Below are 72,089 nucleotides of genomic sequence, written 5' to 3'. Positions count from 1 at the left end.
AAAACTAAGTAGTATAAAATCAACTTGGGTTGACACTCTAAAGATTGATATACTCTTGCTATTGACTCCCAACTAGCAATTCTTTGAAAGCTTGTTAGGATGAAGACATTAGATATAACGACATCTGTAAATGAGTGGAAAAATATTGGCAACACATATACAGAATGACATTACAGGTAGAGATTGATAACTTCTCAAGGTGAAGTAGAATGAGAATTTCAAAGATGGAGACTTTACTTTAGCTGTTGGAATGTGAAAGAATTGTTAAACAAAGGAAATGGCATTTTGTGCTGGATGGGATATAGATATGTGGGGTTGGATAAAATTGTTTTCTTTCAAGAGGAGAGTATGAGAAGCATGGAGGTTGAAATGTGTAGGGATGTTTTGGCAATGGGGGATAGGCTAAATCATAGAATATGATAAGGAAGAGTGAGACATTATTTCAAAAGGTTAGACTGGGATTTCTTGATGAAGTCTTTGAAGTCTTCTTTTGAAAATTGTATTTTACTATATAAACAATAAATAGTGCAGGTGTTGGTCTTTTATTATTATTGTTGGTTTATTTGTTTATTCTAATCTGTACAGCTATAATCAGAGCTGTGCCTTGGAAAAATTTTGATAGCATTCTGATGGATGGACTACATGGGTGAAAAATCAGAATTGAGGAGACCAAGTAGCAGGTGTGAAAAAATAATGAGGGCAAACATTCCTACTTAATTTTTATCTGTTAAAGATATTAAGACATCTCCCCTCCCCAGCAGCTGTAGTGGCTCAGATTTCTGTAGTAATTTTGAGTAAATATTACTGATCTCAGATACCATGCCTTAGGTCAATCTTGCCTCAAAGAAACAAACATAAAATTCCATAGATCCACTATCCATTTTCCTCCCAGTTGCCCTTTTCTTGATAAATATTTGTAGAATGAATAAATAAATCCCTTTTCAATCTGCCTCTCTACTTTGAAAATTCCTGTCATGCAGGGGAGAGGATAGATGTCACGATAGTTTTTTTTTTTATTATCCTGCAACCCTATCTCCTCCTAGAGGAGAATCTTGCAGACTGAAAACTTTCCTTGTGCTTTGAAGATCTCTGTTTTTCAAAAAGTTGTCCTTCAGATGGAGGAAGGGAAAAAGTAAGGGATACTTGTTTTTCTCGTGAGGGGCTGTGTTATCTTGAAGAATTTTGCTGGGATAACAAAGGAACAACAATAATGAAAAAGCCTTTATGCAAACTGAGAATCATTTAACTTCTAAAAGGTCACTGCCTGGTTTCAGCAGCCAAATAGGGAGGAGAGAGCCCAGAAAGCTCTCTGCCCTAATGTTAGATAAACAATACAGGACAACTCCTTCGCTTAATGAGGATTCCATTTTAAACTCTCAGCGCTCTCCTCATTTTAGAACCTTTCTTCTTCCAGAAATTATATATATCCATTAATGTAGCTGAACACCACCACCCAAGACCCTGCAGCTTCCTACCTCTGATCTCTCGAGTAATGGCAATTACACTCTGAACAATTTGCTTTCTTTTTGCTCGCTTGAATTCATACCCATGAAACTTTCTTCAGTAGTTTTTTTGTTGTTGTTTGGGTTTTTTTCTGTTTTGAATTACATTTGTGACCCCAGGCCCCATTTAAGAATGTACTTCATTTAGTTTATATTCATTTGCTGTATAAGAAATATATCTGCTAAATTTATCCCTTCTGTATTGATCTCTACTCTGCTTTCTTAGAGAAAAAATATTTTTCTACTACTCCAAACATGGGCTGTCTGTCTCAAAGGCAATACCTTTGCCATTAAAGATTTTTTTGCCAAACTGATACATATTAACATTTCTGAACTTCTAAGAAAGCAGCACTTTGATGTAGGGGCTATTCAAGTAAATTCTATATATAAGACTTGACATTTTGTTGGGCCAGGTATTTGTAATGAAAAGGTGAGTTAGAGATTGGAGTGGAAAAGGAAAGTAGCACTACACCTTTATCTCAAGACGTAATAAAAGTCAAAATAGACCAACCTTGTAAGGGTTTGGTGTGAGCATTAAATTCTCATCCCTCTCTGGCACACACAAAAATCATTTGTTGAGTGAATACGTGCATTATTGGCTTGTAACTGAGAATTCTTTCTTCTGTTTCATTTATCTATTTGTGAAAGTACTCTAGCCTATCAGTTGAAGGTTACACGGGTATGGATAGAAATGTAGCATTAGATTTCAGGCAACTCTCAAGAATCAGTTCTCTGCTTGCTTGAATGTTATTCATTAGCCCAAAAGGTGAGTTTGTGCAGGGACTGAGCTACACCACTTAACTCTCCGTGACTCCTGGTAGCCAGTTGTGCTGAGAACTGGCAATGAACATGATGTTCTCAGCATTGTTTCCTGGTTATAACTATGACACTGCTAGCAAGACCCAGTGATATTCCATTATACTTTTCTTTTTATATATTTTCAGTTGGTCTTTGGACTAAAAAGAATGAGATTCATATGATAGAGATGAAACTTACTTCATAATTCTTTAATATCTGGTATAGAGAAATGAGAGAAAATATTTAGTTTTTTCTGTAAGATGATAAATTAATAAATTTTATAGTATTATGCAAGTTTTAAAGACAAAGCATTGTTGAAAACATGTTATAACATAAAACATATCATTATATTATGGGAGGTAGTTTGGGACAGAGATTGAGAGTATATATTCTGGGAAAACATAATATGTGTAAAAATATGGGTTCCACCATTTACTGTTTGTATGAACTTGGAGAAATTTTCAAATGTTTCTGTGCCTCACTTTCTTCCTCTGTAAAAACATCTACCTACTACAGTTGCTCTAAGTATTAAATAAGTTAATGCATGTAAAGTTTGTGACACATAAGCATATATAAACTTTTTGTTTTGAATATTATTAAAAAGTTTGCTGACTTAGTATTATTTTAATTACACCTAAAATTTTTGGTTTCTTGAACTTCCCAAATTATAATGGAAAAGAAATCAAACATGAGTCCATATACAGTCTTGTTTTATATTTAAGCTTGCAGGTACACAACTTCTGTATGTTAAAAATGTTGTTAATTTGCTCACTACATATTCAATTACACTCTGATATTTTCCATGTAAATTTCCTATTTAAATGAACAGTAAGTTGATAGATATGATTCCTTGGGGCTATGTCTAAATCCACTTGCAATATGACATTTAAAAGACTAAAGCATGCTGTGTTGAGTAGTATATTTATATGTATATCTACAAATCTATATATTTGTCTATCTATATTTCTAACCGTAACTTTTTCAGAAACTTTGGATTAAAATTTTATTTTATTATTTTATTTATTATAAATAAAATGCATCCACATATAATGTGATATTGAGGAGGAGATTCTGTTTTACAAATGGCATTAAAGTGTTTTTAAAATAATTTTTTTTTTTTTTTTGCTGGGGAAGTTTAACTCTGAGCTAACATCTATTGCCAGTCTGGGATCTGAACCCATGAACCTGGGCCCCAAAGCAGAGAGCACTGAACTACACCACAGGGCCAGCCCCCAAAATAATTTTTAATAGTGTACTTTTTCCCCACATTTAATAAACCAGAAATGAGCTGCTCAGTTTTAAAGATATAAAGTTGAAAAGGAAAGATCTCTTTTTAAAAGGAAGTAAATACTCTAGCAAAGTTCCATGGATGCCTATATTTGCCGATGTTGTCATTGGAAGCCAACTCACTTAATCTACTTTGTCGGATGGATACCCTCCATTCAAAACCTGCTGGGCTGTTTGTTATTTCTTCATTGCGTGCCTGGAAACATTCCATTTCCGTGTCTGTAGAGAATGGTCTTCATCTCTGTTTCCAAATTCCAAAACTCCAGTTATCCTTTACAGTCTAGCTCTAATATTACTTCCTTGATTTCGTTATTGAGACTCATCTCCCCTCCCCCTGTGATGCCTTATTGTCTTGTTTCTGATAATAGCTCTTTTCAATGACTGCCCTATAGTTAATTGCTGACTTTTTTTTGTTTCACTAATGAAAAGGACACTTTCTTCTTTCTCCCTCCCTCCCTTTCTCACTTCCTTCCTTTCTCCCTCCCTCCCTAGCTTCCTTCCTTCCTTTCTTTTACCTGCAATCATCTGGGATAGACATAAAGATTGTCTGGAACTAATTTTCTTAACTGTTGGGGCACCCATGCCCACAGACCTCAGTTCTTCTTCCTGTTAAGTTCTTACTTGTGACTGAATTCTAGCCAATGAAACATGGACAAAGTTATGTGTCCCACTTCCTCGCCCATACAAACTTCTCATGCATGATCCTCCATGCTCTTTCCCCTCCTGTGATCACTTGGGGGGCCACATAAAACCGATGCTCTCCCAAACTTCTTTTGCTTTTTGTTTCCTTTCTCTGACTATTTACTAATCTCCTTCCATCTAGACTCAGATTCAGTCTTGGCTTTCATCTATTTTTGGCTTAATATTGGTTAGAATTCTGTAATATCCGGTTAACATTACACTCTTTTTAATTTCAGATGCAAAAAAATAAATGTTTGCCGCACTAGCCTTGTGCTGAGGATTGCATTTGTTTATTTGTGCTTGCCTATTATATTTCCATGGAGTTTTCACGTGTACTTTTGAGAAAGTTAGTTTGCTAGAAAGAGAGACCTAGAAAATACTAAGCTCTAATAATTTTAATTGAGCCTGTGAAGCAGGAATAAAACTGAAGCATATGAACTGAGGCTATTGCAAAGAGGAAGGATATTGAAACAAAAGCTTTTCTGTCAATAGCTTTAAGTAGTTCCAGGTTCCCAGAAGAAAGAGGAGAAGTAATTCTGGATGAGTCCTGAAAAAAAGAAATACGGAAGCATTTTCTTCGCAGGGGGGAGGGTTACCTTTTAAAATTTGATTTAACATATTGGTATATTGGCCTATCATCTTATAACTTCTTTTCATAGTTTTTGTTAACTAAATTGAAAAAGCTGCTTTCAGACCATCTCCAAATCTTTAGTTTACCTGTACTTTTGTGTACAATACTTAGCTTTAGCACCTGGGAACTAATTACACAATATTTTGTGTATTAACCATGCTTCTTCACCATGTAAACTGGCCTGTTTAGAAATCCAGTATTTCATTTTGCACATTAAAAATGAAAACGAGGAAGACTTGGGTCCACTTTGATACGACTTCTGTAACATTTGGTAGAATGAGGGAAATTTTTTTCAATAACAGAAAATATAACTGTCACTGTATTTAATGCGTTAGTTCAAGTGTTGAGAAGGTAGCAAGGCTCAGTCAAGTGCACAGATGCAGGACCTGATTACACAGCAATCCTGGAGACCTGGATAGAGCAAACCTAAACTGTGCAGGAGAAAGGATCAGACATTTATAACAGAGTTATTGCTTCTTGCTATGATTTATCAGGAATAGCAAGCCACTTCAGAGTAAACTTGACATAAAATAATGTAGAACTCTTATGGCAAGTGAAATTCCAATGACCTAAGGGCAGGCTGAATTTGAAGATAAACAATTTTAGCAGTCTTTGCTGAGATCCAGTTATCTTCCTGGGTATTCTAGTGTGTGCCATGGAAGTGGCAGACCTTAATTATACAGCCTGTTTAATATCTTTCCCTAAGATTTTACCTTTTTTAGTGGAAGTAAATGTTATCTCTCTCCCAGCCTCTCCATATCCCCACACCCCCAAAGCAAACAGCAGATTCCACTTCGTCAGAGCAGCCAATTAAATGGCGGAGGGTGTCTGTTTCTGTGTCGTTTTCAGAAACAATTGTATCATTAAATCGCAGAAATTGTAGTGTCAGCAGGAAATAGAGCAAATAACTGCCAAAGGGAGAAAAAATATGAACAATGTAGCTGCTTTGATGTCTTCCTGCCCTCCTTCCCAGTGTCTATTGCTGAACAAGCTACAAACAAAATGTGAGGGAGCAAAGGCGCGGGCGTCTGAGCTTGGGTGGCTTTAACCTCCCTTTCTGGGAGGCTTGCTCACTGGTTTCTTCAGCTCCCACTTGATGCCTTAGGCAGACCTCACTAATCAATATTTCAGAACACAACTCCCACTGCTCTGCCTCTGTTCCTCTCCAATTACTATTCACTCATGGAATACACTCTCTCATTTCCCTTTTTTTATTCATTCATTTATTCATTCAACAAATACCTTTTGAGCTCCTACCTCATGCTAGGCACTATTTCAGGCTAAGATACATCAGTGAACAAAACAGACAAAAATCTCTACCTTTAAGGAAATTACTGGAGGTGGTAGAAACAGACAATAAATTATAGGCATCATAAACCTGTCGATTGTATAGTTGAGTAAGGGAAATCAAGAGTCAGGGTATTGCAGTTTTTAAACAGATAGTCAGAAGTTTGGGAGAAAGTGTGTTATGCTGTCCTGAAAGGCTCATGGCATAGTAGTGAAGAGCACAGACTCTCACCAAACTGCTGGGGTCCTTAATCCATTTAGCTCTGTCACTTATTAGTTGTGTGACCTTGGGAAACTTACTTTATTTCTCCAGGTCTCAGTTTCCTCATCTCTAAAGTGAGGATAATTTTAGTACCTATTGAGTCTTATTGTATGTAAGGATTTAGAACATGATGTGTAGTACACGTTACATTGTGCATGTAGTAAGTACATAGCAAGTATTCTTCTCATTGTTATGTTGTGAATCTCTCATTATTATGTTGTGAAAAGAGTGTATGCCTCAATTTAGAGACATCTGAGTGTGAAAACTCAAAGATGTTTCTTTTCTCCTCACTAATCTGAACTTCAATTGTATGGTCAAGAAAATGAAGATAATTTCTACCATTTAGAGCTGTTGTCAAGATTATAAGAAAGTTCATATTATATATTCACAGGAGTTCCTTGTTAAATGTAATGCTCTCTCTTTTAGACCCTGTGGAAATGCTTTGACATCTTCTCATATTATCTCAGCTAATGAAAATCTTAAGTCTCCTGGTTTCACTCATGGTATTTATTACATACCACATTCTGCTATATTGCATTTCCTCCCTTCAAAAACATAGATGATTAAGAGCACACTGTCAATTTAACACAGCTTTTCAAAGGGAAAAAAAGCAACACTCCCACATTAAATGCACCCATCAATTGTATGATGTTCCCCAATTTTAAAATGATTTAAATGTGAAAAATAAGTATATTATAGAATCAAGGAAATGTGTTAGTTTCTGTTTATATGTCTCTTTGCTGCTACTATGTGATTAACTACTCAGAAACTATGTAATGCTTTGTATCCTTCTCTTTGCTTCATGTACTGCGTTGCACATTGATAGAGCTGAAGGAATATTTCCTAGATGATTGGTTGACTGCATAATTCCTTGAACAAAAGAACTAATTTAAGTTTATACATGAATGTCGAATGAAAGTGGATCAATGGTTTTTCAAGTAGGAGGCATTTCTTCCCTCAAAATTGCATAAAAATAGTACAGATAGAGTAAGGTAATTTTTTTTAAAGCAATATGCATGAAAAACTTTAAAAAATGTTTATTTCTGTTGATTGTATGATTGGTTAGGACTGTTTGATTGCAAGTTCAAGAAACCCAATTTGGACTGATGAGCAAGAAAGGGGAATTTTTCTACAAGCATACAGGATTCTAGAAGCACAGAATAGAACTCAAGAGCCGGAATGCAGATGCAACTCTGACTGCTCCACTTCCAGCACCAATTTCTTCATGAATCATCTCTTACTGCCAACAAACCACTACTGACTGAGTGGCATAAAACAACCTGTGGATCGGGAACACACAGGGCACAGCGGGGATGCTTTGCCTTGGCACTGCAGTGGTTCTCAGCTGGAAGACTTGAACAGCTGAGAATGCTTCAAATGCTTAGGGGCTGGCCCCTCTCTTTTAAACCCCCACTGACAGCCTGCTTCAGGCTAGTCAGGCTTCTGCCAATGGTCTTCTCAAGGTCCTTCAAGCTTCCTCCACTACTGGGCCGAAAGCCAGCGCCACATGGTTTAGGTTTTTATTGTAATAGCGCTCATCTTCTGTTCCAGTGTCTGTATCAGTCAGTGTTTGGTCAGAGAAACAGAATCACTACGATGATATGAAATAATGGATTTATTACAGGGATTTTATGGAATTGTGAGCTGATGGGTACATTTATAAGAGGCTGTTACATCTGCATCTGATGTTGAGCCTGAAGTTGCTGTAAGTTGGTTGAGCTATTGGTTAGGTGACTATGAAGTGGAGGAGAGCAAGAACAAAACTGGAACCCAGGAGGACAAAGTGGGACCCATCAAGATATGTTCGTATCTCTCGTCACCACTAATGTTGATGATATGGGTGACCTGCAAGAGAAGTCAGCAGACTTCACCAAAGAGCCACATGTGCACTTAACCCAAACTCAGAGGAACTGAAAGAGAAGCAGCAGCAGAAACTTAAGGAGCTGCACGCCTGGGTGCTGCCCCATGGCAGTAAGGTGTCAGCAGACCAGGGCATGCACAGGCTGCCCCAGAGGTGGCGCCCTACACTCACCTTTAGAGAGAAAAATGGCTTTCACTTTACCAGCCAAACCATGTGCAGATTTCCCTTGTGGCCTAACTGGAAACTATACAACAAATAAAATTATGGGAAATATAGTTCCAACTTAGCAAAGATGACAATAAGGGACACTACAAGCAGTGTGCATCAAAAACCTCTAAAGCATTCTTTTCCATTAACTATATAATAAGCTCTTTTAGTTATAGAAACCCAATTTGGACAAATGAACAAAAAAAAAGGAGAGGGGAGGATTGTTATACAAGATTTCTAAATTGTCTTATAAAAACCCAAGATTAGGAATGCAAGTCTATCTCAGGAATGGATCTCTGTGAGAATCCATGTCATACTCTTTCTCTCTGCCCTTTGTTACTGCTTTTCTCTGTAATTTGTTTTATTTTTTCCTCTAACACCAGTCATGGTGTTTATTTTTCGCTCTAACACTCAGTCCACTTGTTGGAACACACCACCATTAGCTCTTGAGGTTTACGTAGTCGAGCCACCCAGAGCAGATTAATTCATTCTCTTATGTGCAACTATGACATACAACTCTCTTAAAATTTCTCAGAGAAGTATTCAAGTTTACTATGACAGAGGGCAAGTTCATGTTATACAAACTGACAGTTGCCACTCAAGTGTGTGGATGAAATAAAGAAAAGGCAATTTCCAGAAAAAGTGTACAGGAATACAGTTCAATAGGTGTCTGCTAGAGTCTAACTTTTGTCCCTAATTCACTGATCTGAAATCACAAATATATGTGCATGAAGGCATTTTTTCTGTATTATTTAAAACATCAAAATCATAGCAAATGTGAGTATCTAATAGTTACTTCAGTAAATTCTTACACTATATGACAGACTATTTTATGTACATCAAAATGGTTATGAAGATTCAAATGATAGAAAAATGCATATCATATCATATTAAATGCAAAAACTATATAAAATGGTATATGCAGTGTAAACTCAGTAATGTATAAGAAGATCAGTTTAGTGAATCAGTAGAGTAGTGTCCACATTGTAGGATTATAGGTATATTATTTTCTTTTCTGTTTTTTCCAACTTTTATGCAATAAACATATATACTTTTATAATTAAAAAAAAAAAACATTCATATAAAATGGCTTAACCATAAGACATTAGGTGTGCAATGTAAGTTGTTTCCAATCAAAAGCCAAGAGAGAAAGATGTGATTACTCACCCATCAGGAGTTCAAGTAGAGAAAGTATTCATGGATATACTTCATGATCTTATATACTATCCAAGGACATGACAAATGACTAGTTTAAAACATACAAGAAGGCTGGCCCCGTGGCTTAGTGGCTAAGTGCACGCGCTCCACTACTGGCGGCCCGGGTTCGGAACCCCGGGCGCTCACCGATGCACCGCTTCTCCAGCCATGCTGAGGCCGCGACTCACATACAGCAACTAGAAGGATGTGCAACTATGACATACAACTATCTACTGGGGCTTTGGGGGAAAATAAAACGGAGGAGGATTGGCAATAGACGTTAGCTCAGAGCCGGTCTTCCTCAGCAAAAAGAGGAGGAATAGCACGGATGTTAGCTCAGGGCTGATATTCCTCACAAAAAAAAAAAAGAAAAATGCAAGAACTTTTCTAAGATTTATTTCAAAATAGTAATACTACTCTCAACTAATCCTAATTCTTTGAAATACACACATTTAGAAAATTTCTTTTAAGCCTAACTTCACTCTCTTGAAATAAGTCACGTATTGCACAAATAGCAAAGAGGGAAATGACAACTAAAAGAAACTTTAACTGAGTAAGATAAAAAGCAACCAGTGTGTTTTCAATTTTAAATGTCAAGTGATGTGAATTCCACAGTGATAAATATATAAATGTAAGACTATGTGCATTAAAATATTTTCAAATTTTAAGAAAAATATATGGGAAAGATGAAACCAAAGCTTATAGGCATCTCCCTTCTTCAACAAAAAGCAACTATTAAATCCAATATATTCGGCTAGTATTCTAAATTTAGTTGGCAAAAAATAGTGAGATTAGTAAATATGGCTTAGTTTTATAATCAAAAAGCAAGAATTTGACTTTGAAAAGCTAATAGAGAATACAAGTTCCACAGTGCAGCCATATTCTGTAGCAGCTAGAAAAGAACTCATGCTATGTTAATGAAGATGGAAAAGAACTAGACTGGTCTGAGAACTTCCATCTACACGACATTTTGACCTGTCAGAGTTAGAAGAGAGTGGGGTGCCATAAAACCAAAGGGAACTACCTTCTGATTTCAAAAGTTCTGTTAAATTGAACCTCTGTCTTCATATTACCGCTTTCCGTACTGTAATTAAGTAATAATTGTTTTACTGCATAAAATCGAATTTATCTCCATATGAAGTCCTGAACTCACAGAACATATAATTAAGTATTTTTCCAGGTGCATAACATTCTAAAGCCTTACCTCCAGCAAATCATTCAGAGTCTCACAGGAAAACTCTTTGACAAAAGCTATGTTGACTCGATTCCAGGAGATAATGTGGCCTCGTGTAAGAGAATTTTTCTTCTTCATTATGCACTTGTCTAAGTTACTAACAAGTTCCTATGGGCAGAGAGAAGTTTGCGGTAGGTGTGTGTGTTTGTGTGTGTGTGTGTGATGTGCATTTTTGAAAATGAGATTCTTGTACTCTCAAATCTTGAAAAAATTGTAAAAAGTTCTCTTGCTTCCCTCTTTCCTGCGCCTCTTTCTTCTTTTTTCCAATCCTACAGTCTCTTGTGCAAAAGCATTTTAAAGTACCAGGTGTAACTCAATAGACATCAACGTGAAACATAAAAAAATGAAAAGCTGAGTTTGTGTCTCAAGAGCTATTAATATAGTATTCTGGAATAGCCCCAGGCTAGATGAGTCACTAGTTAAAATGTTTGGCTCTAAACATTCCTTAGGATTTCTAAATTTTTCCTAATCTGTGTAGGGCTAATTAAATAAAGCTTGTCTTTTATTTAGGGTTGTTTTGCTTTTACGATAGAAGCTAATCTACAGGGGTAGAGAGTTTACATGAGGAAGTATAGAAGTCCTTTCCCTTTACTGTCTATCCTAACCTAGAGGCAGGAGAATTTTTATAATCAAAACTCCAGAAATTGTGGATGCAATGTAATACGTTCTCTGTTGCAAGTACTCAAGAGTTATTCTTCCAAGAGATATCAAAGGGAAGGGCCCGGTCTCTGCAGAGCCCTGGGACTGCATCATAGTATTGCTTCTTGACAAGCTTGGTATTGGTTTGAGCCCTAGATATCCATGTGCTGACAGAAAGGACAGAAAAAAGATTGATTACTTCCTTGTATATCCTTTCTCAGGAGATTTGGAAAGAGGAAAATTAGTTTCAAATAGCACCTCTTGTAAATCTCCTGAGGTTTTGTCAATGGAATGCTTTTGTTCTCTTTCAAGCTATAAGAAATGCTTTAATACATAATCACTTTACGTAAAAAATCTAGAATTTGTTGTGTTTGTCCAGCAAGGGGTCTCTGAACACACTGTAATGATACAGGTTATTTCAGAGATTAGTGAAAAATTGAGAGTTAATTTCATTAACTCTACCTAGTACATGTAAATTTAAGACCTGAAAATAATTCCAGTTAGTATAAATAATTAGGAAATGATAGAAACTAATATGCAGACACAGGTACATTTTATAATCAATTTATCTCACAGTCATGAGTTAACCCACTGAGTGATAAATGATCTGGCTGTTTCTATCAGATAAATCAACTTTCATGAGAATATTAATTTATTTTAGAGGAAAGGGTCACATTAGCTCTAAATAAAAATAAAAGTGCTTTTGATCTCCATCACCTGCTGGACTGTGAGAATTAGAGAATAGTAACATGCTCTCTTCATATATATATATACATATATACATACATATACACATACATATATCAGTAATATGTTTTTTATAATATATGTTATGTACATAATATATACATATGTGCCTGTTTGTTTATTTGTTTTCAATGCCTATCAAATTGCTTAGTAGAGAATCAGTACAGCAATTAGTCATTCAGATGAATTAAACCTTATCTAAAACTACAACAAAACTCTGGAGTTATTTGCATATAGATTGTCAGGTGTGCAAATGTTTCATACCAGAGCACTTATTGACATTTTGAATTCCCATAGTTATATTGTATTCCAAAGAAATTTTAGGTTGAAAGAATGGTTATTGCTTTATAGAACTCATCTTATTGATATTCCAGTTACAATCTTAAACGGGAAATTGGTCAGAATATACTTTTAAAGTAAAGAAAAAAGAACTGAAGCAGAGTAGAGTGCATGTCTCCATTTGGAGATATAATATACACAAATGCATAAATATATATAAGTAAAAGAATGAAAGTGGTATTCTTCTGATAATAGGATTAACAGGTGATTTTCTTCTTCATACTTTTCAACACTTTCTAAAGTTTTGAAAATTTTTGTTTTACTTCCGTAATTAATATGCTAATAAAACCAAAATCTGAGGCAATTTGAAAACAAAGAGTGAGTAGGGAATAAGTTGTGAATCCTGTTAAGAATGGATATAAGCAAAGCCAGTCTGAGCTACAATAGTTTCAATGATGTGACGTTGAATCTGTCTTTAATCATTATTAAAGAAGACAGTAGTTGGAAATTTAAGTTCTACAAAGAATATTTATCTCTCTAATACCAAGATCTCAATACTATGGAAGAAAAACTGGTTTTCCAAAAGACAAATATTGAGGCTTGAAGCAATATCAGCTTATCTATCACGTGTTAGTGTGAATTTTCTTATGAGATCTAACAACAAAAATCCAAATTTGGGGATTTGGCTTCATTAACATATTTTATAATATCCCATTCATTTTCATGATTTTTATTTCAAAGTTCTCTACCATGAGGATACTTCAAACTTTGTTCAAAATTAAGAAATCAATTTGTTCACAAGAAGGACATCAAATAAATCCCATACAAATATGATATACTTGAGTCTGTTCATAATCAGATTTCTAAATGGCTAAGTCAGCATAGAGGGGCTCTTTTTCATATATTAGCATTTTACCTGAATTATTTGGCAGCTTTTTATTAAGGAACACAAAAATTGCTGAGTCTGGATGACAAGTTTTCTCATTTGAACTAAGATTTTTGAAAAGTTTCCAGTCAAACATAGTAGATTGCTTTTTGATTTTGCTTTGTGTTTTTAGCTTAGAGAAATGAGCAAATGTGTACAAAGTGGAGAAAGATGTCTGCCTTAGAATTAATCAGTGGATCAAACTCCAAGTTTGAACAAACTTTTCGTTTTAGACATTTATTCTGATAGTTTCCTCAATGTGAAAACAAAATTACCTGAAAGCAGTTGCCATTTGTTGCGGAAAAAAAATTTTTACATTCTAGGTTGTGAATTTTATAATTGCTTTTCACAGTTAAATTAATGAAAAAATATACTTAATGTTTCATGAGAATGATGCTATACATCAATAGTCTATCTAATGATCAGTTTTTTACCCAGGCCAAATTCTTCCTTTAGTCATTATTCTGAAAGATCAGGCAACAATTAACTAATTATTATTGAATGTGAGATTAATGTCATAAGTTGAGAAAAATTTACCCAGTTTGGAGTTTTGGTTGTTTCAAAAAGTTTTATTATTGTTTGGTGTATTCAAAATTAAATATTTTTCAATACCTCATTACTTTTTTTGAGTTTCTTATAATAAAGCTTTCAAAGTAGCAAAAAATTTCAGCAATGTAAAAATAAATCAAGGACGTTGTTTAGCAGTTTGCAGTTCCTCATTTATTGACAGCTCTCTCTTTTTAAGAATGGGGTAAACCTAATTTAGTGCTGTTTAGGAAGAGATAGGGTTAAAGATTGCATATAATATAAAAAATAGTTGGTAAAATAGTGTGTATTTACTCAGAATTCATCTTCCCAAAAAACAAAAAGTATGGCCAGAATAGAGATTTAACTGCTATGTAAGTATACCATAGACGTTTTTTTGATTATCTAATGCCTATTATCCTTGAGTCTCAAAGTGTGGCCAGAAGTATTACCAACAGTATTAGTATCACCTGGGAGCTGGTTAGAAATTCAGAATCTCAGGCCCCACTCCAGACCTACTGAATCATAATCTGCATTTCAACAAGACCCTCAGGTGACTTGATGCATTTTCAAGTTTGAGAAGCATGGGCTCTAGAACATCTGTTTCTCCATTTTGCACTGAGTAATATCTTGGGGATGAGGAAAGGGTGCCTATTAGGAATATAGAGCCACCCTGGCTGCAGTACCAACTTTCACACGTGGTATCTAAATGACATGTTATTTAACTATTCTGAGTCTCCTTCATAAAATGTATTGATAGCAATATCCACCACAAAAAGTTATGAGCCTCATTTAAGCAAATTACAAAAAGACACTTTGCATATTAAGATTATAGATATGTTAGTATAATTTGAAATTCAGATTTGTCTTGTTGAGTTAGACATTTTACTGTTGAGTTATTTCCAAGGTTTTAAGTAGCCACATGCAGACTTATGGTAGCAAATTTCGTAGTTGGTGAGGCATCATTATTGGCACAGTAATTCAAAAACTCAATGTACAAGTTTTCAAAATCTGATAATGGTCAGACAAAAAGACATTGAGTGCTTCTTTGAAGGCAGAGATTCCCAGAATGGCTACCCTAGATCACAGCAATTCTATATGAGAAAATGTGCTTCATTTGGTGGAATATGGGGATCTTGGAGAGAGGCTTATAAAGCCATTGGAGAAAATGGGTCATCTGACTAAATAGTCTAATCAGTTCAATCAACCGTGGAATCAGTGGAGTGACAGCTGTCTCAGACAGAAACTCTGCACGTCCATTTAATAGTGCTGATATTAGTGATAATAACAGCTTACTTTTGGCCAAGCATAAATCTTGTCTTTGAATTTTTTCTTGCCGTGAAGTTATATCCACTTAATTATCATTGATTAATTTTTTGCATTAAAAATGAATAATATTTCCTAAACCTGGCACGGCAAAAATCATTGCTCAAACTACCATCAAGGAGACATTGTGAGAAATTTAAAAAATCTACATTGATATTAATTTGAAAGTTTAAAATTTTTTTTTCCAACCAAGAGAAAGGACTATCAGGGTATCTAATAACTGAACAGTCTTCCTGTAAGGGATTGTGTATTGGTAAAGTCCCTTTGTGAATGTTGTATTCCCTCTCTTTAGAGAAAGGTCAATCAATTCCCAGGTTTCTAGGAGGGCTCTCATACTTTACCCTAAAATTCTAGGAAAGTGAGAGAGGAGGTGTTATAGTTTACCAAGAGCTTGCTTTGTTTATAGAAAGACATGAATCAATATATCTACCAGTTTATATGTTTCCAGTTCTGCTAACTTAATTCAGTGAAGGGCAATTATCCAATTTATTTTGAATTTCTCTTAAAAATTCACACAAGTGCATTCTCAGGGCTAGTTTTTTTGTTTTTGTTTTTGTTTTCCTTAGAGAATAGATGCTCTTCTGATATGTCCCTCTACATATAGTCTCAAAATTCATTTTTTGGTGGTTGGCTGCACTGGTCACTTGTAAACGTGTGTGTTCTCTCTGCTTTTTGGTACAATATAAAATGAGCAGAATTAGTGTACTATATTCCTGTATTAAAAAAGAAAAACTCCAAGTCTTCAGATATATATCATCTTTCACCAAACAGAATGTCAGATCAGAACTAAATAGCTACTAATTAAACTGTTAACATTTATTGTCAATATTAAATTGCCAGTTCAAGTTATTCAATAAAATATCTTACCCCTTCTAACTCCTGACCCTCCATCTTTGCCCAAATGCAGACAGAATTAGAGTTTATATTTGATTTTAAGTGAATAGCTAAAATGCCCATTTTTTCCTCCTTAAATATCATTTCTAAGAGATTGCTTAGGAGTGCAAGCAACACTTTCTTTAATAGCTTATTAAGTAAAATTGTGAATCAGGAAGTTTTGCAAAAAAAATTTTTTTTTTTAAAGGAAACTTCATTCTATCCCTGGTTACTTCCATAACTGAATACTTCCTCACATTATAACTATTTTTCCTAGGCTACCACTTTAAGTACCCCTCATCAACATTTTCCTGCAAGCGCCCACATGAGGAATCCCTTCCTGATAGTACCTTAGCACTGAGATTTCCTCACCTTCCCCAAGGCTAAATGTGTCTATTTCTCAGTTCTTTAAAGTGTACTATTCCCTCCTGACTCTCTGCTGTGTGAAATCTCAGATACGAAACCAAGCGGTACCAGTGTGAAAATTGGTTGATGTGTTAATTGTCATCTTCCCTCTTTTCAAATATATATATATTTTTTAACTAAGTTCTGAATATTTTAACCCAAAGAGAATCCTCACAAGTGGGGATTACAAGTATAGTAGCAAAATTATACAATAAGGTTTGATGGTGAAAATTGATTTGTCATTAAGTAAATCTCAATTGTAGATAAAAATGAATAAACTTGATCTGGGTATTTATCCTAAAATCACTGTTTATTCTAGGTTTGACAGATTGGCCTTGGACAATAGAGAAATCCTTGGTTTATATCTGAAATATAATACGATTTGAGTGTTAGCTTGTAACCTCCTGACTCGGCCTGCAATGATGTCTCCCAAACATAGTGTATTTTATAACTAACTCTTGCTCTTATTTGTTGTTCTGTGGCTTTCATCACTTTTATTTTTACTTGCAGTTAGGATGTGCCAACATCGCACTATTTTATCATGCATAATCTTTTTTATGGGTCTGCCATGCATTAAACTGTCTGCAAGATGTTCATATTCGTGGTTGTGAAGAGTACTTGCTGGTCTTTCACAAACTGATCAAATATTTAATGGGGGTTTTGGTTTGAGCTTGTTGGAAACAGTAATGTAATAACCCTCACACAGTTTGCTCTGAACATAAATTTTCCTCACTTCGTCTTTTGATCTGGGTGTATTTTGAATTCCTAAGACTTAGTTTTCACCATACTATCATTTCTGTCATTATGTTTAAGATTTCAGTTACATTAATATGCATCCCTAACTGATCAATCTTCTTTCTTGGCTTTCTTGACACATTTATTTCAAAGCTAAAATGCTTAAGAGAGTAAAGTGAATTCATCTTTAGGAAAATTTGGAATGCTTAACTTATGATATTGTGTAATGTTTTTGCAGTGATCATGTGAATGCCCTAGGAGTCAGCCATTTTAGTCAGCTGGTTCTTAATTCTATCTATCTACCTAGTTGGATGGCAATCTCAACCATAAATGTTTAGTACATAAATATCATCCCACCACTATTCCTTTCAAATTTTTTAAATAAATAAACAAATAAATGAAATAGTTGCTTCTGTTTTCATAATGTCCCTACCCACCACACCCCCATTTTTATGCACCTTCAAAGTCCTCTCATTGCTCTGATTTGAGAAAAAGTCTATACTCCAACAATCTACAACATTCTCTTTGGTCTTGCTCTGTCCCCAGCATAATCTTATTTCTCTTGTCTTCCAAACCATATTAAGCTTCTCTCAGTTTCTTTGATGCCCTAAATTTCTTTCAGATTCTTTGTAATTCTATTTTGTTGGTTGCATCTGCTATTCACACTGCTTTTACGATTCTTTCCTCAACCTTTCACCTGACCAATCAATTTCTCATTCTTCGTATCCCAGCTTAAGTGTTATTTCCTCAGAGAGGATTTCTCTGATTCTACAGATTCTATTAGGATTTTCTGATATACGCTTTTATAGCAGTTCCTGTTTTTCTTCCTTGGGAGCAGTTATTATCATTGCAGGTAGCTGGTTCCTTAAATGATTGTTAGTGTTGCTTAAATGATGATTAGTGTAAAGTCTGTCCATGGACCAAAGCTGCATGAGGGCTGAGGTTGTCTATTTTGCTTTCCACCCAATATCTAAATTTTGGCCAATACTCTATACGTATTTGGTGAGTGAATAAATGAATGGAATAACCTTCAAAGAGATGTTCTAAGTAGTAGTTTCTAAGAACCTGTGAAGAGAAAACAATATGATTTTCATTTTACTGATGATATTAAGATATGGGATCTCTTTGGGTTTTAGGGTTGAATGCCTTGGGTGATAATAACTGAATTTTTGTGCTAATAAAAGAGATGCTGCAATAGCAAAAGATCCATGGATTTTTGCAAAAGGTGTCTACCAAGAAAATGACAAAGCAGTTGCCTAAAAAATTATGATGTTTTCGCTTAACGTTTTGGGGAGAAACCTGGCCAACGTTTGCTAAATTCTTGATCTTTATATTAATAAGCCTTAGTGTGATGAAGAGAGAGGATTTTCAGGCTCATGTTGTCAGCTGTTTTTTCCTCAGCTGTAGGCGTTGCTGACTTAAGCAAGTCTGAGACATTATTTATCAATATTAAGTGCAGCACTGTTCAATTGCTAGTTCTTCATAATGCAATGTACATGTGTAACTGGAACCGTTATTTATAATTGAACTTGATTTTTTAGACATCCATTGCTAAATAGCTGCATTGAGATGTAAATTATTCTGTAAAAAGTCAAGAGTTTAGAACATAAAGCAGAAATCCATACCATGTAAAGATTTTAGAATCTCAATTGACGAGCTACTTACTGATCCACTAAAATGTCAGGTAATGCATTTTAGGCATTTTTATTAGAATTTCCATGGGAAATGACATTTGGTGGCTGGAAATAATTCACTGGAAAATATATCTTTTAGTTTAGCACTGATCGAATTGAGTAGGTTGATAATACTACGAATTAAATTGTGGGAGCAAGGAAAAAAATGTCATTGCCAATATTTCATCTAGAACCCCTACCCTCACATCTTTTGTTACAGTTCTGAGTTTTTGCATATTTTTAGCTCCTCATGTCTCTCTTTAAATATCCTTTATTGTCATTAAATAGTCCTTATTATCATAAAAGAGAATGTAAAATCATACTGTTTTATAAACAGTAGATGAGTAGTTATACTTCTCACTGAATTCATTACCCATCCTATATATCCATTTATTCAAAAGAAAGTTAGTGGTACAAATTGATTTTATGTTAAGTGTGACTTTCTTTAAAAAAAATAATTGAAGGAAAAAGAAAATATATCTATCTCAATTCTTCAACTTGTTTCTCCTTGCAAAGGTATAATCCAGAAACATTCTAAATTAGTTTGATAATTGAGCTTGTAAAGTGAGGTTCTAGAGAACACCCACAGAAGCTGTCATCCATATCGTGGGGTAGATAGTGCCTTGCATATATTATAAATTTCAGATGTACTTATTAGTTAAGTGAATTTCAAATGTGAACTTAAAAGTAGTAGCAGACTGTAAACCACAGTATGAAATGATCACTAATTCATCCACAAAGGAGAAGGCTAAGTGCAGTTGCTTGCAAGCTCGAAGAGACAGAATCAGAAGGTAATTACAGTTTCAGAGACAGATTAATAATGCATTACAGCTTAGGTAGGCGCTGTCCCCTGCCCATCCTTTTGAATCATCTTGCAGAAGCTCATGCTGGTGACTTGCCAATAGACACAGTGTGCTTTGCCACCTTTATTTCTATTTTTCTATAATGAATGATTTCTTTAGAGTGGGTCATATAATTCTAAAGAAGAAGGAAGAAGAGGCGTAGGGGGAGAAAAAGAAGCAGCAACATCAGCAACATGCTTTTAGACTCATAGCTCTCTGAAGGCTTTTTGCTGTGAAATCCAGTCCTATTTCCAGATATATGAGTAGAATCACCCTGGCAGGCAGATGTTGCTAGATGCCTGACAAGGATACATCCTCTCCTACTACAGAATTTCCTCTTGTTTGGAGCATCAATGTACCCAGACAAAAAATACCCCTTCCCCAGACTTTCCTGCAGCTAACTGTAACCCAGTTCTAGCTAACTAAGTATGAGGGGACACGTACTGAGCAGAGGTTCTAGGAAAGCTACTGATTTCCTAACTAAAAGGGACTGACAAGGCTGATAGGAACCTTATGCCCTTTGATATGCCCTCCATCTTACTTCCTAACATCCCAGCTTTGTACCTGAGGTGTAAAGGAAGAATATAGGTAGAGTAGCTATATTGTGGTCATAAGGATGAATGCTACAAATTAATGATACTCAAGCAAGACACTTGATCTAGCCTAGCCCTCTGGTGCTTTTCTGAGCAAACTCTGACTGCACATCTTCTGACTTCTTGTTATGTGAGTAAAATAACCTCCTTTGTGGGTATGCCACTGTGGTTGATTGAAGCAAAGGCAGCCACAAGCAATCGTCATGGATGCAAACATGAGGAATGGAAGAACAGCAAGTGTCCTGCCATTTTACAGTGGTCATGACTTATAAGCGGACACCTATTCTGTCAAATGATAAACACAGCTTTGCAAGTTTGATTTAGTTCACTTGGGGAAAAAAAGAATAGCAACTAAACAGGTACTAGACATGTGAAATTACTAAAGGGGTAAATTTTAGATAAAAGAGTGCCAAGGAAAATGTTTTTATACAATAATCCAAATGCCGCATCTATATGGAAAATTAGAGAGGTGAAGCTGGAATTTAGAATATATTAGCTGCAGGATGTTAAAAGTCATCGTTATGTCTATTTATCACATGCATGAGGCAAAGGTGAATTTTGTAAGTTAAATAGTATAGTTAAAGGTGTACACTGCCAGCTTGAAGGCCACATTGGGGCCATATGGTTTGGGCCAAAAAAGTGATTTTAAAAATTTTTGTTTGCTTCTGTTTGTTTTTTTTTTTTTGTCTGTTACTTTTATTTATTTATTTATTTATTTATTTATTTATTTTTTTGTAAGGAAGGTCAGCCCTGAGCTAACATCCATGCCAATCCTCCTCTTTTTGCTGAGGAAGTCCGGCCCTGAGCTAACATCTATTGCCAATCCTCCTCCTTTTTTCTCCCTTTTTCTCCCCAAAGCCCCAGTAGATAGTTGTATGTCATAGTTCCACATCCTTCTAGTTGCTGTATGTGGGACACCGCCTCAGCATGGCCAGAGAAGCAGTGTGTCGTTGCGCACCCAGGATCCAAACCTGGGCCGCCAGTAGCAGAGCGTGCACACTTAACCACTAAGCCATGGGGCCGGCCCCTGTCTATTACTTTTAAATTTATGTGAATAAGTTACACCATTTGAATATCAACAAATTTTCCACAAAAATCCAGATTTTTTTATCTTCTCTCAAAATATCAAAAGATTTAACAACACTAGGCCCAGCTTCTGGTAAAGTTCAGCTGCAGCTAAGCAACTACTATGTGTTATTTTTAATTTACCATAGTGTCTTACATGACCTATTACTTTAAACTCTCTTCTGGTTCTGTTTCTGGCTGTGGCTTGCCAGACACTTTTGCTCAATTTTTGGGTCCATGTAGACATTCAAAGCTGTAAACTTATTATTGTTTGTTGTCCCACAAGAGATTGTAAAATTGAAATATTTTTTTATAATCTGCAAGGTTTCACATTAACATTAAAATGGAGAAACTAATTCAAATCTAATTTTAAATGACAGCATACAAATCTAATTAACTGATTAAAAAAGAAATATAATATTGGCAAGAATAGTCCCCCCAAATTATTTTTTGTTATTTTTTGCCTCTACTTGACGAAGTACTGTATAGAGCCTAGCTTTTTGCATTAGCTTTTTCTACGTAGCTCAAAATGTGAAGTTCTGTATCCACTCTCACCAGGGAAATAAACCCATTGTGTATGGAATTACATTTTCCAAACGATGCATTATCAGACTAATAGGGATTTCTGTACAGAAAATAGAATGTGTTTGCTTTATGAATGCATGAATGTGTAGTTATTGTTTTTTGTTTTGTTTTTATTTTTGTTTTTTAAGTAGTTAGGACTGTTTAAAGAAGCCCTTGGGATTAGGTTTAAGATCTTTAATTAAAACACTCACCATACAATGTAGAGTGTTAGCTTCTTATTCACCTGGGAAACTATTTTACTGTTGTTGAGTCTGTACTTATCTTGCCAAGTTTGAAAATGTTCTAACTGCAGTACTAATATTTTTTATACATTTGATTAATGTATTACTTATAACTTTGATAAGAATTGCTATTATTAGTGTGTGTGAGAAAAGGTAAATATTTGTCGGAAAAGGTGCATTAAAAAAGCATCTAATTTAACATTTTGAGGAATGTACTGATCTAAGATAATATAATCTAATATATTGTACATATATACATTGAAATATAATGTGATGATATAATATAATATGATTTCAACATAAAACAGTAGTGAATTCTCTACAAAAAATTAGACGATGTAAAATTTGTCACAATTAGAAAAATGTAAATATGCATCAAAGATAGAGTTCCCAGTTCTCTTCATCCTTTTCGCATTCATAGAAGCGCACACAGTTACTCTCATTCCTTTCTTCTTTCTTCCTATTTATTTTCTGTTATTCATCCAACATTACTTAATCTTCAGTAGCATGAATCATAATATGCAACCCATGCAATCAAGTACCGTTCCATTTTGGAATTTTTCTCAGTCATTTGTGCTTCAAGTACTGTTGTTACTACCACTGCAGTTGTATTTCTCTAAATTCCAAAAGCCCTTAATGTTTAGAGTCGAAGACAACATGCTTGTTTGCTAAATTGTTGGGTATACTATATTATTATTTTTCTTCTTTGTAAATAGTGCAATGATCATTATCAGACATATTTGCATGTAGTACTAAGGCAGTACTCATTTGATCTCTCTCTCTCTCTCCTATTTTTGGAATTGTCCTGAGTTGGTTTTCTTCACAGAATTTAGGCATATTTGTCTCCAACTTGTAGAGAAAGATATTAGTTAGATATTTGAGATATTATCTAGAAATGAGGCTTGCTTTGAAAGTCTGACAGTTATGTTAAAACAGTTAAGGAGGGCGATTGACAGTGTTTTAAAGCCCTTATAAAATACATATCATCATTGTAAATTCAAAACCCCAAATATTATGTTCAACACACTTTGTATCTTAAACTCTCTCTTGTTTTCTTATAAGTTCAAAGTGGCTTATCTGGGCCCAAAAGAGATTTTGAGGACAGTGTCATAAAACTTAGGAAAATCCAAAGAGAAAAATATTCTGAAACGGCTGCAGCATGAAGTTGTCCTGAGCAGGAATCAGCTCTGTAAATATACTTCTATAAATGGCATAAGCCACCAACTAACAGCTGAGCCACTCTCTGGGGATGAACCAACTTGAGTGCAAAATTGGGAGAGGCCGCAGAAGAAAGGTTAATTCTTCTCTATTGTTCCTTAGGGCCTATTGCTGTGCCCTGCAGAACTGTAAAGGGCTAGTGGACCAGGTTATGTTTTATTTTTACCCACACAAATTATTTCAGTTAACTCATGGGAAAGTTTAAGGAGACATTTAAGGTCAAATATTATGACAGTAAAATTGAAACACTCTAAACCACGCGTTGAAATAGAATGCAGATATGTTGTTTAAAACTTCCAGAAATTTGATTTTGAATTGTTACTGTATAACATATCATAAATTAAAAAATAAAAACCCCTACAGAGTTAACAATCTAACTACTTAATTTTTTCATATCTATATATACCTATATCTATATGTATAGATCTATATATACATTATGATTTCAGGAGAGGTAAGTGTGTTCGTGAGTGCAATGGAGTCAGGCCATTTATGATACTGGCTTCTAGATTTTTCAAAAGTAAAATAAATTTCTCCTGCTTTTGATTTACGTTTGTCTCATCTTAATTTGTATGCATGCCATACATCAGGCTTCCCAAATCATGGAATCTATGATTGACCTTATTTAAAAAAACAAACATTCTTGGAATGAATTTGAAGAGCTTAAATGATAAAATTAACACACACGTAATCAAGGCATTCATTCTGGATGTCTCATATAAAAATGAATCATAATTATATATTTTCTTATCATGAAAATGAACTGCATGTGCATACATTTTAATGTCAACTTGTCATTGGTCTTTCTTTTCCGTATATTTGCAAATCTTCTCTACCTGCTACCACTCACACCATTTCCAGATGTATTTAAATGGCAAAGAAGACGAGTTAGACTGTTCAAGTCTGTATTAAGCTATCTCAGAGCCCAGAAGAAATTTATGACCAAGGCCTCAAATAGCAGAGCAAACGTGAAATTCTGAAAGGGTGGGTGTGATATTGGACTGTGTGGTATTGTCAAAAAAGGGATAACTTGGAATTCAGAGACACAAATTCTAATTCTGCCTCAACTATCTACTTAAAATATTCTATCAATAATGGATGGTACCTTGGACATTGGATAGTGTTGATCACAGTTGCTTTCTTGAAGTCTCCTCCCTGGACTTCTGTCACACTATATAATCCTCATCTGTCTATACTTCCTCATTGCCAGGACAAAAACTACTATCAAAAATATATAAATAATATGTATTTATTACTTTTTATTACTTTATTACTTTATTTATTTATTTATTTCTGCCTTGAATTCTCTCTCAAGCTTCAGGAATGCATTTCCAATTGCCTCCCAGTCCCCTCTAATAGCACATGCCAACATAAACTCAAAGTTTCTGTGACAAAAACTAAACTCATCATCTATTCCCCTGCCCAATAGTCTCTGATTCTGTTTTGTTTACTTTTCCCTGCTATATTCCTATTCATCCAGACTCAAAATCAAGTCATTTTCTCTACACTTGCAGTCTTACCCATCACATCTAATAAGATGACAAATCTCATTGATTTAATTTCTAAAATCTTTGGAAATTTTGCCCTTTCATTCCAACATTATCCTTGTTGGTGACTGCTTTTTCTGTACTATTATAATAATTCTCTATCTGGTCTTCACACTTACGTCCTTTCCTATACAAATGAATCTTGTATACATCTACCATATTAAAATTTCTAGATAATTATGATTATGTCTCTCCCCTGCTCAATAACATTTTGTATTTCCCCACTACCTCAAGATTAAAATGCAAATTCCTTAAGCTAATGCCAGACTTTCTTTCAACTTTATCCCTCACTTTGAAGCTTCTGTCTCCACCACTCTATCTTCATCTCCAGTTATCAAATCTCCACAGCTCAAAGACCGCCATCTCCATGAGGTTGGACAAAAAAAACACTGGAGTGAGAAATGATCTGTCTAACGTGAACCATCAGAAGATTTTTGCCTATACCTTTCTTATGGCATCTATCACAATGGTCCTTGCATAATTTACATATTTTTCTGCATAAGAAGGGAAACTATTATGTAAGATTTCCAATGGGAGGTATCAGTTTAGTTCAATTTTGAATGGTGACTGGAATTTAACACACAGAGAAAATTGGTGGAAACATATTGGAAGCAGAAGGAGCAATACTTACAAATGCATCAGAGTAGTGTGTTCTGGGACCTGAGACTAGATTGAGATGGCTTGTGTATGTGGGTGTGGTGGGAGTTGATGTAGGACTCTAACCTTGTAGCTACAGAGAAACAGCTTTGTATCTCTTGCTAGGAAATGTCCACTTCAAGTTGACTAAGAGCTATTTGAATAATTTTAAATTTTGAAGTCTCATGATCAATAGTTGTATATTGGAATAACCATCAATACTTGTGTTTTGGAATAACCATACATATGGCAGTATAAAGTGAGAGTGAACAAAATAGGGATTTAGGTATCATTTTTCCATTTTGGGGAGATATGTATATCTATCTATCTATCTATCTATCTATCTGCCTACCTACCTACCTACCTACCTACCTGTCTATCTATCTATCTGTCTATCTCTATCCCTTGTCCTTATGTCTCCACATGTTGTACATTTCCATTTCCAAGTTTTCATCCTCTCTGTTCCTCAGATCTCTAATTATTAGCTACAGTAACCTATATGAATAGTGCATGGGAGATACAATCTAGGTTAGCCCTGTGAAGCTGTGTGTAAACATCGGGATGGTTTACTGGACTGAATTGCTTAATGGTGGAAGTTCTGCTCCTACTTAGCCTCTTCTTAGAAGCACGTCTTCAAAATTCTGTCCCGATCTTGAGTCCAGAAAGATTTCACCTGTGTAGATTGCAAACTGTATAGCCTGTATCGGAGACAGTGAGAATGGAGAGGACTGGTATCCAATCATTATTGATAGTCATGATATTGCTGTTTATCTTCAACCACTACGTGTCAGTCAGGACCATTGACAAACTAAAAGACGGATCTGTTTTTACTACATACATCTTTATAGTTCTGCACAAAAAGCAATATAGATGACAAGAAATTTTCTATTTCATAAAATGACATTCCAAATCTTTCACATTTGCTCCTGAACTTGAGCACAAATGCAACAAAAGTCCTTTTTCCAAGGTCAGTGGCATTGCACCTCTGAATCCCATCCTTAGACTGTTTTCTTGGTAACTTTATACTTTAATTTCATTTTTATCATCTTGCTCTGACCCTTTTCTGTTTTTATTTTTGCCATGCTTTTATATATAAAGCACATCTGTTTTAGAGAGAGTAAATAGATATATACTAGTATAAAGATATATACTAACTAGTTACACAAATGTAGAAAATGAGGAAGTTATTGGTCATTCATTTCCATTTCAGGTAAAGGAAGTAGGCAAAGCATTTTTTTAAAGCATTAGTCTATAAATTTTGAAACTTCTAACACCAAGTTGTTATAAAATACCTGGTTAGAGTTTTTCTCTTGAAAATCCATTTCTAATCCAACAAAACGAGAAGGCAGCTATATATTCTACTTCATATCAGTCATAATCAATACCTTCATATTCCTACAATACTAAAATACTATTTTAATTGTATATGTCTTTACTTTATTAAGAGCAAAATCAATATTTTAAGAAATCAATGTTCTTTACAAAATAGCCTCAAATGAGTGAGGAAGAGTGAATGGCCCAAATATGCAGAAAAAATTGACTTTGCCTTTTTATACCAATGTTAGCACAGGAGTGTGTAATGAAAAATCAGTTATAACGTAAAATCTCTTAATAGGTATTCAAGTGTTCTCTCATAAAATGACAGTACAAAACCAATCTGACTGCTGACTATATTCCATATCACTAGACTCTGATTTTTATTTCCTTTAAGTAGGAACAGATGTCAGAGATGCATAATAACAATGAGGTGGATAAGACCTTCTTATTGGTCACTGTGTGAGATATCCAAGTGAGTGACTGCCAGAACCAAACGTGTCTGTGCATGTGGGAGGTAGGAAGAGAGAGAAAAGAAAGGTGGTAAATAAAACTCTCACATCTCTTCCAGTGGCCATTCCTGACAAAGGCATTTTAATTTGTATTAGCATTACTGTAAGTGGTTAACAGTGAGGACAGGGAAGCCCTTTATGGTTAGCCTAGTTGCCCTGATACTGTAAACTCATCCTATTGTACTGCCTGAAGTAGAGTCTGACTATATAAGGAACTATACAATGCAACAATTGTCAGTAGCTTATGTGTATATATGTAAAGTAGATGCCAGTCCTACATTGGTTTAACTTAATGAAAACCCTACTTTGAAGATGATGGAATGTATTTTTTTCCAGAAGTTACACAATGATGATTGTAGTTGTGCCCATAGTAAAGACATTGTAGTTGTGATAGTAGCAATATCTGATATATACACAACTCTTCAATTTTTAAGGTAGTTTTATATATTTTATTTTTCATGTGATCCTCATCATCACAACCAATCAGTGTCTTCTCATGGTAGTCATTTATTAAGTAAGTGATAATTAAATTTACGAATGAAGGTTGGAATGTGTATACTGCCCAATGAAATAGGCAGTGCAATTAATTGCATTTATCTTGATTTTTGTAGATGAGAAGTGAGCTTAGAGCAAGATAAGGATTTTATGGAAGTTACTTGGCAAAATGAGTAGCAAGGCCAAAACTAATATTTAAGCCTATATTCCTAGAGCAGGTTGTGTATTTGTGTTTAGATTTTCACCATTTTTTAAAACTGCCATTTATCATTCAGGTGCATATAATTATAAGCTTCTTTAGTTCTGTCATAATCAGTTTGAAGATTGGCCTTGAGCTTGGAAGTAGACACTGTGAAAGCTAAATATTTTCCCTTCAAGTTTAGAACATTAAGAGAAGTCAAGACAGTATTAGAAATCCCAGCACCTTGCACTAGGGGAGAGAAAGAGAAGGCTGAGGATTGCATACCATATATAAAGTATAACATTATCTACATAAAGCATAAGCAAAATAAAAAGTAAAAAAAAAAAAAAACCCTCAGTATAAATATACTGAATTTGAATATCCAAAATTGGATCATGCACCCACTTTTATGGTAAAGGGGCCAAATGGAGTTTGCAGTCAAAATTGGTTCCCATTTGCCACACGTGCTTCTTCTGTGACAAAGAGAAATTTGAAAATGGAGGTACAGTAGGTGACTGGATGAAGCAGGTTGTTCTCAAGGCTATTTTGGACTCAGCTGTCCTCTGCCAAGAACAACAACTTATTAATGGAGAAACCATCTTTGCAGCCTTTTGTGTTTAAGAATCATTCAGACTTGTCAAAATTCCAGTATAGCTGTCCCTTGTTTGAAGACAGTGTTACAAGGAGGTCTGTTTAGGAATGCATAGATACCCCAAAGGCTTATTGACAAATAGGAGACAATGGAGCTTCAGCCACAAGCTTGAGAGTCCGTTGGTATTTGTGGAAGCATTTTCTTCAAATAGCTGGGAAAGATCCAAACTTCCATTATTCCTTTCCCTTTAAGACAACTACACATTTTTTTCCTTTTTAATTCTCAGTGAATATGTCATTTCCCTTTCTTTTGCCACAGAGACATTTCTTTCCTCATAATCTTGTTTTCTAAACCTGTAATTTATTGGCATAATTTTTTTTGAACTTTATTAGACTTTGTACTTATTTGTTAAAATAGGCGTGGCTAATAGTGATAATGGTGAACTATAATTTCTTTCTTTGATATGCCTTTGTACTTCTGAAATCACATGTTTTCTGTCTATTTTTGTATCAGCAGGAATTGGGAGAAGGTGCATACATTTCTTGACATTTCTTTGACTACACATTAGTGAAATAATATTGTCCTTTTACTGATTTTTCTCTTAAATGCTGCATACATCTCTCCTCACTTTTAGATTCTTGAGTTTGACCCTGAAGAAAATTCAGAGAGTCTGGCATGGATTTTATTGATTTACACTATTCTTGCTTCATTTTAAGTCTCCATACAGGCCTCTTGTGTGTTTAAAAAGAGAATAATTTGTTAGTGAAACACCATGGTATCAATTGTGAAGAAGAATTCCCAGCCCAGATTGTGTGACACCCCAGGGACCTCCAGTTGTCTCAATAAGACTTAGACTCTCAACATAGTATTTCGTTAAAAGTTTTATGCCGTGCTGCACTTTTGGAGCAAAACAAAGGTGGCAAAATCAATGATACCCAGTGATAAGGTGTTAACATAACTCCAAAAATGTTGTCAAATACTATGTTAGCCCGCAAAATTATACCATTCTTAGGTTTTCTTCTTTTCCTTTTAAAAAATATTCCATTTACAATATTTTGTGGAGAAAATTAATGTTGAATGTTTATATATATATATATATATGTAGATATAAAGAGAATGTTGATTCTGATAAAGATGAAGAAGCTCTTGTCAGAAAGAAATCAGTTGGATTTTGAAGGAAGTATTTATAAGGTGACTTTTCTAGAAAATGAAGTAATTTCTGTCATTGTGTGGACCTAGCAATTTTAAAGTAAGAGAAATTTTAGGAATGAAGGAAGAAATAAAGAAGACATAAAGAAAGGAAATCAATGAAGAAAAATGACAAGGACATCTTTTCTTCCCTAGTTCTTTTCAGTTGTTCAGAAGGTTGAAGGATTAAAATACAGGTGAAAGGTACCATCTCTGAGTGCATTTAAAAAAGATACTGAGTTGGTTAGGGTTTGATAAAACTGGTATCCACATATGTTATTGGTAGGAAAGTTAGCTGATATAATATATTGAGAAAAAATTGGCTTCATGTATCAAAACTAAAATATATTTTTAGACCCAGCAATTTTACTTTTAGGATTTATTTTTCATAATTAGTACTAATATACTCACACAAGTATGCAGTGGTTGTCCACAATGATCTTGATTGCAGCATTGTTAATAATAGCAAAAACTTGGAAACAGTCTAACTGCCCATTGATAGAAGACTGTTTAAGTCAATTCTGCTACTTCTGTGCAGTGAAATATAATGCAGCAGTTAAAAATAATAAGAGATTAATTGCTTGCATTTTTGCCATAAGTTTTCATTTTTATAATAAAAACTAGTTAGTAAGATAGAAATATTAATAAATAACAGCAGAATTAGAATTAAAATGCTAAGCAGAGACAATCCTAGCCCCTGCAGAACCTGGACAACTGAGTTCATTTAGAATATATACAATATATCACAAATTAATGGTATGAGAAGATATTGATACTTGAAACAAGTGAATCCAAGGCAAGAGGTAACATTTTGAGACTCTAGATGTATGTAAAGGGCAAAGAATATGCCCATGGAATATTTCTGAGCAATTAAAGATTCTCTATTTGTGTGTGTGTGTGTGTGTGAGGAAGATTGGCCCTGAGCTAACATCTGCCAATCCTCCTCTTTTTTGCTGAGGAAGACTGGCCCTGGGCCAACATCCATGCCCATCTTCCTCCACTTTATATGGGATGCCACCACAGCATGGGTCAACAAGCGGTGCGTCGGTGCGTGCCCGGGATCCAAACCGGTGAACCCCTGGCTGGGCCGCCGCAGCAGAGTGCGTGCACTTAACCACTTGTGCCACCAGGCCGGCCCCAAAAGATTCTCTATTTTAATTATTACTAATTCTTATTGAGAAAAATATTTAAACTTTAGTTATTAGAGAATTACCTTGTTTTCTACAGATTGGTTCACGTATTTGAAAATCTTTGCTCTGAGTGGTGAGAAGAAAATCTATAATCTATAGTTATACAAGTTACAAGCAATCTTTTCGCATTGAAATTTTTAACTTTCATAAGTGGGTTTTATTTTCTTGAGTTTTCTAGCTACTTACGTTTATCAGAAGATAAACCAGCTATAGACAGAGACTATTAAAAGATGTAATGGAAACATTGACAATTGTAAACTTTTAAACATGAAGTAATTTTAGAAATTATAGCCAATGCACAAGGCTAATAGTGCAGTGGATAGAAGATCATCCTTTCAGAGTTGTGTTATGAAATGAACACGCTGGAAATATACCAAGTTTCCTTGATGAGAGAGAGTGGAGGCTAGCCTGTCAATATTTGATTATCAGTTCCTTGATTATATTAATAAATTTAATGAGAAAAGGTATTGATACTGATAGAGATAAATTACAGCAGTGCAAACCCAAGAAATGTCCACAGGAGTATGTACTAAACCATTCGTATACAAATATTCAGTCTACTTGAGAGTATTCTCAATTCTGAACAAATCTGTTCTCAGCTATCAAAACTCGCTGTCATTACCTGTAATGATTTCAGGCCTGCCAAGTAACCTTCTGATGAGTTACCTAACCAGGTGTATGGTCTTCAGGCTGAGAATGCCCTATTCTGGCTAATGGGAGGTCTATTTAGCAGTTATAATGTGAATTTTACCTTCAGGAATCAGTCAGTCTTCTTGTACAAACAGCTTGACCTCACCAGAAGCCTCATTCACGTATTTCTGGAGAGATCTCTTTATCCAATATCTTTTTTTTTTTTAATGTCTAAGGATTATGCATTCTAGAGATGGTAACATGTTTTTCATAATCTTACAGCTAGTTTGTGGGATAGCTGAAATTAGTATCTTGGTGCCCTTCCTCCCAGGAAAGTTCTTTGTCATATCAATTCTGGTGTCCAAAGCACATAGATTTGAGAATTCTGAGAATTATAACTCATAGGTCAAAAAATAGGCAATAGTCTAAAATATTCTGCAGTTAATAGATTCTCAATGATTATCTATTATTGATGATCATGATGACAGTAATTCTACCCAATCTTATGGCAAGATTACTATTTAAGAATCATCATAATAAAAAACTATCAAGTGTTATTAATAATAAAATATAAATATTAAAACAATAAACCATAAAATGTTAGTAACCAAGATTTATTGAACATTTGTAATGTATCCGGTACTCTGCAATGTCATTGCATGCATTAATTAATTTAATTCCCTTAATAATGTAATGAAGTAGATTCTATTTAATCTTCAGTTTACAGAAGAGGAATGAACGGACAAAAAGATGATTAAAATATCTCTTTGCCTTCAAGAAACCTCTGGTCTCTATCTTCACTGCTCTAATGTACAAAGTTCTATAATGCAAGTCAGAAATTAAATGTCATAGGAGTAGTAAAAATGCCTTTCAATAACAATAATGTAACGTTACTATATTTGTTCACGATGGTATGCCTTTCAGAATATATTTTTTTAAATTTTCATCGCTTTCTTTCTCTGAAAGGAGGTATCACATTCATGGGAAATAGGTCTCCCTTGGATCTTATCTAGATCTTTAAATTTTATTTATTGTGTGATAGCAAAATCTAAATATTGTTGTCTGAAAATTATGGCAGTTGAGGGAAAGTATAAAATGAATGAGTGCACATAAGCAGAATGCAAAGGTACATTTAAAAATCCATGCTGTAAAAATTTTGTTTGAACTTACCTAATATATTCCTTTCTTGTTATTGAAAATCGAATGCATGGCTTGGCAAGGAACATATCCGTACTATAATTGGAACCAACAGAACTCTAATTTGGCAAATAATTTTCCCTGTTGAGTATTGAATCTTCCAGAATATATTGCTATTGGAACCTATAATGTGTTCTTAATTTTCACTTTTCAGGAGAGGTGACCTGATTTCTATTTTAGAGCACAAGCAGTTACCTTTTCTGCCAGAATAAAAATCTATTAAGACTTATCGCAATATAAATAAAGACTATTTGATTTAAAAGTGATGAAAAAATAATTTCATGAGATATGTTTTTATTATTATTTATTATTGTTTTAACTTTTTTCTCTTTAATGCAGGACCTCCCAGATTAAAAAACAACCTCAGACTGCCATTTTCTGTGCTTTGCTTATATTTTGTTACTTTTGGGAAGCATCTTTTCTGCCTGATGTTTTGGATCATTGCATTCATTCATGCATGTATTCCTTAGTCCTGCTTGCTTTGGAACTGCGCCATAGGAAATGACAACTCTAGCAGTAAAGCTTTTTAATATGAAGGACGCCTTGGAAATGCCGTATTTCCATGTCTGAAATGTTTCCAAATCATTGGAGGAAAGCCCACTAACAAGAAGTAAATATTCAAGCAGATATTTACCATACCAATACTCCTATGTCACTTTGCCATAGCTCTAACTAAACAGCTAAAGTTGAAAGTCTTTGTTATACCCTCAGAACACAGCCAGGTACTAGTTACACTCCTCCAGTGAATCCAATGTACTGATTGACTGATTGATTATTCATTCCTTTATTTATTTATACCTCAATTAACTCTGGAGTGTACGTGAAAAACTTGTATATTTTTAGAGAAAAAGGTTTACAGAGGTGGGCCATCTCCAAACTTTAAGCATCAGTATTACTCAAGCTTACCTTGGTAACTTTCTTTCCCTACTGGAACAAAATGCTTCCTGGCAGGAAAACTCAGTCCAGATACTATGTGTTTGCCTGAATTTTGTTTTTTTCTAAGTATTACAGGGCAACTAAAAGAACAGAATTGAAGTCTATGCCTCACATACTGAGTATGCAAGTGAGTATGTAAAACTGAAGAACAAAATGGTACATCTTTTTGGAATCTATTTTTGTTTACATTACTCAAATATTTAGGAGAAATAATGTTATAGAGAGTCTCACAAATTAAAAAATAATAAGAAATGACAATTATTTCTCATATAGACTCTCTTGAGCTGTGCCTCACATATTGTGAGTCATCAAATTCTCTAAACTTCATTATTAGGGGTTTATCAGTAAAAAAGTTTGAGTAGCATGGTCTAGGTGGATAGGCATTATTATCATATTCTTTTCTAATGGAGGAAGGGAAATACAGCAGGATTAAATAATAGATATAAAATGGGTAAATTCAATGACTTCAGGAGAACCTGAAGAGATCAACAACACTTTAAGAAGAAAGAAACAATCTAAAACAGGTCAAACAACACCATGTTTATGTTCTTGCTCCCTCAGAAGCAAAGTAAGTGAAGGCCATGTGTGGAATTAGATTATATTAAATTGAGAGTTCTGCACAGGCTGACCTGCTCATGTCTCACTCCCAGATATCCAGGGGTGGGGCCCCCTCCTGTGCTAACAATATTATTTAATTAAGTAAATTAACGAATCCGGAAGTGAATTTTGAGCAGGAAAAAATGAAGTTGGGGATAAAATACTCTGAGTTTGTCTACAAATGAAGTAAGTTGAGTGTGTATATTTTCAATCATCTGCATAAGGCATGAACTTAATGTTTCTCCTCTGTCTGTGGTCCAAGTTCAGTGGAAATAATCAGTCACATAGTTGTGTATTTATGTTGCCATGAAGTTCTATCCTTATAATCGCTGTCTATAAGGAGCTTTAGAATGACAAACTGCAGATTATTCTGTTTGTCAATGTGGACATTTAGTCTGAGATCTGAGAAGGCAGCTAATTGCTCTCCCTGCCCAGAGAGTCAGCCTTGAAGGGCAGTGGCAGTAGCTATGCTAACATGCCCAAGGATTTCCTAAGCATAATTTGTTTATTAATTTGGTAATCTAAACATCACAAATCCAAGCTATATCACTCTGGCTTGTCTTAGATGTGCCTATAAAAAACAATAGCTTAAACAATATGTCTAGTCATAACTGAGGGCTGATAGAAGAAATAGAAGTATATGCAATCCCTCTGCTGTGTATTACAAAAGATAATTTTCATTATGATGTTCAATGCTCTTTATATACAGATCCTGTATTAAAAAAAAGCATATTTCGTGATGAATTGGCTAGTGTCATACTCGTAGATGATGAGAACTATGTAAGAAATTGTGTTTTATTTTTTGTTTTGCCTGACAGGATGCTCAGAGCTAAATTTGGATTCAAATATTGTAATTTGTTTTATCAAGTTACAGATATGCTCTTCTTTTTATCCCATTTTTATATGTTTGTTTTGTTTGCCTCCTTCTTTGGGTCGTATTTTACACTGCTTTTATTATAAATCACTTTATATCCTTCTTGAAAATAGATTATAAATAAATCAACTTAAAATAAGATCAAGGATGTAAGATAATAGAGCATTATAGTCAATCAATAAACTTTATTGATCATCTCCTATGTGAAAGGCACTATGAGAGACCAAGGATATCATCATGAGTAAGAAATTCTCTCTGACTGTGAAGAAGTAAATCTGGTTGTGTTTAGTTGTATTTGTAAAACTAAATCTAGCTTTGTAGCTTAACAAATTACCACACATTTACTGGCTTAAAACAATACAAATGTATTTCTCTTTCAGTTCTGTAGGTCTGAAGTGTGTTTTGGCTTGACCAGTCCCTTCCCTTTGGGTCTCACAAGACCAAAGTCAAGACGTTTGCCTGTCTGGGCTCTTTTCTGGAGACTGTAGGGAGAATCCTCTTTCAAGCTCATTCTGATCTTTGGCAAAATCAAGTTTCTTGGGGCTTTCGGCCTGAGGTCCTCATTTCCTGCTGGTTGTCAGCTGGGGGCCTCTCTCAGCTCCTTAAGGCCACCTGCATTCCTAGTCCCAAAGTACCCCCACCTTCAAAACAGAAAAGCTGCCTAAAGCCCCTCTCACACTTCATATTTCTTTGATTTCTGCTACATCTCCTTTGCTCCAGCCAGAGAATGTTCTCTGTATTAAGGGCTCGTGTGCCAGGTAAGGATAATACAGGATGATTTCCGCATCATAAGGTCCATAACTTTACATCTGCAAAATCCCTTTTGCCATGTAAAGTAGCATATTCATAGAACTCAGGAATTAGGGTAGGGATATATTGAGGAACCGTCCTTCCTACTGTACTAAAGAAAAAGAGAGTGATGTAAACAAATAAGTTCTTGAATAAAAGTATGCGAGTGCTGTGCAATCACACAGAAAAGAATTAATCAATACAGGAGAAATGCAGAAGTATACTCAGAACATAAAAGTAAATAACCAAAATAGATTAAAGAGGACATTCAGTTTCATCTATGCACAACATTATCCATCATAATAAATGGAAGGTAAATCTGCTAATGTCTAACTCCTGGTAATGACACGGTGTGGCAAGAACATATTCTTGTTTTGAATTGGAGCTTATATGTTATGATCTTTTATAGCAAAAAAACTAATTTTTTATCTTTAACTATATAAGTGAAGAGATAGTTGAAATCTTCAAATATCCAGAATTGTTTGATGCTCTTTGTTTTTAGGAAAAAACAGCTATTGCACTAAAATATAAAGATATATATTTTTTTTTTACTAAATATGCTGTACTTTAGAAGATAAAAATGATTACCCAGAAACCCATGCAAGGATGCTCCATATACCTGTCACTAAGGTAATACATTAAAATATATTTAAAAGGACATTTAAAGATTTTCAACAGTGATTAAAGACTTTTAACAATGTATTTGTAAAGACTTTCGACAATTAGAATTTTCCGCTTTTTCCAGTACATTAAATAATTATAAATTTATTAAGTAAAATTCATATGTCTAGAATGTCTTCTTTTCTTTGATATTTTATTTATTCTTAATGAAGATAAATAGATGAAAAATCATTCAATATACTCACATGGTGTTACAAAACCCATTCTCTGTTGTTGCTTATTCATTTAGGATTAGTAAATATAAATGCAATTTATTATTTGCATATTAAAGATAGTTGGTAAAGTGAAATGAAAATAGCACTGGGCTTAAATCAGAAGATGGGAATTAAAATCCATCTCATTTCTGATACATTCTGACTCCAAAATTTACCTCTCAAACAATCTGAGCATATTTCTCTATCTCTGTAAAAGAGATGTTTAGATTAAACAATCTCTAAGGTCTTTTAATACTATAAATATTTTGAATTTTATAGTAAGGTAATAAAATGTCAGGGAAATCTATGCGTAAAATAAAAACAAATTGATATCCAAAGCATTTTTTAAGAGTTCAACTATTTCTCAGTTAAAAATGCAAATGTTTTCCAGAAAACAAAGCTTTTAAGTTGACTTGATTTACAGTCATTTTCCAAAATGGGGAAAATACCACATAAAGTAATTGTTTTTAATGGTTGTTATACTTTAAGCTTGTAACAACCCGATAATGTGACTTTTTCTCCCTATCTTTCTGCCTCTTCCAAATTAGATGCTTTATCTTAATGGGATTTTTTTTCTTCCTGTGTTTTCAATAGATGAGCATCTCTTTGTATTTATAACCACTGAACATTATCAAATTCATTTGAGATTTATCCTGCCTGATATCTCTCTAACTCTCTCTAGATAAACAGGGGAAAACAGGAAAAAAAATGTTTTTTGGGCAATGTTTGCTGAAATACTCAGTATAAAAATGAGGCACGGCCAATTTACTATCAAGGCACCAAATTCTGGCCAAACCTTTCACATATTTTGCGACAACATTGAGAGAGTTTCAAAGATCCCTGGATACTTATCGTACTCAATACTTATTACAGAATATGCCATAAGTAATGGACAAATGAGGGAGAATCCATCACTTTTTAAATTGTGTGTTTACGGAATGCAAATCACTGAGCAATCACAGTAAAAATTACAGAAACAAGTTTCACCACAATATTGATTTCATGCTGTTCTTAAGAATGTAGAATATTCTGACTAGTACTAAGATGCAGCTAACTCCATGTCTTACCTTGGTGTCTCTGAAAAAATCCCCAGCAGTCATCCTTGTGACTTGTGTCGTGGTTGTTCTCTCTTCTAAAAGGAACTAGGGTCATATCCCAAAACATTCTGAAGTAGCATAAGTTATCAGTGATTTTTCTAAACTTTTGAAAATGAATATGAACCTTCAGCATATGCTAACTTTAGAGAAAGAAGATTCGTAAAGTTACTGCCCACCTTATGATAGAATACTTCCTTTCACTTTAGTGTTAGATTTTATAAACACTCCAGGAGTGTCCTCAACCTAATGATGGAGCAAGTGTGAATAAATAAAATTTATGTAACATGATTTAATATTCTTCAAACTTAACTTCTTTCAGCCTTTTTGCTTTTCCTGTCTGAAGAGCCTGGACTAAGTCAAATGCTAGATCCTTCACCTCCAAAACTTTGATAATTGTGTACACCTTGAAAGAATTGTCATTTTCAGTATTTTTTTTAATTGAACATAGAGGACAACACCATACATGTTACTCTAGAAAAAATAAAATCATTTTCTAAAGATAAAGAAATACTGAGTGTTCTAGTTTCCTTTTGTTTTTTGCCTATAGGTCTTTGAGGGGATCCCCAACATTTTGTTGAATTTTCTGGTTGAGATACTTCATTTTGATGTTGAAGCAATAAGCACAGAATTTGAGGCCAGAGATTTCAAGAATGGAATTTCATATCACCCACTCTCTGCATGATATTGGCATACTACTTAAATCCTGATATTTAAAATGAGATCAGTAAAACCTCCTTCACGGGTATTTTAGTTGGTTTGGGCTGCCATAACACAAATGCCATCGACTAGAAGGCTTAAACAACAAACATTTATTTCTCACAGTTCTGGAGACTGGAATTCTGAGATCAGAGTGCCAACATGATTGGTTTCTTGATGAGGGCCCTCTTCCTGGTTTACAGGCAGCTGCCTTCTTGCTGTGTCTTCACATGGCAGGGAGAGAGATCATCTCTCTCATATCTCTTCTTATAAGGATACTAATCCCATTCGTGAAGATTCCACTCTCATGACATAATTACCTCCCAAAGGCCCTACCTCCAAATACCAACATGTGAATTTTTGGGGGAACACAAATGTTCAGTCCATACCAACAGAGTTCTTATTCTTATTTGCTTTATATGTGATTTATGTGTCTAATTTGTGAGAAATCGTTCATTTACAAATAAATATTAAATGAACATTTCAATATAAGCAAGAACATCTGAAATGCAAAAGCGGATGATGTTGGCCACTATTTGAATAGTCACTTATTCTTTCATGTAATAATTAATGTAGCATTAATTCATATACATGCATAGTATCTCTCATTAAGTGTTTCTTATTCATGTAACATTAAATGGGAGAAACTATGTATTTTAGGTGTTGAGGACTCAACAGTGAACAAAACGGAAAAGTCATGCATTTATAGAGTTTATATGCATGCAGAAAGAACCAAAAAGTCAAATAAATAATGTATAATGTCAGGTGGTAAAAAAGAACAATAAGGAATATTTTTGCCATATTTCATTACATTTTAATAGATTTTGCCGAATAGAAACCAGACTTAAAATTTCCCCCAAATAAAGGTGAGCTCCTCTCTTATGTTATATGTTGTCTGTAGGTCAGTGTGAGTCAGTTTCAGCTCTGGGCTTGTGTCTTCTTCATTCCAGCATCCAGGCTGCACAGATCATGTGGGCTTTGTAGCCAGTTTTGGAGACTTTGACTTTTGTTCCAAGAGAGATAGATATTGGAAAGTTTTGAGCAGAGGAGTGATATGATTCATTGTATATTTTTTCAAGAATTATTCTGCTTGCTGTATAGTAAGGGTAGTATCAGGAAGGACAGCTGAAGGCTAACAGTATAGTGTAGATGAAAATACAGTTGTGTGCACTAGGATGGTAGCATTGAAGTGGGGAGAGACAAGTGGTCTGATTTTGGAGATATTGAAGGCATAGCTGAAAGATATGCGGACAGATTGTATATGGGTGTGAAACAAAATGCATTCAAGATGGCTCAAGAGTATCTTTCACTTGAGCAATTGAATATATGATGTTGTCTTTTGTTGAGATAGCTTTTACTATTAATTATATAAAATTTTGATAAATGCTTTAATTTTTTCCTGGGCTGTGAACAATACCTTAGAACTTCTGATGATATAAGGACTAAAATGACTTAAAGTAATGGAGAATTTACTCTAAGGCTACATGTGCATAGAAATTTAGGACAAGATCCAGTAAAGTCAGCAAAAGTGATAATCCTTTAAACAAATATTTACAATACAAAACAATCACCAATGCCACTCAGGTGATCCCCACATACGCCTTGAAGTACTGCAGTTGAGTGGCTCCAATGTGGATTAATTTAATGGCTCATTTAAATCTTTCCATCTATGTTAGTTTCCTACGGCTGGTATAACAAATTACCACACATCTAGTGGCTTAGAACAACCCAAAATTATTATTTTACAGTTCTGGAGGCAAGAAATTTGAAATCAGTTTCACTGGGTGAAATGAATATATCTGCAGGGCCACTTTCCCTTCTGAGACTGTAGAGGAAAATTTGTTTCCTTGCTTTTCCCAGATTCTAGAGCTGCATGCCTTGGCTCATGGCTCCTTCCTCCATCTTCAAAGCCAGTTGTGTAACATCTTCAGATCTCTCTGTGCTTCCATCACATTATGTTCTCCTCTTGGTCGTAAAATTTCCTTCGGCATCTTTCGTATAAGGACACTTGTGACTACCTTTAGGATCCTCCCAGATAATCAAGGATCAGCTCCCCATCTCAATATCCTTAATTTAATCATATCTGAAAAGTTTCTTTTGTCATATAAGGTAACATTCCAAGGTTTCAGGGATTATGTTGCTATCTTTTGAAGCTATCATTCAGCCTACCACATAATCTTTCCACTCTGCCTTCCTCAGACTGGTGGCTTTATCCTCAGCTGCCATCCATTGTGGCTGCATAATGGCTGCCTATTCTAGGAAGCACATGCAGATACTAGTGTTCATTGGAAGAAAACAAGGCTCTATCTGTGTATGTGTCTCTGTTTATCGACAAGGAAGCCTTTCCCAGAAGCCTCCCGAGATGCCTTTCTTCATAACTCGAGAGAAATCTCACTACATGCTCATTCCTAAATAAATCATTAACTAGGGGCAATTATACAGATTCCCTGAACAACTGCATTTGTTACATAGAAGGTCAGACTCTTAGATGCTGCCAATATTAGGGAAACAGCCAACATTTCTCCTACATTTCTCTAGCATTAGCTTAGCATTTGTCTACCAGGAGAGTTTATTTCATATGTAAAAGTATCTGCAGGGTTTTGTGCATGTGTGTATGATTTCCTTTGTTGAGGTTTGTCGTTTAATTATGACACTAGCTAACAATAAATCCTCCCTAATAACACTGACCCTTCATGTCCTTAACCCTTATTCATTATACTCCAGCATCTATAGAATGCTACCTTTTGTTTTTTGACTCTAAACTTAAGGCATGTCAGATTATAAATACATTTTAAATGCATTTTTTATATAACACATTTCCCTATGGTCTCATTGTTTAAAACCAAGAATAAAAATAGAATATTAGAAAGATTAATCAAATGTAAGAGTCAACAATATAACTCCTTATTTTCTTCATTTATATATTATAATGTATATTAGCAGAATCTGTCATTTTTAAACATATGGAAGAAAGCAAAAGAGAAGCTTTCCAAAATTAAGCTGCACTGTGCTACAGCTATAGCTGTCTCATGTAGTGCTGTAATCCTGAAAGCAAATGTCTGACATTCTCTTTCTTAAGTTGGAACCTGATTTATGGGTTTATGCCTGCATCAGTGCCTCCTTTAGATCATTGCAGTTTGAAAAAGAGTAAACCAGCCAGCTTAAGATTGTCTTTGTTAACAGTTGTGGAAAAATAATAACCAGCCTGTCATACAAAGGGAACGAGATACAAGAGGTACAGAAAGAAGGAAAATCTTGACTTCTGTTGAATAAATTAACAGTATTTCAGATGCTTTATGATGTGAAATTTGCTGCTAGCAGCAACTAGCAATCAATATTTACTGTCGTCCTCACACACCTTCGGGAAGGCTCCTAGATTTGATTTGAATATTGCCACTTCAGTAATGTAACATGGTCATCCTATCGCAAGGAAAGAAGATTTGACCAATGGCTCTTATGTTGCAATTTTAATAAGTGATGAGATTGCAGGATAGGTTCAAATTGACTAGAATGCCCGCTTTTAAATTTCACTGAAACAAATGCATATGTGAAAATTTAACTATAACCCAATTACCTTACCCCTCCTCAACACCCACACATACATCATAAGAGGTCACTCTATCTCTAAACACTCCTTACCTGTCATCTGCATCTCTCTTCCCACACATTGCATTCTACTCTTCTTTACAATTTGTCTCATCTTATTTCCATTACTGTATTTTAAACATTATATACATAGAGTGTCTTGCCTACAACAGGTACTTTAAAATACATACTGAATAAATGTTTGGTTCCAAATCACCTTGCAGGATTTCCTGTTCAATCCCATTTTTACAATATCCTAATTAACTCTTGTGGTGAATAAAGAACCTTTCTACATTAGAAGTTATTTCCTTTTTTTCTTTTATTCCATTTTTGTCCTAATCAAAGGCCAAGTGGGGTATTAGCATTAATGGAAGCAAACCAACAAAAAAATAATCCTGCTAAGTTACTTCCATTTATCCTTCAGATTTCAAAAGACAAGTACATTTCTCATTATTGTCACTGTCGATGTTTTGGGGAAATCATTCGTACTATCTCTGATGTTAGACAGTCATATCAATGTGAGCATGGTTCTTATCTCTCTTCTCACCTTTGTGTCTCCAACACCTAAACTGGAGCCTGCTTTGTGGTTCACACTCAATAGGCGTGTGTTGAATAGAAACATAAGTTATGAAAATATAAAACATGATTTATTGCTTTTTTTTAAATAGAAGGACATGTCACATAAAGCCTATTAATAAATTAAATAATATATAAATAAATAAGAAATAAGAAGGTCTTTAATATCTACTCAAACTTTGGGTGAACCTACCTCATTTCTAGGGGTTTTACATTTTATAGCATGGACTCTTAAAAGATAAACTGAGGCATATTAAAATTTTTAAGAGTTTATTTGAGCAAAAATCAACTGGAATTGGGCAGTGCTAAACTGGAAGTGGTTAGGAGCGTTCCACAGAAAGGGGCTAGGGAGAGACTTTACAGAGAAAAGGCTGAAGCAAAGGAAAGGAATGATGGATTGGCTAGAGCTTAAAGCGTGGCTGGCTGTTTGTGATTGGTTGTTCCTTCTGTTTTGATTTTGTAGCCTTGCGGCATTTACAGACTTAGATTTTGGTTTCCTTACATAGGGTACCAGAGCATTAGAGACACTTCAGTCTGATGGCCTCTTTGTTTAATTAACATAACAACTCTTAAATTAGTCCCATTCTGGCACCCTTTTCTTCAAATCTGAATCTAGCCTTTGGTTTTCCAGAGACTACAAAAAAGAAAGAAAAAAGATAACAAAAATGGCCATCTTGATTCAGAGTATGTAAATAAGCGATATTTTGGTTATTGCACATCCTATATTCCTATTGGTGCCTTCTTGATGCCTTATCCCATGGTCAGTTTCTCTGAGTACAGATGAAAGTGAGATTGGACCCTCTCTGTTGTATATTTTCTTACAACCCAATTTTAGTATCTCTGAAATAAACCCCTCAAGAAGAAAACAAAAATGTTTTTAATTTTCCACTTCTAATCTGAGCTGCTGCCATGTCTATATTTTGGAAATTGTAAAGTAAATGAGGCAGTGATGAAGCTTTCATGCCAGAGACACTTTTAAATATCAAAAGCATGTCATTACAGCTGAGTTTCGTTTTTCTTCTAATTCCTTAATTAGATAGGATAAGAATTGCATCTCTTCAGCAAATTCTCCTGCTATCCTTTCCTGGCCTCCAGAGGATCTCGTAATTGTATGCATCGTATTTTATTTGTAATGGACTTTTACACATTGTAGACTTTGTCCTTTCATCCTATCCCTGAACTAGAAGTGAGTTCTAGATTTCTGTGTTCCTGAAAACAAAAGCTAAATCGTTTTGCTTCTTTGCTTGAATCAGCAAGTTAACAGATAAACTGATTTAAACAGGTGAACTGTTTTGAATTCTGTGGAGAAAATAGAAGGAATAATCTTATTTAAGAACGGGCAATATAAATATAATATAATAATACAATACAAATAAACAATACAATATAACTGAATGTATTTGAGAATGGCCAATTGTGCAATTGTTTTTAATACTAATGACCCAGCAGCTAATTGAGGCATTAGATACAACAAACAGAAAATTTTTCTTCCAAAATAGTTTTAGTTGGATCATGCAACAGGTTTTTGTTTTTCTTTTCTCAAGTGGTTATGAAAATTTTAAGTTAACGCTTTTTTAAAAAAATTCTATTCTTAAGATGATGAAGGCAAAATCAACCACCATTCCCCCACAAAATTTTTTTTTAATGGAGATCAATTTTGTGTTTCCAAATCTTCCAACAGAGATTTATGGTCTAATTGTTAAAAATATTGTAGAGTAAATTCTTGAATTCTTAATTGATTCATAATTGTCTTCCCACTGTAAGACTATTGGATTGCTCTAGTCATTGTTGAATTTGAGGCTTCATAGGTTATTCAAACTTCTCAAGACAGAAATCACGTGGCATAGGTACTGGAGGAATAAAAATTAAGAGTTGGGAGCAGAATGCCTCTTAGGAGACAAAACTACCTCTATTTGGCAAAATGCCCTTTTGTTCATTTTGGCTGAGGAATAGCTTTCAGGATATTGTACCGTGATCCAGAAGTGACGAGGAGATAAAGCTTTCTGCCTAAAGAATGCTCCTAAATTGGGACAGTTGCTGGTAAATTCATTAAAGAATAAAAGAAAGGAGATCAAAGGTAGGAGAGAAAGGGCACAGCGACATGGCAGGAATCTCTCCAAACAGAAAAGATAACCTGCAGAGTCCTGTCCAGCAGAAGAGTGAACTGACTCCACCCGGTATCTTTAGGCTTTCTGCTTCTTCCTGTGTTATTGCATTTCTCCTGGCTCCTGCCTGATGCCTAGATACCCTTCTAAGGGGAGCATGAGGCCTGAGTTTAGGGCATGTGCGGTAGCAGTGGTGGCACCAGTATGTGGATTTTTTTTTTTTTTTAATGGTGCTTAGATTCTCAGAGGACACAGGATCATTTAACCAGAAACAGTCTTCAGAGATCTGGATTCAGGAGGAATATGACATGTTAGGAGACAACTCTTGTCTGCTAGCATCCAACTGAATGGCCAAGTTGGTTCTGGAAGTCAGTTTGGCCCCACTCACCAAACCTTGCTGCAGAACCTAGGCCTGCATCTGTCTAGACTTTGGGACTTCTTTATCTAAAGGGATCCCAGCACACACATGTTGTGTGCTCATCATGAGCCTACCTTGTCAATTCCCACATAGGCCTAAAAGGGAACTTTTATGGGCCTGAACCATAGAATACCTGCTGTGCAATTAACAATTAATGAGCTCCTTGACTACACCACTATGCTGGTGGCCTGGAGCAAAACACCCTTGACAAACTAATGTTCCCTGCTTTCTCTCCTCAGTCTCTCTCTGCCTCTCTTTCTTGATAACTAGTTAGCTAGACATTGGTATGGATCACTTGATATGTATATATGTACATGCGTGTATAGCCATCCCTGGTAGTCTAGTGGTTAAGATTCAGTGCTCTTACCACCACAGCCCAGGTTCATTTCCCGGTCAGAGAGCACACCACCTCTCTGTTGGTTGTCATACTGTGACGGCTGCGTGTTGCTGTGACGCTGAAAGCTATGCCACCGGTATTTTAAATACCATCAGGGTCACCCATAGTGAACAGGTTTCAGTGGAGCTTCCAGACTAGGAAGAAGGAGCTGGCCACCCACTTCTGAGAAAATCGGCTATGAAAACCCTATGAATAGCAACGGAGCACTGTCTGATACAGCGCCAGAAGGTGAGAGGACGGCACAAAAGGACCCAGGGGGGTTCTGCTCTGCTGTACAGAGTTGGAATCGACTCGAAGGCACTAACACAGCATATGTGTATATATAGATATATGCACATGTATATACACACACATACATAATACATAAATATGTATGTATTATATGTATATATAATGGTACACATGACACAAAAGAAAATAGCACAGAAGTAGCATTAGCCTCCACAATTCTCCATCAATAATCCTATTTTCCAGAGGCAAATGTTGGTTTTTATTTTTTCTCAAATTACATAAATACCTTTAATAGTAAGCATAATAATCATATACATCCATTTCTCGATTTATCAATTTTAGACAGTATCTTTTAACTCTCACCTATGAAAAATAACTGCTGTGCAATTATATTATCCTACTAACCTTCCTCACTCCTCTCAATATATGATAGAGGGATATTTTTTCTAATTTATCTCTTGGTTAATTTTGCATATTTACATGACACATTTGAACTTCGGTTTCTTGAGCCATCAATTTGTGCATCATATTGAGAACCTCTACTATATTAAATGAGCATACTATAGTCCTTCCTTTTTTCAACACCTCTCTATTTGCTACCCTATTTCCTGAAAAAGTTAACTTTGCTTTTATATTTTTAAGTTTGTTAAACTTATATTCTGTTTTTTCTACCATGTTTGAGTCATCAGTATTGCTTATAGGTTGATCCTAACCATTAAAACAAACACTCACAGTAGTGTGATTATATGAATGCTGTTAGTTGCAGTAGTGTGTAGGATTATGTATTCTTTTCTGTAGCTTCAAGGTTAAGAAGCTTTTGCATCAGAGATTTTACAAAACAGTATTATCATTATTTTTGCCTCTCTATGCTTTAATACTTGTTTAGGGATTTCTTTATCATCATATACACATTCAAGTGCAAAATTGAAACATAATTCTATGTTTATATGGATTAAAAATATTTAAATATGTCTATGTGTTTTAGACATACACACACACAAATGCCGTGTGTCAGGCTCTAAGTATATAGAAACAAATTTAATTAACAGATTATTCTTATCCATAATCCTATTGATCCTGGTGCCTATTATTATACCTATTTCAGTGATGAGGATAATGAGACCCAAAAATGATATAGAACATGTTCAATGTCACATAACTGGTAGGTTAGTGATAGCACTGGGATTCAAACCCAGGAGACTCACTCCAAATGCTGTGGTTTTGTTAATCATCATATAATGTTTCTACAAGAAGAATTAAATTTGGATTCATGTTAAGATGTTATTTATGGGTATTTCAACATAAAGAATGAAATTCAAGTGGGATTATATAACATCTTGACATACTAAACCTCAACAAAATTCTTATGTTCATAATACATGGGAAAATAAATCAAAATTTGTCATTTTGCACATATTTTTTTCTGCACTTTTAATTTCTTTATTCTCTCATGTGAAAACAAATAGTCTTTTTTGCTTATTCTGAGTTTTAAAACGTTGCATTCTTGTAGCATTGTGTAGAATTGATAAAAACAGGTATATTTTGGGACTAAATTATTTACATTTTAACTTGAGAGCCTGTTTCAAGAGCTACTTGGAGTTAATAACTGACAAAAATCTTTATTACAGTTATTAGCCCAATTAAAATTAAATTCTTAGTTCCAGTAAGTAATTAAAATTAAACATTAATAACTTTCATAAAATCTTCAAAATGACAATTAAAATTAAACATTAATACCATTTGGTATTATACCAAAATGGAGCTCTTACATAGAAAACTCATATTCAGATTATGTTGTAGACCATGTGTGAATGTGGAATGCAGAGTTCTAGGATGAACCTCTAAGCCCCACACCCTTGTAAAATCCCCCTTTCATTGAGTGTAAGGAGGGCCTGCAACAACTTCAATCCATATAAAATGGTAAGTGAGGGTATTTTTCAGATGTAATGAAAGTCACTAATCGGTTGGCTTTAAGTTAATCAAAAGGGAGATTTTCATTTCATGGACCTGACCTTTAAAGATAGGATCTTTAAAGTGGATCAAGAGGAAGAGACTGGAAGCACAGACACTCTCTTTCCTGCTGGCCTTGGAGAAGCAAGCTTCCATGAGTTGTATAGCTGCAAGGAAATGAATTCTGCTGACAACCACATGAGATTAGGAGACTGAGCCTCAGATGAGACTGCAACTCCAGCCAACACTTGATTGCAGCCTTTTGAGACCCTAAGAAGAGAACCCAACTAAGCTGTGCCTGTATTTTTGACACGTAGGAACTATGAGATAACAAAAGCGCATTATTTTAAGCCACTAAGTTTGTGGTAATTTTTGATACAGCAATAGAAAACTAATACAGTGAACTATATCTTAGAGAAAAAAGAATATTTTTCAATAAAAACTCATTTCCAACTTTGATAACATTTCATCACACACACGTAGATACACAAATATGTGCACACACGCAGGCAAGTCTAGGAGATCTAACTCCACAGAATTTGTTGGAAAAAAAAATCCAGTCTCAATAATTATCTGTAAATAATTCTAATAATCACTGAATGGCAGAGTTAAACAGAGAGCTGAGAGTACATCTAGTCTAAACTATTTGTTTTTCAACGAAGAAATAAGAGCTTTGAAAAAGTGCAACACTTGTCCAGGGTCATAGAACCCTGCAGAGGAGTGGCTGGGATAAGAGCCCAGCCTGGTTCCCCAGTTTCCTCCTGGCACGAGTTACCACAAGTGAATTGCAGAATCTAGTCAGACTGCACTAACCAATACAGAATGACAGATAACTCACCTTTATGACCTGTAGAAATAAGATTCTGTAGTCTTGAGATGAAGAAGATTGAAAGGATTTTTCTTCAGAACATGCATAAACCTAAAGATATTAGGTTAATCAGCTGGATGTTTTTATCCTATATGGCAGTTCTTAGTGATTAACTGTATAGTTTGACAAGAAAGAGACAGTTCAAATCTCACCTGTGATGTCGATTGAGACCTGATCTCTGTCGTCAGACGAATAGATTGCAGGGCTTGAATGAGTCAGGATGACTATACATACTGAAACTAATTCACAGAAGAAATACAGAGCACCAGTAGATACACGAAAAGATGCTCAGACTTACCAATAACTAAATAAGTGCAAATAATGACAATGAAGAGATTATTTTTACTTTTCATTATTCAACAAATATTTATTGAGTGCTTATCATGCTTTAGGCACTTTGTGTTGTTTCTGAAGATAAATAGCAAAGACTTTGTTCTTGCCTTCGTGGACTCCACGTTCCAGTGTTAGAGATGGACACTGGACAATAGATCACACAAATAAACCTAAAATTGAATCCATATTAAGTCCTTTGGAGAAAAGGACCAGGAGACTATGAACACATATATCATGACATCTAACCTAATCTTGAGGAAGGCAGAGAAGTCACTGGGTAAGTGACTTTTAAAGGTGAAATAGAAATTGACTGATTGTGTATGTGTGTGTGTATGTGTACATGCAGATGTTGTGTGATAGAAAAGAAAGTCTTAAATTTCATGCTGTGGATTCGATTTTGGGAAATTGGAGAAGGGAGGTTTCCTTAATAGAAATTTGAAAATCATGCTAAAGAATAGGTATTAATGAGTGGAAATGAGTTCAATTATGAACAAACAGAGTTTGAAGGGGTTATGTGGTATCCAGACAGATGGAAACAAGAGACTAGATTTTGGGTGAGGAAATTGAATGAGGAATTCTCTGAAGTACATCTGTATCAAAGAATCCTTAGCTTGGGAGACAGAGTGGTATGCTTGCTATATCTTCTCTTAACTTCCCTTACAACTGAAGTACTTAGAATTTTCGTTTAAAGTGTTTCACAAGCCTGACCTCAAGCGGAATTTTCATGCAACTTTAAAGAAACATTGATGTTTAAGTTGTACTCCACAAAGATTCTGATTTGATTTTTGCTTGTCAGTATTTTCTTAAAGGCACTCAATTGATTCTAATATACAGCCCAGGTTGAAAGCTACAGACTTTAGACATTTGTTAGCTAATATTAGGGTAATTTATCTGCTACAGAATCTTAATACCATTTGAATTGGGAATTTCTTAGAGCAGCTATTCAGAACATAATAGAATAGTAAATAATTGCCCTGGGAAATGATCTAATTCAACTCTTAAATTTTATAGATGACACTGAAGGCTCATTTTGTCTAAGTGACTTATCTAGGGTGAAAAAGTAGCCTTGTTCCCTTTCAATTAAGCCTATTTTAAGAGTAGTCCACATATGAAATTCTGTATTGAGCAATTACAGCTCATTCTCAAAAAATATGTCAGTGTCCACTATGAGTCACACTGTGCTGTCAGTTAAGTTAATAATCCAATAAAGTAATTGTTATCACTTCCATTTTAGAGATTCAAAGACATAAACTAAATTCCCTAAGTCATGGAACCAACAGGTGGTGGAATCAGGGTTCAAACTCAATTCTACCACTTTTAAAAGCCATGATCTTTCCATCACTGTTTCCATGGGCTTATCTAGTATCTCCTCTTATACCTAAAATTACCTATTGGTTAAATTAGCTGATTCCCTCAGCCTTTCCTCAAAGGACTATTTTTGAAAATTTTCGATTATTTTAATTGCTTAGAACCCCAATATCTTTGTAACTGTCTAGTCATAAAAGACTTGCTCAGGAGTTTCAAAAGATTAAATAGTTCTAAAATAGTTTATACTATATGATAAATGCAATGGAATGCTTATCCTTATTCTAAAAAATTTCAGGATCTTCACTTAAAAGAAATCTTTAGAGTCATTTTTAAATTGTAATTCTGACCTCAAGGAAGTGTTAAACAGGTTTGTTCAAAATTTAATGAGGATGAATTTTCATATGATAGTCATTTTAATTTAGAGTGTTACGAAGGATTCAACAATTTTAGTATAAAATAGCAGAACTTGCTACATACGTGTGGTCGATGACTAGCTCGGGCTAAATTTTGCATATCTATGGAGTCTAAAATTCAATTGCGATTCTATCCAATTTTTTGTTTAAGTGTCATAAGTAAAAGAAAATATCTAGTCTAAAATGAACCATGGTTTGAAACTCCATTCTCTTCTCAGCCACTTTTTCTTTATGAGTGGCTTCACATGAGCAGCTCTAACTGCTGGACATTAGGTGATATTTAGAAATTGTGAGAAAACAAAGCATGCATAGAGTGTTGGCTACCTCTTATTTCATCTATTAAGTGTATGAAATATAACTGACAGCCTGTTTTTTAAATATCATTACTTTAAGATGTAGTAAATACAGCTAACTGAAAAAAGAATATTGGTATCAGCATTGTGCTTAGAATTAATTTAGCATCTAACCACTATTTCCCACTAAAATATATAAATATATATATATTTTTTAAACAATTTGACAGTTTCTTTTCTTTTTGAGGAAGATTGGCCCTGTGCTAATATCTGTTGCCAGTCTTCCTCTTTTTTTCTTTGTTTTTTCCTCCCAAAAGTCCCAGGATATAGTTGTATATCATCATTGTAGAGTTGTGGCTCTTCTGTGTGGGATACCACCTCAGCATGGCTTGATGAGAGGTGAGTAGGTCCACGCCCAGGATCCCTGGGCCACTGAAGCAGAACACACAATCTTAACCACTACGCCACCCGGCTGGCCCCCTAAAATATATTTTTAAATGTCTGTGTAGCTTTAACTATTATTATACATGACATTTTTATTAATTTTCAGATGTTTCAGACAGGTTTTATTCATTATTCATTCATCATAATATTCATTTAGCAGTTCACATTTAACCTAGTGCTTTTTAGAAACACACACATATACATACAAATACATATATGTATTTACACATATAAATTCATATATATATATATAGATATAGATATACATATATATGCACCCACACACATATCCTTATTCGGAGCTGCTTTTCCAGGTTATCAGTCCTGAATTAGGGCAGGGCCCAGGGCCATCCTAGAAACTATGGGAGTCACATTGGACATATTAATCAAATAAGGAAACCTTTAATAAAATGCTTGGTATATAATATGGAAAAATGAGTATATAATATAAGAAAATATTGTCTCTCAAAGGTGAATTTATCAGAATCACCTGGCTTTTAACTTACTGTATTAAAAAATTCCACAAATAGTTTTTATTTCCTCTGTCTAGGTAGACAATACTGTTCTCGGAGATATGAGAACTTCAAGAAGTTTAACTATTTGCCTGGGAAAATGTAAGTAACACAGATAAAGCAAAAGCTCCCAGATGAAAGTGCTAAATTTTATAAATAGTATTTGTTTCTTTTATAGTCAGTGGTTCTCAAATGTGATTCCTGAACCAGCAACATCATCTGGGACTTTTGGGAAATGCATTTGGGGCCCCAACCGAGACCTACTGATTCCGAAATTCTAGGCTTGACCCCAGAAACAGGATCTCTAGGTGGTCCTGAAACCCACTAAAGTTTGAGAACTACAGAACTTAACTTCTTGATTTCTATTATTTTAATTATTCTGAACTTATTCTTTTTGTTCTAATTATTCTGAAATTGGTGGAGACTTGCTATATGTTTTTTGGTATGGGAGACTATATATATATTTTCTCCTACTTCATTCCCTTCTAACACTACCAACTATGTTACTGAGAGTCAGGAGAAATCACCACCTTGGGTAATCAATCACCAGAGGATTGAACTATATTTACTCTTCATTATAAAAACTCTTTATATAATTCTGAAAGAAAATTTCCATGAGAATAATGGTAAAAAAATCTGGAGTTTTCAAGCAGGATCTTCTATTTCATTTGACTCCCTCAGTTATGTCTATATAACTGTTCATCATAATCAGATAAATAACAATTAAAATTATATTAAATATGTAATATAGCTTTTATTCTCATAGTATCATAAGACACTGAGATCAAGGGTTTTAAAAACTCAATATTTAGAATGAAAGATACGGTCAGCAGGAGGATTGTGAATGAAATAGAATTGCCACTGGAGTTCACAAGATGATGAGAATTTTTACAGGTGAGGATAAGAGGACATTCCTAGGAAAGGGCATAGGAAGGAAATTATGAAAGTATCAAATCAAGAATATTCATGGCAGTTATTCACACTTCTTGATTATGGCTTTTGAGATTATTTACACTTTTCTGAAAGTTTTGCATTTGTGCGAATCCTTCTTCAGAGCAAAGGCTTTTTCCCTCAGTTTCACATCTATACCCACCAGCTGGTACAGTGTCTGGCACATAGTAGGTACCTAGTAAATAGTTTAGAATGCATAATGAAGACTAACTAGTCACTTGGAACTAGGTTGAGCAGGACATTGATGTCTAGCTGCCAGCAAAAGAGTTTAGACAATATTCTACAGGCTTTATTAGTGAAATCAGCAAAGTGATATTGTGGGAGTGCAGATGTAGCAGGAAGGAAGGTCAAAGCAGGGAAAGAAGAGAGAGAGAGACCAAGAAGTCAGGCAGGAGACTTGCAATTAACAAAGTTATGGACAGGAAAGAGTCTAGGGGCAAAAAAGTGTCATTTGTTTCTGTTTTCTTTCTTAAATCACCAAAATATTATGTCAATTATCATATACAATCACATCTGTTTTCTTGAAACCAGTGCCTGTTTTTTCCTTCATTTTCTAAATTAAAAAAATTCAGTTAAGCTTTAGTAAATGTGGATGATGATATGCCCTTAATGTCAGCTTGTTACGTGTCCTTACTACTGACCAGAGTGGAGGAACAAATTTGGGAATGATGAGAATAATGATTAAAGTGAGGATTGAAGCAGAGAGCTGCAGTAAAAACTTTTATCCTACAGGAGGAAACGATGCAAGTTTACATATATCTTCAAACCTAAAGATTGACATAAAAATATTAATATCTATCTTTGAATAAGTAGGCTTTTAACTTTTTAAAGCAGCAACACACACACACACACACACACGCACCACAAACAATCCTTTCTTTTCTACAATGGAATCTTAATTGGAATCTTATTGCTGTGTACAAATCAGATGAAGCCAGAATTGTCTGTTTGTGGAGGAAATGTAGCAGAGCAACACTGAGGCTCTTATTCTGTTGACCTCAAGCTTTCCCTCAGGGCCTCCTGAGACACTTCATTTGTACACAGGGCTCCAGGAAGCAGAGAAAGCCTGCATTTTCCTATTAAAGACATACGTAGATATTCTACTTTACACCAATGAAACTAAAATCTAATATGAAAGATGAAAAGTGCATTATAATTATTTTCTTATACATTTTTTTCTAACACCTTGCGTGATACTTGCATCTAAGGACTACAAAGAGATCAAAATGCCCTTTAAAAGGACCTCTAAGGCACTTTGCCTGAGGACCGGTTGCCAGAATCTCCTTGGAGGGGGATGTAGATTTCATTTAACTCCACTATGTAGGTGATTCTTTGAAGGTGGAGCTAGGATACACAGGGTACAGAAATATCGATAGAGTGTATTTTAGATTAATCATGAAGATTTCCCTACTATAGAGATGGTGTCTGTAGCACAGTGCGAGTAAGGAATATGAACCTGGAGTGATGCAGTACTGCTCCACAATAGTTTTAGTACCATTAGAATTGTGCCCCTCTCCCATGCCCCACCTTAATATCTACCATGTAGCACACAGCTTTGCATAAAAAAGACACTCAACAAATGATTTGGAGTTTAATTAAATATCAAATATCAATTTCTTGTACATTACAAATTTATAGCTCTTTTTAAAAAAAGTGTAAATATATTAGTTAAAAAATTTAATTTACAATTTGTAGAAAAGTCTCCCTATATACAAAATTATGTTATTCCTCCCATAATTTCAAAAATGTGGGAATATACAAGTATATCTCTTTATTTTTTTTTTGTGAGGAAGATCAGCACTGAGCTAACATCCATGCCAATCCTCCTCTTTTTGCTGAGGAAGACTGGCCCCAAGCTAACATCCGTGCCTATCTTCCTCCACTTTATGTGGGATGCCGCCACAGCATGGCCTGACAAGCGATGCGTCATTGTGCGCCAGGGATCCGAACCTAGGCCGCCAGCAGCGGAGCGCGTGCAGTTAACCGCTACGCCACAGGGCCGGCCCCTATATTTCACTTTTAACAATGCATAGATTCCTAAAATTTTGGAGAATCAAAGTTTTGTAAATCAAATTAATTGAAATAATATCCCTTTTGGAAAAGTGAGTAAAACTTCTTGACTGGGTGTAGTTGAATGGGGAAGATATAGTGGAATACACATTATCCTATACGTCCTGTACTTCCAGGAGGCTATCTTAAATATTCTTCTTATATAATGACCATTCCTGCATTTTATTATAGCTGAAAGAAAAAGTTTCTAATAAAGCCATTAAAATAATCTGTTTTTATATTTGTTGTATAAAAATGGCCTTTTTTTGTGTATGTTGTTGTGAAACTAGCTTAAATAAAAGTTCTTGTCAAAGTTTTTTTTTAACGCATTCTGTATAAGAAATATAGGGTTTTTTAACTGGGTTGTTTACTTTTTTGTATGAGTTCTTTACATATTTTGAATATTAGCCCCGTATCAGATATATGAGTTGTCATATATTACCTTCATTATGTTGAGATACTTTCCTTCTGTACCCATTTTATTCAGAGTTTTTATCATAAATGGATGCTGTATCTGTCAAATGCTTTCTCTACATCTACTGAGATGATCACTAATTATTAGGGAAATGCAAATCAATATTACAATGAGCTATCACTTCATGCCCATCAGAATGGCTTTTATTAAAAAGACGAAAAATAACAAATGTTGGAGAGGATGTGGCGAAAAAGGAATCCTCGTACAATGCTGATGGGAATGTAAACTGGTGCAGCCACTATGGAAAATAGTATAGAAGTTTCTCAAAAAATTAAAAATAGAACTACAATATGATCCAGCTATTCCACTTCTGGGTATTTATCCAAAGAACATGAAATACTAATGTGAAAAGATATTTGCACCTCTATGTTCATTGCAGTATTAGTCACAATAGTCAAGATTTGGAAACAACCTAAGTGCCCATCAATGGATGAATGGATAAAGAAGATTGGTATATATACACAATGGAATACTACTCAGCCATAAAAAAGATGAAATCTTGCCATTTGTAACAACGTGGACAGACCTTAAGGATATTATAGTCAGACAGATAAAGTCAAATACTGTAGGATTGCACTCACAAGTGGAAAATAAAAACAACAAACAAACACATAGATACAGAGATTAGACTGGTGAAAGGGGTAACTGGGCACATGTGTATGGTGACGGATGGCAATTAGTCTTTAGGTGGTGAACATGATGTAGTCTACACAGAAACTGAAATATAGTGATGTACACCTGAAATTTATATAATGTTGTAAACCAACGTTACCTCAATTAAAAAAAAAAGAAAAAGAAATATAGGGTTTTTGAGACAGAGTTTCTGGAAATCTCTCTTATAAAATTTGGCCACAAAGGATTGCTAGGACAACTTCCCTGAAATTCAGTTGTTTAGATAAGTGAGAATAATCTGCAAATTAGCTGAGTCAGCTTCATACTTCAGTGTGCTTGCTGTTGTGGACACTCATTAGACAGGATGCACCCCCACCTAAAATTTGGTTCAGCTGTCAAGACTGATGTTGCCACACACACACACCAAGAGGGTAAGAAAAGATTTATTACTCACATAGTGAGGCTTTCAAGGTAGAACAGGGCAGGTTTCCAAGGTTGGCCCAGAAATGGCTTGAGAGAGCAAGTAAAGGAGATCAGCTTGGGTTTTCATTGTGGTTAGGGAGTGGGGCCAGGGTGAGGGTTACTGCTCTTGTATGCCAGGGCTTGTGTGATTTGAAACACCCACTGGTGTCAAGGGAGGGAGCACCCAGGTCTTTTCTTTTCAGTTTGCCCAGATTGGGGAAGAAGGGGAAGAGAGAGTGGGGAAGCTTAAAGCTGTCAGCTGTAAAACATCAAAAAAATGGAGTCAGACTCCTTATTATACTTTCATTGCTCCTTTTTAAAATGAGTAGTGGAAATTTGTTTCTACTTCAGTTCCGGGCATTGAAACTCTCAGAAATTGGTTCTGATTCTTCATTCTGGAAAGATAAAGAAAATCTCAGAAAAAGTGAGTAGACATCTATTGGTAATTATATCAGAAGCAAATTATGAGTAGATAGGTGACATAAAGCAAACTCAGTAACAGTACCTGTACAAGAATCAGGAGATTTTTAACTCCCCAGTATGATCATAATACAGGCATACCTCGAAGATATTGTGGAGTCAGTTCCAGACCACTGTGATAAAGCAAATATCACAATAAAGTGAGTCACACAAATTTTTTGGTTTCCCAGTGCATAGAAAAGTTATGTTTACACTATCCTGTCATATGTTAAGTGTGCAATAGCATTATGTCTAAAAAAACAATGTACATACCTTAATTTAAAAATACTTTTTGCCAAAAATGCTAACCATCATCTGAGCCTTCAGCAAGTCATCTTTTTGCTGGTGCAGGGTCTTGCTTCCGTGTTGATGGCTGCTGACTGCTCAGGGTGGTGGTTGCTGAAGGTTGGCGTGTCTGTGGCAATTTCTGAAAATAAGGCAACAGTGAAGTTTGCCATAACGATTGACTCTTCCTTTCATGAACAGTTTCTCTGTAGCATGCAGTGCTGTTTGATAGCATTTTACCCACAGTAGAATTTCTTTCAAAATTGGAGTCAATCCTCTGAAACCCTGCCGCTGCTTTATCAACTAAGTTTATGTAATATTCTAAATCCTTTGTTGTCATTTCAATAATCTTCATAGCATCTTCACCAGGAGGAGAGTCCATCTCAAGAAACTACTTTCTTTGGCCTACTTTCAATACTGTTGTTTCTCAGGAAATAGGGAGGCCTGAGGAGAGGGACAGAGATGGAGGAACAACCAGTTGGTAGGACAGTCAGAACACACACATTTATTAAGTTCGCTGTCTTACATAGGCACGATTCGTGATGCCCCGATAACATCAAAGATCACTGATCACAGATCACCATAACAAGTGTAATAATAATGAAAAGTTTTGAAATATTGCAAGAATTACTCAAATGTGATAGAGGGCCACAAAGTAAGCAAATGCTGTTAGAAAAATGGCACCAGTAAACTTGCTTAATGCAGGGTTGCCACAAACCTTCAATTTGTAAAAAACGCAGTGTCTGCAAAGCACAATATAACGAGGCGTGGCTATGTTAGCTAGCATGTATTGAACATTCTGTATCAGACACTCAGCTAATCAGTTTATATGATTATTTCATCCAAACTTACAACGTCCTTATATGTTAGGCTCTATGATTATTCCCATTCTATAGTTAAGGAAATTTGTGCTTAGAGAAGTAAAGAGATTTCCTTAAAACACACAGCTAATGGTACAGATTGTCCAGGCTGGCCTCAGATGGGTGCTATTAATCATTGTAGTTTTCTGCCCTCTGATATTCTTAATTCCAATGGAAGATTACTTTAGAAAAATAAGTAAGAAACATATATTCCTGATAAAGGCATCAGGCACTATGTAAACCTTTGCTAATTTTTTAAAAAAAACTATACATTTTCATGCTGAAGGTTGTAATCAAGTTAATTTGCTATAAAGAACTTCTGGCAGAATAAACTGTGGAAAATGCATTGCTCCAAATCTTTGGGACTGAAGCTGAGATTCAATTTTGAAATAAGAAAAATCTCTGTATTTTATATTGTTCAGTGTGTTTATAATTAAGGGTTTTGTTGCTGTTGCTTTTTAAGACTTAAATAAGCTACTTTAAGAGGTCAGGTTTATAAAACTTGAGTGATATTGCATGAGATATTAAACTCTGGATCAGTTATAAAAGGAATAGGAACACAGTGAAACTGAGGCCTTTAAATGGCGCCTGGTTGACGGGTGGCCCTCTGTTACTTCCTTTCCTTTTCTGTCCTTCTGTGCCCATCCCTTGGATGTGCCACACTAAAAGAATCAGGGGCAATATAATTTGGTTACTCTTTGTTCTACCATGTCCCGCTGGTATATTCTTATATTACATTTAGATTCCGATTAGGCTGAACTTTGTGTAGTTTTTCACTCAAACAGAGCAGAGACAGTCATGGTGACTAGGCCAACAACTATAACTTGTGTTGTCCCCACCCGCAACTCTTAAAGGATTAGGCCTACTATTTCCAAGCATAGGAATACATTACTTCCTAGGCATATGCGAGATACAATATATGTGCTTTTTAATCAATTCAGCATGTGTATGATATACAAGAGTGAATTTTATAGGCTTAAAATTCATACCTTCATCTGCTATGACTTTTTATGTTAGATTATAGAAGTACCTAGAGGCTAATGCAATGAATGTGTCTAAAGATTTGTTGCTCAAATGAATTTTTTACAATAATTTTAATGACTTTGTCTTGATTTACCATGATGCTATGCATACTGAGAACTGATCACTTCACAAATGGCTGGAATTAGTTATCATTGTCACCTACGTTCTCTTTTAATGAGAAAATTAGCTACTCTTTTCTTGCCTTGTCCTTGGGGGTAAGTGGGAGGGGCATCAAAGGAAGGAAGGAAAGTACAGCACGGTGCATTTGTGTCATGTAGTTGTTAATGGCTGAACCCATGACATTTCCCAAGGAAAATTAAATATGCAAATGAAAGCAATGGCTGAATTAAGGCCTTTCCATGAGTTTAACGTGAGATCCTCTGTAGAAATTATTTTTCAAAATTACTGTTTTATAATATTCATTTTTCACGGTTGTTATTCATCCAGATGGCACTGCTATAAATAATTTTTCAGAAGTTTAGGCATCCCCAGCAAGCCTGTGCTAAGCATTAGTATAGGGTCAAGAGAATCCAATTGAAAGGGGCAAGTTCCCTGGAAATTTGTCAGATGTTGCTAAACATACTCGGCTCTACAGCCTGAGAGACAAAGTGAGCCACTTATTCAGACGTACCCCAAATTACAGTGGCCCCCAAATCCCATGTGCCATATTGATTTTGAGGTTCTCTTCTCTCATTATAATGTCCTTCAGGGATGTTCTCCACTTGGGGTGTCTCGATCATATTTCTAAGTTATGTTGTACTTCTGGCATTACCATTTCCTGGCTCCAAATTACATCTCTTTGATTTGTTAAAGGGACACTTTCAGTGCTCCTAGCAATGATCTCCTGCAATTCTGGGACAGATGACCTTGACCTAGGTGCTGGCACATGCTAACACCTCTGTGTGACCTTGAAAGAGATGGAGGGAATGCTGCTCTCCTTTTTGGGATTCTGCCCCAATAATGGAATAGAATCTTGCCTTCATTCATTCTCCGCAAATGATACCAAGCATAACATCATTTATTATCAACACTAGAATATAATACCATTTATGGAGTACTTAATGTGTGCAGGCAATATGATTTAATCTTCAAATAAACCTATAAGATAAGTACATTAATTCTCTTTTTTAATCAAGGACTAAAATAAGTTTCAAGGAAGTTAAATAAATTGTCTAAAAATTTGTTGCTTGAAAATAGTATATATCAGATGCAGGACTTCTAGTCCATATGGTATCTTTGTATAAATAAGAAAAAGAAAAAAAGAGTTCCCTTTACTCAAGATGCTTTCATCTTTCAAAAAATTAGCAGAATAAGAATATATTTTTAAAAAGAGGAAGACACTTTACTGCCACCTACAGGAGAGTTTTGTTGTAATCTATACATCTATGATAGTGACAAAATAAGTAGTCTCTCCTTAGATATGCTGTCCTTGTGAAGTCAAGGGTCTACACAAATGTACACAGCAGCCCTTTTGGGATGTGAAAACAAGTGCTCTGAGTTCAAAGCCCTTCTGCTTAACTGTGTCATAAACTCGGAAATGTCTAAGCAAGACCGAGTCACATTGTATATGTAAATTATCTAGATAAAACTAATGCTTTTTGCCCCCATCCCTGGTCACTACAATACAGACCTGCCTTCTAGACCACCGTGAGTGCACCTTTCCGTTGTGCTATCTAGCTCCTGAACATCCTGAGGATAAAAGGAATTTTAGGAGAAAAGATGACAAAGTAAACGGAGTTACAGCAAAATGTAAACCTGGCTCCTCAGTTATTTTAAAACCTTGAAATGGAATACATTTTCTTTTTTCAAAACTCAGCACAAAATGGAAGAAAATAAAGAGAAATTTGAACTCCGCTGTTCTTTAAGCTACTGCACGCTTGTAACTATGAACCACAGCATTTGAAGACAGAAAGTTCCTGAAAAGGGGGTGAATTGGGGCCCAATATTCAATTGGTTTGGCATCTGTTTTGAATTGTCTGTGCTTCTGCCAGATCCACTCTTGTTAGCCAATTTGAATGTCAGTTTAGATCATACTAGCTCAAACTAAATTCTCTTTTTTAACTTGAAGAATGTGCACGCACTGATGGTCACGGGAAACTATTTGGGGAATGTTGTTTGTGAGGCCTTCTATTTAGCGACAAGCTCTTGTCATCGCACTTGTGATTGGACTAGACCCATCAACAATTCAGTTACATGTTAACTGTGACCCTTGTCCTCAGTGGGGATTCCTAGCAAGCCAGTCCATTTTCATTTCCCCCAGCCCCATATGCAAACTTTGTAAATAAACAGGTCAAAATTCATTTCTGTCTGAAATGATCGAATGTTAATGTGACTTACATACCATCCATTTTTATTCCATGCTGTTCCCCGTGATGGGAGCATGTGAGAGTTGGATAGAACTTTACAGGTCAACTGGTAGCCAGATCTTTCATTTTACAGTTGAAGGAACAGAAACCCACACACATTAAATACATTTCTCAAGGCTGAAGTTCTTTTAGGAGACACAACTAGAAGTAGAACATTCGTCTCATGAGTTAAAGCACGAGGATTTTTTTATTACATTACATAGCTATTGTTGTAGAGTCATCCAGAAAAATTTTTTTTAGTTTTCAAAAAGAAGCATGATACGTTTCTAAATAAATAATGATAGCTCCAATAATACTCTATTAGCTTCATGAAGTATCTCAACATAAAATATCCATCATTTTGTGCTACCCAGGAATTTAATCTTGATCGCACAAACTCAACCCACACCAGGAATCAGCAGCATTTCTGTGGCAACTTGGTACATCATTGTCGTTTAGTTGTTCTCTGGATAGAGGAGCCATCTGCATTTTGATCAGCTCACTAAAGCAATTTGTAATGGACCAACAATTGTGGATTGCAAACAAGCTTGGTAAAAGTCCGATTTACACCTAGGAACCACATTGAGATGTTTTTGACAAAATGAAAGCATTTCTATGGCAACAGAATTTTTGGTTTGAACTTCAGTCAGGTTAAACATTCACTTTTTTTCTTTCTTTTAATTTTTATCTACTTCTAATATACCACATCTAATGTAGCCTGCCTCTTTAAAAGTTCCATATCTTACTACGATATTAAAATAATTTTCTTAGAGGATTGTAAAAAACATATTCTCAATAATATTCATTCTTTTTGTGTGTGTGTGAGGAAGATCAACCCTGAGCTAACGTCTGATCACCCTCCTCTTTTTTTGCTGATGAAGATTGGCCCTGGGCTAACGTCTGTGCCCATCTCCCTCTAAATTTATATGGGATGCAGCCACAGCATGGCTTGACAAGCAGTACATCAGTGCACGCCCGGGATCTGAACCTGCGAACCACGGGCCGGCAAAGTGGAGTGCACGCACTTAACCGCTGTGCCACCGGGCCGGCCCCAATATTCATTGTTTTAATCAATATTTATTTAAAATCTAATATGTACCCCCGGGTGGAACTATGTGAAATCAGGGAATCTATAAATTGATGAATCAAAGATCAACACTGGTTCTAGGACTATATTTGGTCTCAAAAAGCCACTTCCCAGCTCTCCTATGTGTCATAATTCCTTAGTGATAATTTCCCTGTGGAATTCTGTATGGTTACATTATGGGTACATCATCTGAAAAAGGTAAGTTCTTCTCTGAATATCAGAATTGTAAATTAAAGGGAAACATCTGCACACAAATTGTGCCAATCATCAGAGCATTTCTGAGAAAAGACAATTTTTCCTATGGGCTTGCTCATCAAATCTTCCTGAGTATGTTTGACAGTGACATCAGGCATTTTTCATTTCTACTGAATTGAAACAGAATACTGATGGATAACATTTCAATTGCTCACCGCACAGAAGAAAGACATTTATTACGAATTAAGATAGGAAGACTTCAAAGAATTCACACATGACGTGTGATATTCTCTGAGTTTCTTAACCATATATTAAAATTTTAAATGGCCAAATATTTCTGTTTATAGAAAAATGTCAGGTTGAATAGCCGCTCACTTAATTTATTGACTTTTTAAACAGGGTCTCAAATGAAAATAGGAGGTAAACCACTACTTACATGAGTTCAAACACTGATGGGATTTATAAAATGGAAAGCAAAAGTTGTCATTTGAAATTATGTCTTATAAATCTCACAAAACCAAAATGTAGTGTTGTCTCTTGAAAACAATACAGTTATTTTTTTCTCAGCTGATCAGAAAATAGAAATTACATGAAAACAATAGGAACCAAAAACAATGTGTTTACCAGTGCATTCTTCTGTTTTCAAAAAATAAAGCAGTCGGGGGGGCCAGCCTGGTGGCGCAAGCGGTTAAGTGCGTGCGCTCCACTGTGGCAGCCCGGGGTTCGCTGGTTCAGATCCCGGGCGCGCACCGACGCACTGCTTGGTAAGCCATGCTGTGGCGGCGTCCCATATAAAGTGGAGGAAGATGGGCACCGATGTTAGCCCAGGGCCGTCTTCCTCAGCAAAAAAAAAAAAAGAAGAGGATTGGCGGATGTTAGCTCAGGGCTGATCTCCTCACAAAAAAAAATAAATAAATAAATAAAAATAAAGCAGTCCACTCCTGGGTATATATCCAAAAGAAATAAAAACGTACGTCTACACAAAAACGTGTACATAAATGTTCACAGCAGAAGTATTCGGAATAGCCAAAAAGTCACAACAACTCAAATATCCATCAGCACATGAATGAATAAATAAAATGTGGTATATCCATAAAGTGGATTATTTGGCAATAAAACAAAATGAAGTATTGATACATGCTGCAACATGGACGAACCTTGAAAACATTACACTAAGTGAAAGAGATGAATCACAAGGACCACATACCTTGTGATTCCTTTTATATGAAATGTCCAAACTAGACAAATACATTTAGACAGAAAGTATATTGGCAGTTGTCTATGGCTGGAAAGAGTTTGAGGGAAACGATGGGTGACTGCTAAAGAATACAGCATTTCTTTTTGGAGAATGGAAGTGTTCTAACACTGACTGTGAGGCTGACCCGGTGGCCTAATGGTTAAGTTTGCGCATTCCACTTCGGCAGCCCGGGGTTCGTGGGTTCAGATCCTGGGCGCAGACCTGCACACCACTCATCAAGCCATGCTGTGGCGGTGACCCACATACAAAATAAAGGAAGATTAGCACGGATGTTTTTAGCTCAGTGACAGTCTTCCTCGGGCAAAAAGAGGGAGACTGGCAACAGATGTTAGCTCAGGGCCAATCTTCCTCACAATAAGATAAATAAATAAATAAATAAAATAAAACAAAATTGATTGTGGTGATAGTTGCATAACTGTGAATATGGTAAAAAATATTGAATTATATACTTTAAATGGGTGAATTGTATGGTATGTGAATTATATCTCAATAAAGCTGTTATAAAAAACTGCCTACACAACAGACTGGAGGCAAATTCACAAAAAAATAAATAAATAAATAAAAATTTAAAAGCCAAAGAAGTATTCCATGTAATAAAAAACATTTGAGCTTATCAGTATTGGTTAGTGATTGCTTATTAATTTATGAGAAAACACTTGATATGATAGTTATAAATAATTTTTTATTGTTATTTTTGTGAAGTTCAATTTTCTTAGAAGTATTATATTCTCGGATGTCATCAAGAGATTCTTAGTGAGTTGTTCTTTATATTTCAATTATTCTAAGATCAACAGTACATTAACTGCCTTTTGGATACTTCTAGTGTTAAATAGTTTTTGTAACTGCTAAAAAATGCCAATGCAAACCTAAAAAGACATTATTTTCCTTCTAAAAACATATATGAAATTTATAAAATTAAATGTTAAATGAATGAAAAATAGCAAATATTTAAAGAGTTTAAATGTAAGTGTAGAAAAATCTAGCTCAAGTATTGCTATCCTTAGCTTTATCTATAAAAATATTGTGCCCAAGAATTTGAGTAACTTTAGGAGAAAAGTTTAAAATGTACATTTCAGGTAATTTTTCATAGGATTATAAAATAGTCTACATTCTATCAGTATATTTAAAAGAAGAATGCCTCCAAAATACATTCAGTATGCATTAAATACCATATTTTTAGGCTCAAAAATGCTTCCATTTAAAGTAAATTGTCATTATTGAGACTGAAATGTTTCCCAAGGAGTTGAAGATCAAATAATATATTTGGTATGGAAGTCGGGTTCTTGTTTTTTACATGGCAGTTCTGCATTTTACATCTTATTCAAATTAGATTTTCTCAATATCTGGCATAGCCCTCTCTGACAGATAAAAATTGCTTTGCAAAATTATAGGAAGCAAAAAATATATACAAGGCTCATTTAGTTTGCTTTCAACCTCTTTAAAATGCAATCTGAAACTGTGTTTTCTTGACTTGAGACTTGTATCCTTAACGTGAAATCCATTGCTTTATCACATTCTATTTTTGAAAATATGATGTAATGTGAGTGCTAGCTATGATTTTTATCATATTATCAGCAAAATATTTAGCATAAGTGTAACATGTAATTAAGCCTCTCAAAAACTTTATATTTAATCTTTTATTCTATATTTTCCTAATTCTGTCTTATAGTTCTGTCATATGCATATTTGGTTCTCAAGGGCAAATTTAATGTTCACTGATATCAAATTAATGAAAATATTAAAGCAGTTTTTCATTTTTTAAATATTTTTATGAATTTAATTTTACAGAAAAAAATGAATTTATATTTTTTAGAAGATTTTTAAAGAGCTTGTAAAGATATGTTTGTGGAATACAAAAAAATGAGAACAGTTTATCCTCAGTGATTTAAAAAATTTCAGTAACTTATGTTATCCTTTAAAAAGTTTCAGTTAATAAGGACTATATATTGAACTTTCTGCAAGGCAGCATTCTGGGAACTGTGGGTGGCTAAAAGATGTTGGAAATGCATTGCTTGCCTCTAGGCAGCTTACAGTCTTCCTAGGCAGAGAAGAAACTTGTAAGGAACACCTGAACACCCCCTCTCTTCGTAGAATCAAAACATCTTCTTTCCTCAGTGGTTTAGTGGTGACTTCAGGAACCCTGCAGGCAGTGTGAGTACATGGTCCAGCCCTTGTCAGTACAAACAGTCTATTACACTGACCAAAGAGATTAGTGCATGGTTAGGGCAATTCGAGATTGCATCAGATTTCTTATCAGATTTGGAACAATGTGATTTTTTTCTCCCTGAGTGTTTAATCTGGTAGGTTTGAAGTCTGCAGATGCCAGTGGTCAGCTTGTGGAGTGAAAGCATTTTTGACGGAGGTACAAGAGTTTTGAGAATGTGATTTTCATCTTCAGGTCCAGGTAGGCCTTTACATTTCCTCCTAAACCAGTTGTTCTTAGCTTTGAGGATTTTGCTCCCCGCCCCATCCCCTCCCCGGGATATTGGGCAGTGTCTGGAAACATTTTTGTTTGTGACACTGGGGGGCGCTACTGATATTCAAAAGAGTGGAGGCCAGAGATGCTGCTAACATCCTACAAGGCACAGGAAACAAAGCCCCTCACAACAAAGAGTATCAATAATGCTGTGGTTGAAAACCCCTGCCCCAGATAAGCTGAGCAAACATATTAACCTCCCCGTCTTTTTTTCCTGTTTGGTAAAAGCTGGTTTAAGTTGGGTTTCTATCACTTAGAGTTGAACAAGTGGCATATAACTGTCAATAGGAGTTAGAATTGTTTAGCGCTGTGGTTATATAGGGCTTTCAGGATGCGAGGATACTAGGAAGAGGATTTAAAAACAGGATGGAGACAGATTGAGTGAAAACACGTGAAATGTTCTAGGTAAAGAGAACTGAGCAAGGCACTGGACTGGAGGAATGCAAACCTAAGAATAAGAAAGTGGGATCAGCCTATCTGCATCATGTGGAAAGGAAGAGTGGAGTTGGATAAAAAAGATAACTTGGTAACAGATTGTGACCAGCCTTGAATGTCAAATGAAGAAACATTTAGAGTTTTTGAACTAGAAGAAATAGTATTTTCTGACACCTTATTTTTAAATCCCCATAAAAAACAATATTACTTCATAGTTGCAAATTTAGAAAATTTTAAATGTGTAAAGGAGTAAATGCTATCACTCAGGTATAATTACCATTATTACTTTAGCATATTTTCTGACAGGTGTTTCTCTACAAATAATATTTTACATACACCAGATCATTATCTACATGTGATTTATTTTTGTTTTTATCCTATTTGCCTAATCATAAGTTTCTCAGATTGGTAAATCTCTTCAGAATTTTTAATGGCAATATAAAGTGTGTTAATAGCATATACCATATTTTATTTAACCATTTACTTATCAGTTTAGAAAAAATTCAGTAAGACTGTATTGAACATCTTTGTGCATAAAATTTTATAATACTTATGACTAGAATTTGATGATATATATAAACATTTAAGAATCTTGATACTTATTGCCCAAATGTTTTAAGAAACATTGTGGCAATTTATATTCCTTTCAGTCTACAGAAATAGCTCCTAGTTATTCTTAAAATTTAAAATAATTGTTACCTAAGGAATGCCCTGGGCAAGAATTGTCTTCCTTACCTATATTTTGCTAATGGGTTCCAATCATTTTCTGTCTGTGACTGAAAAACTTAGCCGTTAAAAAAAACAATAAAATTATGAATTAATCCATTTATTCATAAACCACAACTATAATAAGACATTAACATACAAATTTTTCATTGCTTAAATCATAGTAACTTCTTATATAATTTTGGTCTTAACACCTTAAGATGCTAGTGTTTTTGAGATACTAAGGGCCTATTATTTGTATATCTATTTTTTATTTATATTCAACCCATATCCAAAAATTTTGATCTAAGGCTAATCCCTGACTACTCATAAAGACAAGAATTATTTCCTCGTTTCTTCATGAATGCCCCTGACAGTAGTTTGACAGCTTCTAGAATGTTCTTAATGCTCTTAATACTCTGAATTTTTTAACCCAAATCAGTTACAGCAGTAATTTATCTAGGTAGAGTATGTTGTTGTTTCTAAAATTAGCCTTCCATGCAAAACTGTTCTTACTCAAAACTGTAGTTTCTTCTCAAGACCAGTTTGATCTACACACTTTGCTAAATGTTCTCTCTGTCTTTCTACTCTCTAGAGTAGAACTCTCTACTCATCCATATCTAGCCCTGCCCTCCACTCCATGCATCCATACACACTCTTGATGTTATCAGTTTGCTTTTACACTAAAATACTTCCCCCAGTTAATAAAATTAACTGGATTTCTTTTGAGATATAGTCTGCATAAATTAAAAAGTGACATGTTTGGGTCAAAATTATTCTCATACAGCATTCAGGGACACACAGGTCTTTTAGAACTACTATGTTCCTTAACGCCCTCCATTCTCTTCACTCTCATTTTAGAGTTGCATTTATTGCTGGCATATCACATGAAGGACCACATTTGACACTTTGCATGAAATAATAAATATAATATGCATAATAAGATATTTTCAAATTTTTAGTTTCCTTGTTTTAATTCTCCTTAACATTTCTTAGATCAGTGGGTTTATAATTTTGCTTAGCAACTGTGCTTTTTAAAGCACACTTAACTAGTGATTTAAAAAATTATATTCTGTGTCTGTATGCATGCATGTGTGAGAGAGAGGGTTGATCTACAGGACCAAGGAAAAGGTACTGGGTGAAATTTCAGTTATATTTATTTTTCTAGTTAATATAATTTTAGTACTATATCTAAAGGTTTAAGCAATTGCTTGCACCAAAAATAAATTCAAATTGGAGAAAAACAATCTTTTCTGTTCGATTCAATGATGAAAACTTGATATTTTTGTGGCAGATTTTAATTGGAATAATGTAATGCTGATTTCACTTATAATGCAAATTCTAATTACAGAATTGATTTTCTCAATATTAATAAGTTCATCTTGATCAAGATATCAGTTAGCTTTTGCTGTATAACAAACCACTCTAAAATTTATTGGCTTATAACAAGAGTTGGCAAACTACTGCCCAAGGGCCAGATCCAGGTGTTGCTTTTTTTTTTTTTTTTGCTGCCTGTTTTTATAAATAAAGTTTTGTTGGAACACACAATGCCCATTTACTTATTGTCTGTGGTTGCCTTTGTGCTGCAACAATAGAGTTGACTAATTGTCATACTCAACAGCCTAAAACATTTACCACCTGACCCTATACAGAAAAGTTTGCTGACCCCTGGCTGAAAATGACAATCATTTATTAGCTTATCATTGTGTCTGTCAGCAATATGGGCTGAGCTCAGCTGAGCAGTTCTAATGGCTTTTCCTGGATTCACTCATGTGGCTACCTTCTGCTGGCCTCACTTATGTGTCTGATGGTTGGTGCTGGCTGTCAACTGAGGTGGTAGGGGTGACTGGGTCACATGTTTCCAGCAGGCTAGCCGGGGATTATTCATACAGTTACTGTTGCAGGACTTCCAGAAGCAGCAAGGGAGGGTAAACCCCAGTGAGCAAGGAGTTTTCAAGCCTCTGCTTGTATAACATTTCCTATTGTCCCATCTGCTAAAGCACCTCGCAACAGCAGGCCAAGCATCATTGTGCAAAGGAGTTATGCAAAGGTGTGATTACAGGAAGGCATGAACAAAATGGGGGCTATCACTGCAATAATTGTCCACGGTCGATTTCCTAATTTTACAGATGACGAAAATGAGGTCTGGAGAATTACAGTGTTCACATGGCTATGTTCATGCCCATGTTCATACAGCTAGTCAGTGTCTACGCCTGTACTTCACCCAGAATCTCCTGCTACTGCTAGTAGCAGTACACCCATTTCTTTCATTCTTTTTTAATGCCCTTCAGCTCATCATCAGTAAACAATTATGTAGCACACAGGGTTGGTGTAGTATAGCAGCTAACAACATGGGCTTGGATTTCAGACCTCAGTTTCAATTGTGGCTTCACTACTTTGTGGTTGATTTTGAACAAGTGACTCAAGTCTTCTGAATATATTTCTCCTCTGCACATAAGGATGACAGAGCCTACCTCATGAGAATGTTTGATGAGTGAGATGAACTCTGTAAGCGGCTACCATAGCGCCAAATCAGTGTAAGTGCTCAAAAAATGCCTGTTACTTTAGTGTTATTATCCCATCTCATATTTCATTGTGCCTTTTTCTCTCAAATCTGTTCTTTGTTCTTTAATGTTTTTCATCATTTCTTTCAAACTTCAAAATTGGTTTCTCTGTACTTTCACCTTTTTGACCATTGTTTTTCACGTAACCTCAGTCTTAATTGTTAGAACCTGGTGTATCAATTAAATGCTTTGGTATGTATATAACAGGTGGCCTTGTCACAACAACTAGCTTTTTTTGGCCTTTGAACACCTTTTCTATTTGATCACAGCACATTTTCTAGAGGGGAGACATTATTTGTTGGACAGATAAATTCTCTAGGGCTGCATATTTAGCCTCATCATATTCCAAGGCAGCTACTGAGTTTACTGGGTTCTAGAAGGTACAGCTTATTTCTTTATTCCCAGCAGACCAGTATACCTCAAGGTTCCTCAGCTACTTTGATACCTGGCGTAGAGACAGATCTGTTTTGTTGTTCCTGCACACTGACTATTGTTTTATTGTCATTATCACTTTTTATAAAGGAGAACTGAGTTCAAGGAGTGAATCTCATTCCTTTCTTACAATGTTAAACCACATCATTAGCATAATTATTTTAGAATCCCCGATTTGATTTTTTAAACTCTAGAAATCACACCTACCGTTATTTCAGTTGGGTAATAAATAAATATACTAGTAATATCTTCATGATAGCTTAGATTGGATCAAGGTTAATCATTTGATTAACTGTCTACAAACAACATTCTTGGAATTTGCCCCCAATTATTTCCTGAGCATTTATATTATTTTATTTTTGTAAAGTTATATAATATTCTTTCTCTATATTTGATTCTATATCTGATTCCAACACTCTAGTTTCAGTATTCCACCAAGGAAACTCAATTTCAAGTATTCATGATATTAGCAATACCAGTCATTGAGATAATTGACTTATATATTAAATGACATTTGTCATTTAATTTTTTTTCCTCATTTGAGAAAGCATGAGTGCTACATGATTAATTTGCAAGCACATGTCCAGTTTCTAGATTACCTAGGTTTTTTCTTTCCGCCCAGTTGTTTTGATCTATTTGAACCAGTTTTTAAAAGTTAGCTTCATTTTAATAACAGAGGCTATGGCTCATTTAGAAAAATGACTATATATATGCCCTAAGTAATATTATTCCCTTGGATACCTAAGAATTAAAAAGAGCAGCAGGGAAATCACATTTAAAATTTTAGATCCTTTTCTAAACTGCTGGCAAGGGGCAAACAAGGCTATTAGTATAGACTTGTAATCATGTGCAGGGTAATGCTGCCCTGAAAGGAAGTTTCCAAATGAGAGTACAACCTTCCTTTTGTTAATTATCTTAACAGGAGCTTAAATGTTCTTGTTCTGTTATGAAAATCTAGAGGACTGTAGAATGTTCTCATATTCCCAGGGCAAGTATCACCTTGTGGTGACATTCACAGACACACTAATGCGTGACTCCA

This window comes from Diceros bicornis, chromosome 22 (assembly GCF_020826845.1).
Source record: "Diceros bicornis minor isolate mBicDic1 chromosome 22, mDicBic1.mat.cur, whole genome shotgun sequence".
Classification (NCBI taxonomy): Eukaryota; Metazoa; Chordata; class Mammalia; order Perissodactyla; family Rhinocerotidae; genus Diceros; species Diceros bicornis.
This window is presented reverse-complemented; position numbering follows the sequence as displayed.